The sequence below is a fragment of the Harpia harpyja genome, chromosome 4 (assembly GCF_026419915.1).
Source record: "Harpia harpyja isolate bHarHar1 chromosome 4, bHarHar1 primary haplotype, whole genome shotgun sequence".
Taxonomy (NCBI): Eukaryota; Metazoa; Chordata; class Aves; order Accipitriformes; family Accipitridae; genus Harpia; species Harpia harpyja.
Window position 1 is genome coordinate 45162800 of NC_068943.1, and position 60948 is coordinate 45223747.

Below are 60948 nucleotides of genomic sequence, written 5' to 3' on the forward strand. Positions count from 1 at the left end.
AAAAAACAAACAACAACAAAAGCACGCACACACAAAACCCCCCAAAACCAACAGCTCTATACTAGGAGTCCTGGTCTGTCAGCAATTGCCTAGAGCCTGAGTCACTGAGGCACAAACCAGATAGTCTTATGCCCAGCAGCAAATGATTCCCACTCAGCATAAGCAGCAGGCTCACAGAGAGGTGCACTCTGCACATCCTACTCTAAACCTTAGAAAAACATGCCCACAGCCAGCACACCTGCACACAGACCTCACCACAGTAAGGCTTATTGCTACAAGGCATATCAACTCAGGATTCCCTATTTCTAGCCACAAGGTAAATGACCCTTTTCCAGCAGAAACAGCAAATCACTGAGGGTCTCCGTGAGCACCCCCCAGCTGCAAGATGATGCTGTGGTATCCAGACCCTCACCCTCTGCTCTGACAGAGCCAAGCCCAGCAACCTCCAAGACCTGCATGGCTCCAGACAAGCCTGGCTCAAGGACTGGATTAGGCCAAGTCAAACAAAACACTGGCTGTGTGCTCCTGAACGAAGCGCACACGCACATGGGACCCTGCTCCTCCCTGGACCTGTTTGATTCTGCTGCTCTGCAGGAGCAGCTGTGCCTGGCACTGAACTGTTGAGGCTCCTACCAAGCTGTACAGGACAGGAGAAGTTAACACTATATGTTTACAGCATTGTCTGTGAAAATAAAAGTGAAAAGACACTTACTGTTTCCCCAGAAAGCCTCTAACAAGAGTGAGAGTAAGCAAAACCCAGCCAAGGTGTCATGAAGCCAGAAGGCTATTTTTCCCCTTAATACCTCAGGTTGCCACATAGCACTCTAATGCCAAGCTCCAGTTAAATAAGCAAGACTCTGACCTCCTCCTAGAACCTTTAGCCTTTCTAATTTAATCCAGGCCCTTAACCTCTAGCTCCAAAGACACTCTTGTGGCCCCAAGCACTTCACCTCGTTTTATTAAAGTTTCTTTAAAGTACTCACATATTTGAAGAGATGCCAGAGCTCTGCTTCAGTACTGCCAGTCTAAAAAGATTAGATGTTTCTCAGTTCTCCAGAACAATTTAGCCTAAATATTGGTGAATGACAATTAACTGGTGCATTTAATACTCCATAGAGCAAAACAGACTTGGAAAGCAAACACTCCGAGTGCCATTCACTTCATTTCAGCAGAAGCAGTTACAATGACAATCAGAATTTTGGGGAAAGCTTTCCAAAATCACTGTCAGGAAGGCTCACAGAACCTACTTCAAAGAGCCTACAAAGACAGTCTGCTCCCTGAACAAGCATTTCTTAACTCCAAGAAGCCCCGATAACTCCCTTCTGACCTGCTCAGATGACATGATTTGATCAAGATAAACACAAACACAGCAACACCAAAAAAACAAGGGTTCATAAGCAGCTCATACATGTATTACCCTTGACTCAGAACTGGAGACTGAGTAAAAAGTACAAAGTACAAGAAATACCCATGCATTTTTGCTTTATTTTGAACATGTTGCCTAGAGCCCTGGCATGACATATCCAGATTTTTGTCTTTCCCTGGGGTATTTGTCCCAGAATACCAGTCTTTAAAAGGGCTGATTTTTATATCAACAGTTCTTAGAAGCCACAATGGCATTTTTTTTTTTTTTTCCTCCAAAAGAATTAATTGTAAACTGCCTAAAAATAAGCCTGGAAAAACTCAGAGGGGAAAGCAACATCAGCTTCTGCCAGCTTTATTACAGCACTCTTTGTACTGTGTGGCCTCCATTGTTCCTAGCTGGGTCACTAGGGGATGGGGGAAACCTACTTTACAGGCCAAGAGACCTCCTGTAGTCATTGAGCAGCTCAGAGACATTCAGTTATAAAGCAACAAAGGGAAACAGCCACACCACTTCACCTGGTAACCAGAAGGACCTATACTTAGTAGCTACTTCTCCACAGCAATCCTCAACTCTCAAATCAAGTCATCTACATAAACAAGGGCATTCTATTTTCCCTGAACAGAGAGCAGTGGGCTATTGGTATCTGACTGTAGGCTTCCAGGAACCACCTCCTAGGCAAGGCTAGGAGCCACTCAGGGCTCAGTCTATACAGTGCCCACCAAAGACATGTTACAAACAGGATACAGAAACACAGCATCACAGGTTGTGGTTACAGGAAGTCACTGGTGCTGTGGAGCCACTACTGTTTCTGCCAAGCACAGCCACATCTCACACAGCACATGCCCTACACAGACTCAGAATAAACAAGGCTCCCTGCAGCCAGAGGTGCAGCTCACTGTCCTGCCAACACACCAGCCCTCAATCCTGTCTGGCAGTGACCTGCTTCGATCAGCAGAGCACCTTAATGTACCTTTGGAGCCCTCAGCCACAGTTCAGCTGCCCTCCCCAGCCAGCCAGAGAGCTTCCTCCCAACACACCTCCACCCCACAGTCAAACCCCCCTCATTCCTCCCATCTTACCTCCATGCCTCTAGCTATCAACAAACCCACACAGCACAATCACCACATCCTCCACCTGCATCCAACTCAACCACAGAGAAACTTCTTGAGTGCTCAGTGCCACCCAGGTGGTGGCAATCAGGGCTTGTTAGCAGCAGCCAGGCAGGCACAGGTGCTCCAGAAGCACAGAATGAAGGCTGAGGGCTGTGCTGCCCACCAGCCCAGAGGGGCAGGGTGCCACGCTTTGGAGGCTCTGCATGGTCTGGCTGCTGCACACCTGCAACAGTTCACATGTCCTAGTGGTGTTCTCGGTGCAAAAGCCACTGGGGTGAGGCTGACATGATCCAATCAGTTTTTGCAAGCACAAAGGAGAGCTCCAGGAAGAGACAACGTAAGGCACGTAAAAAGCTCTTTCTTATTACCAAGTGCCTTAGTCTGTGGAGAGCATCCCTCAGAGTGTGATGCTGGTATCTAGAGTTTGGTTCATAAAAAGAAAAAAGTCAGGACGTTGCCCTCACAGGCACTGTTTCTATGCAAAGGCCTTCCCATAACCAGCAAGGACCCCAGGATCTGGGTTATGCTGGGTTTCACACAATAGCTCAGAACACACTCCCCTAGCTCTCTAGAAACGTAGCGGTTTTTGTGGAGTGAAGACAGCATGTGAGGGGTTATTGGGCTAGTACACCAATTCAGGCTGTATCTAAACAGAAAGAAAAATGGCCAAAACATTTCTTAAGAGGAGAGGCAGCTGATGGCCAGTAGCATCTGATCTCCTGCTGCCAACAGGCAGTTCAAGCACCCAGGGTGTTTGGAGCCAGGATCAGCCGCTGCATTTTGTTTTCAGTAGTGCCCTTCTCCCTGTTTTTGAAGTAGGTCTCAGTCACAAGGCAGGTGAGGCTAAAGGGTTTGCTGGGAGGGATTTGTTCTGTCAGAGGGGATTTTGGAGACAGTACTACCAAGTTTGCAGTCTCAAAGGACAGAAATTCTCTGTAAAGTAAAAAAAAATATTTTTTTTGAAACAGAAAGTAACACTCCATATTTTATAATAAAAGAAAATATCCAAAACCTCAACTGAGTGGTTTTAAAAATATAACTGGGAACAATCTGACTTTTCTAACCAGATTGTGAGGATAAGGCCTTAGTGACAAGCTTAGCTCCAGGCACCAAGGGTATTTCCAAGGTCACACAAAAATACCCAACAAGTGAGATGGTGTGTAAATTTAGCAGAGTCACATATTCCCCACTGTGCATGGCACTTTAATCTGGCTTAGCTACACATTTCTGAGGGTTTCCCTGGAGAAGGTCCACCAATCCCCCCATTTATTCACTAAGCAAGGTGAATGTTAGACGAAGGCAGGGAGAACCACGTGCTTTGCCATACTGGCTCTGAAACAATGATAGAGTTCTGTGGGCCTACAGTTGAGGACTTGAAGGATGAACTTGTCAGTTCCCAACAGAGAGAAACTGCTGCTAGCTGAAGGGCAAATCGCTTTCTCGGGATTTCTGGAAAGCTACGGTACCCAATGCTGAATGGCTCACTTGGGAATTATCCTGTAACTCCACCTTTTCATGGGTGTACAGGTGATACCTTTAGCTTGCTGTACAACTGTTCCCTCTCTGCAGTGGTCTGAAACATTGACCTGCCTACAGGGGAGTTGCTGGAGTTAATATAGTCATGCCTGAAAGACTGTTCCTTAGAGAATACAGACAGGAACAAAGCACCAGCTGGAACAGGGAAGAGCAACCCAAAAGGATAAGCCCCATAAAACACATTTTCCAGCTCTGGAAAGCAAGTTCCCTGCCTGCTCTGCCCGTAGGCAGAGAGAAGCTTAAAATTTCTCAGCCTTGGGTAATTTCATTTTAAAAAGCTGTTTGTAAGAAATGTCCACTCCCATCACACCGTCTGCTTTAACACCAGATCCTTCACCAAGCACTTGCGCTGTGAATGACATCCCTGCCCAATAGCAGAGTCAACTACATGTAGACAAGGTAGCCTCTAAAATAAACAAGTCTGGTTTCCCTTTTCATGTTGAAGGTCTTGTATTTGTTGTACCTTCCAGGAAACAAATCAGTTAGTGGCTATTAAGATTATTCATCTAACTCAAGTGATCACAGCAGCTTAAATACACTCCTTTAGAGGCAGAACAAAAGCTCAGGTCCTCAGCAGTAGAGCTCTGGTTCCACTGAGGTCAGGCAAAGTTCTAATTTCACTTCAGTGTTCAAGGATTTCACCCTTTGTCTTTAGGGAAGTGCACACTTTGGAAGGGGGGCTGTTTTGAGAGCACTTGCCATTTTGTCCCATCCCCGGAAAGAAAGGAGCATAAAAACATTTTGTCTTTACTGTTGCTCAGTAAACCAAAGGCAAGAACAAGAGAACTGAAGCAAACTAGCACAGGGGTGTTTGCAGCTTTCACTAAGTAAGGTAGCTGTCTCAGAGACAGGTGAAGAGTCCCATAGCAGGGATTCAGGTAAACATTTCCCTTACACACAGTAGGTTGTGGGATGCAAGGGCAGTTTTCTGAGGAGCCTTTCATATAAAACCAAAGAGCTTCCATGAAAAATCTGGAATTCCACCAAAATCAAAGCACTTGAACTAAGCAGATATCTGGCCTAGCACAGCTGAAGCACAGTGCTGTCATGACCATGGTTATGAACAGAAGGCAGCTTTCCAAGCCCTGCCACCACTACTCCTTTGGAGAGACCTCAGACATGGCTCCTCCCTGCCCTCACAATTAATCTCCTTCCTGCTCTTTTGCTGCCTTTTCTGTTTAGGCAATGCTGCTTGCATGGGGGGCTGTCTTTCACTGATGTTACTCTCTCGTTCAAAGAAGTGTCTTTCAAAGCAGGTAGAAATCGTAGTGGAGATAGAGCTGCTGTCCCTTCTACATGTGTAAGCAGATCAAGATAAACACATGGGTGAGACATTTACATCAGCCTGCTGGTGTGTGCAAAACTTGCAGAGACTTTTTCCGGGCTAGGACTTTCCCAAATAGTTTTCCCTGAAAGAATGCAAGACTTGAGCATCTGCCCAACAAGACTTCCTCATGTTTCCATAATAATAATAAAATAATCAACTTTTACATTTCTCTCACCAATATGAAATTAAGCATCTCCTGGTACCCCCTTAGAGACACATCTAAGGGAGGATGCACTGGAGCAAACAGAAAACCTTCAGGGAGCTCTGGGTCAGGCCCATTGTTATCAGGGCACCATGGAAATCACATTTTGGCTGGTTCAGTCTGGTCCTTCATGCCATTAGATTCCCCAGGAATTAGCTCATGGTTTCTTATAAACTCACACATCAATGTTTAAATCAAACTTTGGCAGCTGCTTTGCAAGGGAAGGGGGAAACCACACAAGTCATACACTCTCCCTTGCTTGCTTGCTTGCCTAACCCTTCAGAATGTAATTTTTTACTATAAAAAGCTGAACTTTTACAAGCCAGGAGAACATCAGAGGGGGCCCAGCAACACATTTTCTGTGCTACTTTGTGGATTGTGAGTACTGAACATACCAGCATTTACTTAAAACAGGGAGTCCGTTTGCTCAGCCTTTCTCCTTGGTTACTTTCCTGACCAAAAGGCTGCTGTTTGGTAATAGTTATTGCTACGGTAAAACAACAACAAAACTCCAACAACAATAACACAACCAGAATCTCTGCTGAACTCAGGAGCTGGTCCCAAGCCAAATGCATTATTATAAAGGGCTCTAAAGACGCTTTTCAGGTGGTCTTTGGGAGCCCAGCAGTTCAAGAAAAACCTTTCCTGTAGAGAGAAGCTGTTCTGACCCTGGAGACCCTGTGCTGAAACCCAGGGCATGTTTGCAATTACAGGGAGGTAAAAGCCAGTTTCCTCCAACCTGTTTAGTAGTACAGGCTTTCCTGTTTCCCCAGCATAGGAGTGCTGGAGTTGAAGCCTTCACCTGATGAACTTAGCATCTGGGGATCTCTCAGTCTTAGGACCTGATGACTGACAATACAGGATTGTACCAGCAAATTACAGCTGGCAAGGGAACATAGCTGCAGCAGCCTGGGGCCCAGCAGCTCTGCTGCAATGTTACAGCTGCATGTTTACGCCATAGGAGCACTCAGCTGCCCCACCAAAGCCTCTGCTCCCCCAGGTGCTGTGCAAAAAAAGCATTACAAGGGTGTCCTTACTAAAAGGGCACAGGAGCTCAGTTTTCCAGCAACTCCTGTCCTCCAGAAGGTGTGGTGCTCAGTCATTCACGAATCATTGATGCTGGCACACAGGCAAATACATGTGTCTTCCTTATATATTTTTGCATCTAGGAAATAGATTGCAGCATCTAGGATTGTCTCCTTCTAAAAAGACTTTAGAGATGCCAACTTTTAGAGACAATCAGCAATATGAAAACATGGAGAAAACTGGAGCCTTGTATGGGGACCCAGCAGCCCAAAGAAAGTAGGGAGCAGCATTCCAGAGCAGCAGGGAATTTTTCCTGTAGTCCTGCTTCCTTGACTGCTGCAACCACCTGAAGTCCATCTTCCCCCAGTGGTACTTAACCATCTGCAGTCAGTAAGTCATTTCCCATGCAAGAAGTGTTCAATCTCCTTGCTGCCACTGTTTTGTAAGGCAGGATGTTGCATTCAACAGGACGTGGCGCAGCCTCATCCAAGAAAGCTCCAGGCTGGGACTCATAAGACATGCATTTAATTTCTCAACTTTGCCACTACGCTTGCTGGAGACTGTGGCATTTTGTGGCTCAGCTTCCCTCCCAAAGACAGTAAAAACCTCTCTTCGCATCGCTTTCCTGACCTCTCCTCCCCTCTGGATTAGGCAATTACCTACTTGTTTTATCAGTAACAAGTTTTTAAGTATCTGGCGGAGCCTGACTGCTAAAGTAAGCACCTAGCTGAAAGCTGCTAATCTGCAGTCTCCTGTGCTGTATCTCATACAAAGTGCACTTCTGGCCAAGATCCCAGAGGTAGGAGGTGCCAGGAGCTCTCAATAGGTACATGCCAGCATTCAGAGAGGCACATACCATACACACAAGGCCCCATTCCATTTACTGTAGTTTGGCCCCATCTGAGCTGTATTTTCCTGGTGACGTTGAACTACCAGATGCCTCCCCTCCAGCCAGCATGCCGGAAACCACCTTTGAAAAGGAGCTAGTGCTAGAAACTGAAATTCTCTACTTTCTAGCCAACAGTGCAAAGAACTTTGCAAACACGAACAAATTCTATTTCAACCTTCCTTGCAAAGAAAGCATTTGCTCCATTTGGCAACCTGAATTCACACAGCCTGAATAAAGCACCCATTGCATTAAAGATTTTCCGCATTTACAAACCAGATTCTTACTTATCTCCTCTACCCATCACTCCACCTTTACCATCTTGTTTCACTTTTGAAGACGTTTCATTTAGCACCAGGTCTGACATGTTACTCAGAGTGCATAGCACCTTCTTCCATGAGTATGTCCTAGACACTATGAGCAAAGAGGCTCTAAGACAACCTTTTGTGTCCACAGTGCCCTGTTATGGGGTCATCCTGCCTTTCTGTTTGCAAAGACACCTAGTGTACTTACAGAAAGACACCATCATGAAAGCCAGGCACTTCCCAGCAAGCTAACTAGGCTCCAGCCACCGAGTTCACACATTAAGACCAACAGTGGTCTAGGCAGGGTTTTACTCCCTAGACACTGCTGTAATTAAACAGAGGAGCTGGTCCCTCCCCAAGAATATCAGTCAAGTCCTACAGAATTATATGGCAACCTTTGTAATCTATAATTAAATATTAATAAATATTATTAGTTTTTAATTATAGCATCTACACATACTTAAATCCACTATTATTTATATCTACTCATAATTGCTCATTAATCACACACCAAGTCAACCCAGCATCACCTGAAAAATTCCACTTAAGCTTTGTAAATTATCATCAAAGGAATGTAACCATCCAAAAGTCTCCCTTCAAGAAAAACGTTCCACAGCATTTCTTAAGTTATTACCTAACACCATACACCTGTAAGAGGTGGAGAATCCCTTTCCCTCCAACCAAACTAATCTGCCCATGTTGCCAGGGGAGCAGGCACTGGAAGCTGATTTTCTAGCTTGTGAAATTGCTCCCAGTGCTGTGGTATACAAGTTCTCTGGAATAAAGCAGTCAAAGCAACAGAAGTTGTGCAAGAGGAGAACCGTGTACTCCACAGCTGCACGAACAATGCCTATTTCACTTTGCCCCACAGCTGCTGCAAATGGTCCTCATTGCGTTCATAAAATTCAGTCTAATTGGGGCTTTAATACTCTGATAGGTTTAGGGAAACACATTCCCAGTTGCTTTAATACTCTGATAGGTTTAGGGAAACACATTCCCAGTTGCACTACTGAAAGACAAAATCACGACAACCTGTCTTTGGGGCTCGATGAGTTTTAATCCCCTCCCTCCCCTGCAAGGGTATAAATAGTACCTGAAAAGGTTCCATGATTTTCCACACAGTTTCTAGGACTCTCTTCAAGGCTTCCCAGGATTTTTTCTCCCCACTCTCCAACCTGCGTGGCTTGTACTTTTGACTCCATCAGCAAGGGGTAAGAATTTATGAACCTGTGATTTTGAATAAACTTCTCAAAATAGTTAAAAGTGCAAAGGACAGAAGGGAAGAACAGAAGCCAACCAAACTAGAATTGGTATGATTTGAGCAAATAATTACCAACAACAGAGATGAATCCAGCTGGTACCAAAAGGTACCAGCAAGTGAACACCTTTTTTACGAATAATTTCTACTTTCACAGTTCTGAGGCAGAGCCATCCCAGAACTGTTAGCCCCACACAGACACAGGACTAAGGCACAGTTGTCCTGAGCTCACTCTCTGAGGCCAGAGACTGCAGTTGGCAACAGACAATGAGACTGGCCAAAGGACAAGGAGCCCTGCTGGTTAGCACAACACCACTGGACAGGTTTTTTGACCTTACGGCATACTGGAGTTTGGAGGACAGAATGGGAGGTAACTGATGCACTGAAGTGACTTTGTAGAGGACTTTCTGGGGAGTCCAGTGGAGCTGCAATGATCAGGGAGGCTGAAATGTCTCAGGCTTTCATACTCAATCAGAAGGAAGAATACCATTGCTACTGTACATCCAGACAGATGGGAGGTGATGGTGTGGACTTACACTTACAACCTATCACAGGAGGAAAGTTGTATGTTAAACTCTAGACCTGAGTGAGTTCAGTGCCTTTAGTCACAAGCCAGGGGTTTGTATCTAGCCACCAACACAAACATAATACACACCAGTGAGATATGGTTTTGGGAACTGTCCAGGGCATCCTCTTCCTCTCTCACTAAAACTCTTTCCAGTCTTGTCTACCTGGACTTTTAAACAAAGATAAACTAGTGCAAATCACCCTTCAAACCAATGTGGAGTTCTCCTGCACGCAAGAGCTTTAAATCTCCTCCATCAAGCTAACTACCCCATGGTTACAAATCTCAGGAGAGACAAGCACTTGGAAACAGGCTCACTCAGTGAGGAGTTGCAAAGCATGAGGGACCAGTGGGGGGTATTTTTTTTGGCTTCAGCTCCAGGGGCATAAAGATAGATTTCACTTGGCTAAGTTGTAGAATGCAATTAAGGACCATGCTGCTCTCCCCTACTAGTGGAGGAGAAAAGTTTCTTACTGGAGCCAAATAACTTTGACAAACTAAACAATTTGCACAGTGAAGATCTTCAAGCTTCTTGTTAGTGAACCAGAAAGGCAACAGCAAGTGCACTGAAAGGTAGGGCAGCAAATGTAATTCCTCTCTTAAAAAAATGCTTGGGCATTATAGGAAATTGCAGTAATAAGGAAATTAAGTGTCACAATAATTGAACGTAAAGATAGAGGACTGCTAGACCAAGGACTGGCAGTGACAAAGCTCCAGCTAGTGTTACACACAAGTTATATCCAAGTGGTGCATACACAAAAAATCCATTAAGACAGGGTTTGGCCAAGGTTTTCTATCAGGACTTCCAAAAAAGCTATTGCTAGAGAGCATCCTTGTTACTTTTACACTGCAAGTAAGTAATGCAAGTGTGGACTGTCATCACCAGAGCCCAACTTAGCATGGTTACAGTACACATGCAAAGGACTTGATGGCATAGAAAAATGCAGCCAGAACTGACCCCTCCGGTGCATGTGCTGAGCTGCCTATTCCAGAACTGTCCTAACCACTCTGCCTCAGCAAACTACAGGTGCAACACTTTGCTAACTTGATACATGTTTTCTGTATGGGAGCTGGCTTAAGTGCCAACTGCCAGAAACATGGTATCAGAGTGGAAAACTCTCTGCATTGATCTGTTCAGACATGTTCAAAGGAGTTTTTCTTAATTTAGGGCATCTCTGCTCCCTTTCTATACCGGGAAGACTCACGGTTATCTGAAAGTCCAAAGACTTGTCACTTTCTGTGGGAAAGCATTAACACACAAACAGTTTTAATAAATGTCATTTAAAAACATTTGTGCCCTGGGGTTTTGAAGAGGAATGCCCCAGTATCCTGCTGAGAACATGTCTGCATGGGAGAATTATGGATCTGTGGCACAAAGCTTTAGGTTGAGATTTATCACCATATACAAGTTGTACATCCTTTCAATGCCATGTATCCTTCCATCTAGCAAATACAAAATCATTCTAAGACTACAGATCAAAACCATGCTATAATTCTTAGGGCGAGGGGGAGATGGAAGAGGAGTGCCAGCTTAATTTCTATCAGTCTAAGGTGGAACTATCTTCATAACTCTTGCCTTGGCTGAACTGAACTCAGCAAAAGGCCTGAGGGACAAGCCACCTGCACACCAGCATCACTGTACTGAAGGACAGAGGAGACAGGGCTTTCCTGATGCCCCTGACACAGGCTGACCCCTCATACTCAGCAGGGTGATAGTGTCTCACTTTTTATTATGTGTTCAGTCATCATTTCAGGGTGCTGCCTTGGACATGCAGGGGAACACTAGGGCTGCAGCCCCAGCATGCAGTGATACAGCACAAAAAGGAAGACAGGAAATTGGGGAGATGGGAATTGCCAAAACCAGATCTGGGATGCCTCTCTCCTGATAACAGAGGATGCAAATAAACACCACTGAAGTCAACAGGAGTTTTCTCATGGATTTTAGTGGAGGCAAGATTTCACCTTGGGATTTAAATGATCCTGTGGCTTTCTCTTCCCAAACTCCAGCCTTTCTTGAAGCAGATGGGCTGAAACACACTCCTCACTCAGAACAGAAAACGAAAACATGACCTGGCAATCATTGGAAGGCTCCCACAACCTTGTCTTTTATGAACGCCCACATGTCATTGCTACACAAACAAGAGCTGCCAGTGTGGGAGACTTTGGGGCGATATTCCAGCAAGACAGGAGAAACAAATACCAAAACAAGAGAGCAACAGCATTTTAACAGCTTGCCTGGAAGAGTAAATATTGACTGGTTAACTGGAAAAAGCCAGCTCATCCTCCTTTTTGGTGAGGGCAGTTCTGGCACAGAGGAGAAGCCCTCACAAGTTAGCAAGCACACTGGGCTTACAAAACACTACAAGGAAGTTTCTTAGCAAATATTTCTGGGAGGTGGCACTGGACAGCTGATCTGCACAATGGCTCTGTTCATGAACAAAGGAATCCCAGAGCCTGTCTGCAGCCTCTAGAGAGTAAGCTAAAAACATAAAAGGAATTCACATGACACCAAGGGTAAGCAGGATTGGGTTGTCTGCACACCTCCCTGTCCCAGCCGAGGAGGATGGCCATGGAGTTAGGACAGATTGCCAGAAACATCAAGTGCTCCAGCAGAGCAGGAAACTAAACCCAGCTCCTCCTGGACAGATGTTGGACACTGGTCTGCCCTCTTTTGTCAAGGAGTCCTTTCAAGAGGTTGAATGACTCAGCTTTTGCCTGCACCAGCTTTCCTTAGCAGTATTTGCTGTCCAAGCACCATCAGCATTTCAGTCAGCTGATGGAGAACTGGCCAAACCTATTTAGGGCATGAAGACCAAGCACAAAAGCACATCAACAATTTTCATCACCCCACTGTTAGGTACAAAGTCCACAGAAATGCATCTGTGAACTCACCAGTAAAAAACACTAAAATTCACAGTCCTTCTCATGCACAGTCCTTTACTAGTGTAATTGGAGTGCCCTACGTGGTGACTACCAGACAGCCAAAGTAAAAGAAGGCTTTTGGGAGTTGTAACACAGCTCTAGAGTCATCTGACTCTCACAGACATCACAGCCGCTCTCACGATGAAAGCTCAGACACATACACACTGCTATTCCTGTAAATCTTTAATGCAGCAGGCATGTTAGACCATAACTGACATTTAAGAGGAAGTCCCATTAACCCCGAGGCTGTTGGTAAGCTCCCTGTAATCTTTTCTTTCCCTGTGTTTAGGAGAAAACACCTTCCTGCCTGAACACCATGGAATATATGCTGTAGCCAAAATTCCAGGGAGTTTTTATGATGTCAAAAAAAAAAAAAAAGGTCCTACACTTAGAAGTTCTGCCTTGTTCTCCACATTCTCACACAATGTAGAAATCAGACCACCCATTTCTTCTCTGCCTAAGTTACTACTATTCCCTCTCACCTGTCTGTGGCCAAAAAAGTAAATGAGGATTGCATCTATTCCTTCACAATGACTCCCATCTCCAGGCCTGTTAGTGCTGGTGAAGACAAGTACAGCCTTGCATTCTGCACCAGCTCCCACATGAGGCCAACTATTTATTTTGGACTGCCAGAAAGATAATATATTTGTTAGCAAATTCTGCAAGATAGAGAACAGGGAGCCTAATTGAAAGGAAGCAATTCATCATTAGTTTTCCTTACAGACATGGATTATCTATCGATAAGTGTCAACTCTCTAGAGAAAATGAGATCCAGAAATAATCCCAGTTAGGCAGGAAAGTTTTCTGGGTTGCTTTAAGAATGGGAGGGGACTTGCTTTGCCCAAAGGCCCTGGTTTAGCTTTTAATTTCTTGTGCACAGTAGCAAAGGGACCATCAGCAATCCCTGAGGAAGGGAGAAGGGAAAGTCTCAGCATGGTGGGGTGGCATCAAGTTTCCTCACTCCCTGCTTGTTCAGCACCTCCATCTCCCACCCTGCCTGGTTGTACTATCAATAGTGTGTGGCTTTAAATGTCTGTAGAAATCTGGAAAGCGCACCACACACTCCACAGGCAGTGGAGGAGGCTCTCGCCCAGCCAGGCAGCAGTCCAACTTGCACAGGAATTCAACATGTGCACACACATATGCTCAAAACTCTTCCACTGACTGCAAGATTTCAGGCAAGGCACTCTGCTCTCACTCAGTCCAGCACCCAGGATTTGAAGGTGAGAAGTCTGCAGCTCCCTAGCCTCATGCATGCCAGGTGCAGGCTGGGTTCAGACTGCCCCATGCAACAGGCAGCACAGTGCTTACTTACCTTGACCAACTAAGGCCAGAGATGCATACCTGTGATGGAACAGGAGACCTGAGTGATGTTTGGTGGGATGCTCAGACACACACACAAGCTAGCTGTATTACAATCTCACAGACAGGACCATCACAACGATAGGACTTTACAGAAGCTACTGAAACAACAAGGAGGAACAGTGTGTTCTGGAAAGCTGATCATAGTGCAGGAGACTACCCTAGGGATGTAAAGAGAGGGATGTTCCCCCTCTCCAGCTATGAGCACTTCTGCACCCCCTGAGGAAGGGCTGGTGCATCCTCTTCATTCAGGGTCTGGCTGCCATAAAGCCACCTGAACCAACTAAACTGAAACTTCACTGCTATCATAGCAACAAGGGATACATAATTGTGGTTGCAGAGAGGGAGAACAACAGTCAGCATCACCTCCTCCTTCACAACCCTACTGAAGGGGTTGTGCAACCCTACAGAGAGGAGGGTGCAATGACCTGCCTGCCCAGCATGCTGGGCATAGCCTGCTGCCCACCTGTGTAGGAAGAGCCCTCCAGGCCCTGTCTCCACACAGCACCAGAGCCCAGCTGCCGGCTTGAGCCCCTCCAGGAGCATCTTGCATCCTCCTGTGATGTGTCCTCAGGCCAGAGCACAAAAGTGCTGGAGGCCAGGAGCAGGCTATCAGAGCATAGCGGCAGGGAGCTCTATTATAATTTGTCCCTCTGGAGAGAAAACACCCAGGCGTCAGCTGCTGACCTCCTCCCCCTCTCCCAGTGGGATCCCAGCAAGGTCAGCCTTGCCACACAACTGCAAGGTTGCAGTCCTGAAACCCAAGGTCTTACCTGTAGCAAAAACCCCAATTCCCCACCCCATCCCCAAGAATTTCAGCCCAGCAGGCAGCCCTGAAGACCCCGTCTCTCCCCACTTCTGGTGGAGCACGGTGCCCTCTCCTGGGGGCCTGAGGAAGAGGCTGGAGATGCGTTTCCCAGCCGGAGTGGGGTGGTGAAACTCAGCAAGGTTCCCACCAGGGACCCAGTGCCTTGGGGCTGGAAGGGAGGAAGCTTAAAACAGAGATTCCCAGCTGTTAGTTGTGATCCCAATTCCTTATATGAGCTTCTGTCGGCCATGGCCTCCAAAGGCAGACCATCCTAACAGAACTGAAGAAGAATAAAGATCTTTTGCAAACTGCTGTCCCCATCTCCTAGAGCTGCCACCACTGACCACCAGCCTGCAGAGGATGCTGTATGGAAAGCAAGAAAAGTTGAAGGATCATAAAAATGCTTGGAAGCTGAGTGGAAATGAACATGTTTTCTGCGGGGCTGGTCCTCCAACTCTTTCCCTCAGATGCCTCAGCCAACATAATTCCTTCACACAAGCACACCTCTGCTTCCACATGGTTCCACCTCCTGTCCTGTCTCCCCTGCAGTCTCTATGCCTTACACCACCCTCACTGTATATATCTGGCTGAAAAACTACAAATGCCTCTTCCTAATGCTACACCTTACACACATCCTCCCTTTGCTCTTTCACCTCTGCCACCCCCTCTGCTCTGCCACTCCCTGGAATTCACCAGCAAGCCTGAGGCAGAGATTTATAGCCCTGCATCACTCTCCTTCTTCATGGAAGCCATTAGTTTCTGCCTGGTACCCAGTATAACTGGCTTAGGCCAGACAGCTGTACACATTTCTCTCTAAATCTCCCTGGTGTCACTTGGTGAGTGATCCGAGCACCCCGTCTCCTTAAAGACACTACCCATTGCCTTCTACACCCATCCCTGTGTCAAAGAGGAGAGAAGCCTTCGAGTTCTCTGAACACTCCCCTGACGAAGACATATCTGCAGGCAAAGAAGATATGTAGAAAGAGGACCCCAGCAAACAGATGCACAGGTAGCTAACTGGAGACATGCAATACTGTCTCCTCCCTCTCACCTCCTCACTGCACTAGGGATGCAGCACCAGGCACTGGCTCCAGCTGTTTGCAAAGCAGGCCTCAGGGTGTGCGGAGCATGGCAACATGACAAGTGTTGTGTTTGCACTGCAGAGTGTACTGCCCAACCTGGTAGACAGACCTGTTTTGCCAGGCTCAGCTAGAAGAAACAGAGGTAATGCAGGGCTGCAAGGCAGTCACCTAGAGAAAGAATGAGAAATGTTTTTGAGATTTTAGCTCCCACACCAGCCCTCCCCACACCCTTAACAGCAACAGCCACTGGAGGGGAGCTGGCCATTTCTTTAATCGTTTTAAAAATACCTCCTTTATCCCTTCTCCAAGCCTACGGCATGTTCTGGCTATTCTGTGCTTGCCCCAGTTTATAGAGAGAATGACACAGGGTGCAGTCTGAGCAGCTTTGGGGCTTTTATGTATAGCAGAGCATTACCTAACAAGTGTAGGTAAGAAGAGGAGCCCTGGGTTCTGACAGAAAGCTGAACCCAATTCCCTGGAGCAAATAGTGCATGCACAAGATACAAAATCAGCTTTGCAAGGGAAGATAAAGCACCTTACAGCTAAAAGTACTCATGCCAAACCACTGAAAGAGGCAGAGAGAGCAGCAGCACCGGCAGGCAGGAGAGTTGGGGGAATCTGTGCTGGGTAGATTTGGCATGGGGAGAAGACTGCTATTTCATTTGGATGGGAAACCTAACAGCCTTGAATGAGACAGCAGTCCTGTTAGGCCAGATGTATTCACGTTACGAGACAGCCTGTGCAGTCCAGAGGCCTGCTGCAAAGCTTGTTGAAGTCGGCATTTCCACTGACTTTTGGAAAGCCTTAAATCTGTCCCTCCTCAAACAAGGCAGAGAAAGGAAGTGCTGTCATCCCTGTTTCATGAGGCATTGGGGCTTTCTCACAGTCATGCAGGGTGTTGTTGGAGCTGAGCAGGGAACTGGACCCAGTACTTCTGCTTTAGCCACCAAAGCAGCAGGTTTGCATACCTATACACTGCAGTGACCGTGGCAAGTGCTCTGCCCAGTTGCTTATCACTTGTGTTTTCCTGTCACCCTCCAAAACAGCTGGCATTTGCCACCCTGCTGACATTGGAGCAGATGTCTTATTAGCACAGCTAGAACTTGGGAGGCTGGAAAAGCAAGGAGGATGAGCTCAGGTGGGAAGAAGCAATAATAACAGCAGGGGCAGGCAGATTCCGGAGAAGCAGAGATCCCTTTTTGTGCCAGCTTCCCTAGTGAAGATCCAGAGAGAAAATAATGGATATTTATAAGCAAACCTGTCTCTAAGGCAGCAGTTTCCAAAGTCTAATAATAGGGTTTGGACTTGTTTATTGCGTGATTCAGACAGCATTGCATAAAGCTGCTGGAAAGCTCCTGCCTGTCCCCAGAGCATATTCTCAAGAAGCTGTGAGTTAGAGGAGGGCCTGAGTCCAGCTGCAGTGGGTTCAAGCCAGTAGGGTACCAACAGGTTCTGTCTCTTCAGAGGTGCAGTCAGAGCCAGCAGAGATGCTGGAGCAAACTGGGCTGTGCAGAAGTATAAAAGCCTCCTCCCAGGGAAAGCCAACCACCCACTCCCTCTCTTGAAACAGAAAGGTAAGAAGCCAGGGAGCCTGATAATGACACCTCTTGCTTTGACCCTTTGGTTTCTCACACCTGCAGCAGCACTGAGCAGAGTCCAGGAACCATGGTGCAATGCGCTGTGAAATGTGGGCAAGGACTGCACCTGCCTCAAATATTTTGCAGCAGTGGAAAAGAACGTCAGGGATGTGGAAAGCTACCTGTCCCAAAATCAAGGTGAAAACCCAAGTCAAAGACAAGACTGCTGCTACTATGCCTTGACCACTGGGCTGGTCTCAAACCAGACCTGGTAGCATGGGCAACTGCTTATGAATTTACCACAAAAACCACATCCAGCAGCCCCGTTGTTGTTTCTTGCTGACTCAGACACAATGTGTTGAAAGTGCAGCTTCCCCAGCCAAGTAGGAGGGGAGGATTTAAAAAGGAAAGGTCACACCAGCTGCCTCTGTATGAAGGAGAAAACAGGGCTGGGCTCTGCAGCATAGGGCAGCACCTGGACAGCATGTTCTGAGGCAAAATAATTGCAGTGATCAGCTCTCCACCCTGCTCTCCGCTAGACAGTCTTTCCAACCAGCCCATTTCAACAAAGGACAGAGGAAACTTCCCAGAGAACACCTCTTTGCGCACTCCAGGCAGGACAAGTGCTACAATGTCACGCAGACTATTAGAAACCAGAGAAGGCCAGAGCAGCCTTCTCTGTGCTGGGTGGAAGACAGAGAAGCTTGTCCCTTTCTAGAAAAAGTTGTCTGAAGCCTGTTTTGTCAATCATGTTTAAACATTTACCTAGTAATTCACCTCCCAAGCAGGATTCATGGAGTTACAGGACAAGTGAGTGACAGTATTGCATGAGAACCCAGGCTGCTGGCTCTCTTGTCTAGTCTCTAGTCAGGCATCCAGTCATATGCACTTGTTTGGAGGAGACCAGGGAGTCTCCGCCTCTGCATCCAGCCTCAGACCCTGCCTCTTCACTGATCCCACAACAAAATGCACCTCTGTCCAGTCCTGGCTGCAGTTCTCCAGTCTTGCACAGCAGTTACCCTCTGGATGAAGAACTGGGCAGGAAGGCATTGATCAAGAGTCCTGCTAGGCCATGATGCTCTCTCACTGCACGTCCACCCTGACCTTTTTTCGCTGCTTAGCAGACATAGCTGGAATTTGCAAAGCAGACAGATGGGGCCTCATTAGTACCTCTCCAGGCGAGCGGATAGAGACATGTGCAGTTATTCACGGGGTCATGCGCTGAATCTCAGCAGGGCTGCGATAATGCTCAGGTTCTGACAGATGCTGGAGGAGAAAGAAGTTCACAGCTCTTTCCTCCAGCAGTGCCGGGAGAGCTAGGAATGCAAAACTGCAGAATGTCATTACCAGGGCCTCTCTCCACTGCTAGTTTGAGCCCTTCTTACAGCAACAAAATAAAAACACAACCTACTAACTCGATACCTTTTGTTGGATGTGAGGTGGACTCAAATACTAAGATAATCTCTACTTCTTAGATTAGTACAATTAGCAAGGAAAGAGCTGTTACCAGTAAGGCCACAACTAAGAACTAAGCATTAGGCTAACTAGAGACAAGGCAGAGGAATAGGGGAGAGGAAACAGCTGTTGTTGACACTGCCCATCACTGTCCCAGGTACCAAACTTCAGTCCGGTCCCTTCAGTATCACTCAGAGGATGCAGAGTCTGCTTTGGAAATAACTCCGCCCACCAATGCAACATGGCAAGTGAAAGTGCTTCCCCATCCCTATGGAGAGAAGAGTTGTCAAACAGCAGCTGCACTCTAGATACGACAGACCAGCTGCTAGCATGCCATAAATCTGTCCTAGAACAACCAGCTCCCATGCAGACCTGCCAGTCACACCTGAAAGCTAGCCCGTGGCATTCCCAGCTAAGCCAGCCTGAAGCCCTCTCAGCCTACATGCAGCCCTCAACATTTTATTCACTGTTACTCATGTCCAAGGTATCTGCTCCACACACCTCAACTCCTTTGCCCCTACTTCTTCACACACAGTCTCAGCTCCTGGCTTCTGAGAGAGTACATTATTTCAAATAATTTTCCTACAGAAAGAAGAAAAAAAACTTTGAACAGGAAGAAGAACCTGAGTCAAGGAAACCTTAAGTATCACATCTGTGGAGATGCAGTGTCCTTTTCGTTTTCCTTTCAAAAAAGAGCAATTTGCATTGAACATGCTTGGAAACATGTTTGAGTCCAGGAGTGCCCTCCTCTGACGTGCCCCTGAGCCCAGGCAGAGCCCTAGGTGGAGACGACCAGCTTACACATACGCCTGCCTTTGGAGCAGGTTGCAGCTGAACCTCAGGAACAGGCAGAAAAAGCAGGAGCAAAACTGAAATGGACCTTAAATCCTGCTGCAGCAGACAAGCAGGAAAAAATAGTTCTGTGGAAATCGTGACTTCCCTCAGCCTATTTCTGAGACTGTCAATCTGTCTCATTGCTGGCACTTCCTCAGGGACTCTCCACCTCAGTGCTCCTTGTTGCAAAGACTGGATGAGCTCAGACAAGATGAAATTTACTGGGTCCCAGTATTTCACAGCAGCACTTGTCCAACCTGCAGTGCTCTCAGCCTCAATTTAAAGGTGGAGAAATACTGCCAGCAAAGAGGAGGTTAGGAATACTGTAACCCCTGTACATTCTCCAACCAACTGCGAGTGTCTTGCGCCATCTCTCAGCTTCATGCAAGACACCTGATCTAGCCACAGTCATGACCGCAAGGTTGTGCCCATCCATGGTTCTGTCAAGAAACCAGCTTCTGTCACTGTGTCAGGTCAGACACTAGCAGCACTGCAGAAAGCCATCTAGATACCTTCTTTTCAGAACCAGCCAGAATAATAGGAAGAGCCCTTCCTCCAAAGACAGAAAGGAGACAAAGGTGGATTGCCTACACAATCCTGATGTGCTACTCAACAGGTTTGGTCACAACACCCCTCTCTGCCCAAGGCAAACTCTAGGAAGGGAATCCAGCTGAGGCAGATCAGCAATTTGTGGTTTGACCCTTTACCCACAAGTTCACAAACCACAAGACTTTATTTATTTTTTAATACAGACCATAAATTAGCTGCCCCAAGCATCCCTCCTACAATGAGATCATACATTTGCGTTAATTAGGGTCAAAGCAAAAAGAAAAGAAAAAAAAAAAATTGGAAGTCCCTCCCTCAGGCTTGCTAACAAAACCAGAAAAGTAAACAACAAAATGCCTTCAAAAATGTTTTGTTTTGGATGCAGCTCCAACTTTTGGTGCACATCTGCATTCAAAAAGAAGATCCTTCATCCAGTTAAACCTGAGCCAGGCTGGCAATTCTTGCAGTCTCTTGCTCAGGACCAGATGCACATACTCCTTGGACTTGTACTGCTCACTCCATCTGTTTATTTACTAGCAATCTTCTTGTTATTGATGGCTTATTCCTTCATCTCAGCACTGCACAGAGTGCAACAGTCCTGACTTGTGAATTATGAAAAGATGAGGGGAGCCTTAGCATTTCCTATCAGAAATCTCACCTATGGCTCAGTCTTTATGATGAAAACACCATTAGCAGCAACTTCACCTTCTTATTCCCAGTGGTCTCAGCTGGGATTGATAGATTGCCTCTATGCTACAATCTGGCTGCCCCATAGCACTACCCATGACAACAATTGTGCATTAGCAGGGACTAAAGGAAGAGAGGCCCTGGCTCCTTTACCTGCTGCCAGGAAGGCTGGTTCTGTGCCAAAGACACTAGATGAGAAACAACTTGTAGGCAGACTCCATGTGTGACATTAAATGAGTTGTTGGGTCAAGATCTTTGCAGCACTGAGACTCCCAACTTCCTCCTGAAATCAGCATTAAAATGTGATCTACTCTTGCCAACAATAACAACCCTCCCTTTTTCTGCCTCATCTCTTTAGCCTGCAAATTCTCCAGGTGGCAGGACTAACTCCACCTGTTTGCATGGTAAGCAGCAAAATGGAGTCCCTGCCTTGATTTGAAACTCTGGAACTCAAAGCTGTCCAGCTGTCCACTACGCGTAGCTGCACCTGCATTTACGACCTGGAACCAAACATTTGCCGCATTCCTCTGGAAAACAGGAATAACTCCTAATTATTTTCAAGTTATCAGTCTCCCACCACCACCACAAAACAGGAATCAAACTGGAGAGGAAGGTGGAGCAGCCACAGTCATTCAAAACAGTTATTTACTGCACTGTCTTTTCACGTTAAACATGAGGTTATGGGCTATGACAGCATGGAAGTGTCACACAAACAGCACCAGAGAGAGGTGCAATTGGTTCTTTAACTGCATTTGTTTATTTGATTTAAGGTCAGGGATTAGCAAGGGGAGAGGCAACAAGCAGGGCAAGAGTTTTGGTTTTGATTTACTGGCACTGTAGAGCCCTGTTCAACACATGTAAACTTTTATGAGGGGTAGAGCCGGCTGGAGGGAGGTGGGGGAATACTATGAGCACAGACACTACAACACTGATCTGCAGTGTGACTCTGACCTTCCAGACCAACTCACCCAGGACACCAGTTGCTTGGCTGAAAACCTTGAAGCTCCACATTTGACTCTTATGAAGGGTGATACTCGCACAGGGTGAAATCCATCTCTCTGAAGAGAGTCAAGACTTAGACACCGCAGATGGTTCCCTAAGCCTTCAAAGTCTGAATTCAGGGTCTCAGCTTCAAACTGCTGCTCCATACAGTGGGGGTGCAATGGAAGGGAACTGCATTCTCCATGCTGTAATCATCCAGACAATGAAGCAGCGCACTGTTTGCTCTTATCATGTTTTGCACTTTATAAGCTGTGTTTCCAATAGAGCACAATGCTGTTAAAAAAACTCCTCCTTGAAATGCAGGGGATTCAGAACACCTCTCCCTATGTTTCTGAAGTTTCTCTTATGATTCAGCCCATGCCTTGTTGCTCATCCAGCTCCTCCTGCTTTGTCTCAGTAGTATGATGTTAGCTAACAGCCCCGTTGGTACAGCTTGCCCTTCCCATCCTGCTCAGCTGTTAACCTGCAGACTGGCCTAGAGATCTGCCAAGCACTGCATTCTACACCTGGACCAACACATGTATCCTCATGTGTATCTGCATGTGCTTTTCTGTTTGGATCCCAACAGCTTCCAAACATACAAATCTGCTTCCTGATCCACCTGCTCTGGCACTCTGTCACTGCACACACAGACCAATCTAATCACAGTCACAGTGGGGCATAGAGCATGTGCAGCCTTTCTGCAAAGGGAACTTCCTCTCTGCTCCATCTCATGCCAACCCCACAAGTTCCAAGGATGTGAGTGAAAACAACTCCCTTCATCTAGCTTGTGATACTGCATGTTCTAAAAATGGAGATATAATACATACAGCATTGCTCTGAAGCATATTGGACCAATGTAACACATACTGTCTATTCTGGGAAACAGAACTGAAAAAAAAAATTAATCCTTCTCCTCTCTGGATGATTCCAGAAATTTTAAGATGCTGTAGTCTAGAATTCAAAGGATATTACAGGTATCTTTAAAAAATTATTATAAATAGCAAACAAACCCTTGGTTTCACAGATAACAAAAATGCTCTGATCCCATATAAAACAGATAATTGGCTCAACCCCTAAGTTTGGGGTTTTCTTCTCCCAAAAGCACAGGTTTATCCTTGAAAGTGTCTCCTGGACAAGGCAACTTTAGGCTATTTCTCTGTGGTGCACACTACTTCATTCCTTGAGATTCACTGCATTTCAGTTAATTGTCTCTCAGGTGTTTTCCTCTTTTCCCCTTCCTTTTTCTTAAAAAAAAAAAAAAAAAAATTTCCTAAACATTGTTATCTGAAAAAGTTCCCTAGGAAAAGGTGGGCACTACTTAAGCAGATGAGAACAGTGGAAGAGGGGGGTGGGAGAGAGACAGAGGCTGAGCTGGATTTTCCCAGTGCCAGACTGCAACCTGGAGCAGAACCTCATACTGTCATTCCTTTTTATTTTCCATTTTTCTCTTCTGTGGTGTAATAGATAATAACACAGGACGCAGCAGGGATAATACATTCGTAGGTGGCTGCTGGATTTTCAAATGGTTTCTTACCAATATGTTCTGTGTAGGCAGAGCAGAGACCTGACACTGAGAACTGAAAGCAGATGATGCACCCTTTTTACAGCTGGAAGCTTGCAGAACAAAATCACTTCATGGGAAATCTTTATTAGTGAATCTTACAAGTGCAATCTTTCAAAAAGAGAACTGAAGATGGCTTAGGCAGCTGTCCAAGAGTGTCAGTGGATGCTTTTGGTTTTGTTGCCCAGGTGTGTTGCTAGCCTCCCGTTTTTTTCCTGGTTTGCTTCGACCTCCGGGATTTCAGAATAGTATAGTTTGCATACCACGTGTACTGTTCTGAGAGGAGAGGGACGTAGAATGCACGCAGCAGCTTTGAGGACCTGAAACCAGAAAGGAAAAACAAATCATCCTTAAAGCGCTCATTTGCCAGTATGTTCAAAATGATACAAATGAGGCTTTGCAAAAGATTTGGGCTGGTGAGTCAGTGACATGAGGAATGCTAATGGTTCAGGCATATGAAGCCCAGTCCCATTTTCTCTTTGTCGGTGGGACCAAAGCTGGTTTATGCCAGCATCACCAGTTTAAGTGCAGCAGCTTGCCCAGTTCTTCAGCTTGCCCACGATCCATTCCAGTAGGATTAAGGGGGAGAGAGGGCAGGAAGGTGTTGTAATTATCGAAAGAAACTTAGATCCCAGATACCACTATCCAAAAAGCAGACAGTACAGCCCTGTGGGCCTTTGGTATCATAGACAGGCAGGCCTCCTGTTCCTCAGGGCACGCTATGAAAGTGAAAGATAGCAAGGCTGCATTTAGCTCCTGGCATCTCCTCTTTTCTATCCAATCTTTCTGGCTGCCTATTCCTCCACGCATGTCTGAAGGGCAGACAGAAGCTTTGATGGGTACTGGCATTTTGAAGTTTTGCTCTTGTGCTGATCTTCTGTTGAGGGTATTGAATTAAAGAGGGATGGACTGCTCTAAAGCCTACAAGGCAGTTTGCTGCAGGCTGCCAGCATTGACTCCATGCCCTGCTAGTGCTGGGAGCTGGCATTTCACAGCACTTTGCAACAATTGGACCAATGGAGTACTCAAGCATGGAGGGTTTAATGGCTGCATCAAATTAGTACCTTTTGTTTGGTTGCTAATTGCTGGAACTGTGCTAGCTAAGTACATTTTAAATGCATGTATTCTCTCACTGAGCAAACTAATAGAAAATCCAGGTTTAAATGTGAAGCGGACGAATATAATGTCCTTCAGCAGCAGCACTGAACCTTGCTAGAAGCTTCAAAAATTTGAGCAACTTACTGAAATCCAGGCTGGGGCAGTCTTGCTTCCTCAGCATTGATGCTTATCTCTTTTTAAGATCAACTTATTGGTAAACTATCAACCCTTGACAGACATAAGTCTAATTCCATCCCCATAAATCTTGGAAAAGCAGCACCAGCACTCAAATTTGATTTGCAGCATGCTAAGTGGTCAGGGACGGTACACACATCCAGCATGTACTTGCTGGTCACTGCAATTCACACAGCTTTGCCAAGGTTCTGGACATCCAACTCAAGTCACTTTTTCAGAAGAAAGATGAATTGTGTTTTGTTTGCTTATTATAAGGCAGCAGTGGATATCTTTCAAAAATGCAGTCTAAAAAACAATGGCAGGAACTGCCACTGTGAACTACATCTCCCCGGAGGCTCCCAGGGTTCTTAGATAGCCTTACTGTAATTCATCTGAAAACAAGCAGCTCCTGATCTCCTGCAACTTGGAGTAAAAGACCGTCCAGGAAAAGACTGGTGGTATCTACTTGCATTGGCATAGCACCACTCAGCAGCAGGGTCCTGTTACATAAGATGCCATACAAGCACAAAGCAAGGCATTTTTCAATTGAAATGTTCCCTCTTTAGAAAGACAAAGTGACAGACAAAGCAGTATTCTTGCCACACTGGAGAGGGGAAACTGAGGCAGAAAGTATTGTCTAACCTCAGAGAGACTAAGCAAGTCTGAATTACTAAAATTGACAAGTCCCACTTCTAACTGTGAGACTCTGCCTCCTTTCAACATCCAGCATCTTGTAAGCCTGCTTTTTGCCAAGCGCTCAGCTTGTGCTTTAGGATATAAAAATGCTGATTGCTTCACTTTGAAGAACAAAAAGCTCAGTGATAATGCTTAGGCCCTTTATAAATTGCAAAGCACCCAGCAAAGTCCCTAAATAAAAGAATCACTGGAAATGGTTGCTCTTTGTGAATTCCTGAGGTGCTGGAATCAGGAACATGTTCAAAGCATGTTAGTAGCAAATAACTAGGCAGAAGATGGTAATTTTGGTGTATTCTGAACAAGGAACATTTTTTGCAGCTGTCATTTCCTTGTGCCTGTAAATTGGAGGTCAGCCCTCCCTCCAGTCACTAGAAGCAAAGGCATCCATTTGAAAACAAGTGCTTGAGTTTCCTCCTCCATCCCTTGTGGCTAAAGAACATCATGTCATGGCTGAACTTACCCTGGCATCTCCTCCTCTGAGTCTAACAACCCACCATTGCTATCATGGCTGCTCTCTGTGAATGGTGTGGTTTCATTTCAATTCCCTTTAGCAAAGAAAAAGAAAAGAAAGAAAAACAAGAAAAAGCAACTGTGTTCAAGCTGCTTGGGATGCTGTTTAAAACAAGGAAAATGAAAACTAAGGTAGAGTACCAGCTTGCTGCTACATTATAAGAAAGGGACAGAAACTAGCACAATTCCCCAGAGCTCTGGGTGTGTGCTTGGGTTAAGATGAAATAATTTGTTGAATTAGCCTTGTGTGGTTTAGCTCAGGGACAGAGAGGAAGGCAGCACCATCAGCTGAGGCTGAGGTCCTGAGTATACAGTCTGTAGCACTGAAAATGCTTTCAGTCGCTCAGTCCAGTCATAGAGCTGCCTGCAGTCAGACAACAGCACCAAGTTCACATCCTCCCCTTGACCTGGATGCATCTACATATCTGCCCAGGCCAGCACTGTACGACACAGTGGGCACCCAGTAATGGTGAGTCTGATTGCTGGTGCAACGCAACTAAGTGCGTGTGTTTATCCTCAGTGCTGGTGCCTCTCACAGCTCTGCAGAAACACTGCTATCCAGTCTGTACTTCCTCTTCTTTATACCTTTTGAGAGAAACACTCCCTATACCTCTTACTTGTTGGTATTCTGAAATATAGGCCCAATGCAGCTCACATGGTTGTGCTCACATGGTCTTTATGGCATAGGTCCAGAATGTGCAGGATTCAGCTTTGCTTTCTAGAACAAAAGGATATTCCAGGTGCTGGCAGTAGCAAAAAATCTCCTTCCAAATAAGTCAGCTCAGTGTAACCATCCTGAGTTTGCATACAGCCTGAAATAACAACTCTGAGCAATGAAAGCTCTCCGCATGCTCTTAACTTTGCCGGCAACTCAGCCCTTATTAGCAGCAATTTCAATGTCAGTGTTCACCGTTTCACAGTTTATCTTAGCAGTGAAATGGGCGGGGAAAATACTATTGGTAAAAATAAGATCAAAAAAGGAGAGGCAGGAATGACTGATGGAAAAAAATACCAAGGGTGGAAAATGACGAGAAATGCAGAGCAGAAAGATAGCTGCTCTTCCCACCAGTGGATGTCATACATAATGCCAAGGCACTCATGACAAATAACAATACAGTGAATTGGTGTATAAAGGTCACAGCTGATCTACATTCCTGCACTCCTCCCCTAAAACAAGAAGTACATGCTCCAAGAATGGAGAGCTGTAAATCTCATTCAGCCAGAGACCCCAAAAGTGAAGTTCACCCTGCTCTTCAAGGTGAAATGATGTATTACTCAAACTGTCAATTCCACAAGGAGTTCTTGGTTTCTACCAGGTGTTAGCTAGTCAGGCTGCTGGTGCCATAGCAAAATGACTCTTCACTAACAAGACTTACAAAGGTGAAAAGGGAACAGTTTACATTGGTTCCAATTACCCAGCCTAAGGACACAGGTTAAAAAAAGGCAACAGAAAATAAAAGAGGCATCTTAAAAATAGTAATGCTTATGTGCTCAGGTAATCACATCTCAGATATAAAAACACGAAACCCTGAATACGGCATGGTAAATGGTAGCACCAACATATCCGCTCCACAGCTATAAGGTCAGCCTTTGTATTTGTTCAGCAGCAACTTTGTCACTGAAAAGACACTCAGACTGGACACAAGCACAAGGCTGCTCTCTCTGCTGCTGGTAACTACGCAGTAACAAAGCCCTGGATGCCTGCTCTCATCAGCAGCCATAAGAGAACCATGGTTGCTGAGGCACCTACAGCTCAGGAGGTCATGACAGAGCTTTAAAATCAGACAGAGAACCTTTACCTCCTGTCACCTCACTTCGTCAGGCTCAGCAACCTCAGACAACAGATGGCACATGGAAAGGGTTGGGATGACAGATGACAGTGAATATATATAATGTTCTATTTGCATTTGATTCTAAATTTGTCCCCCAGAGACTGTGCATGTGTGTAGCCTTAATCAGCATAGAGCTCCCAAGCAGCATGTTGGTAGCAAGATCAAGGCCACAATCACTCCAAGCTGTGTAGCCAAAGGTCTAGTGCAATGCTACTGGAACATTGATGCTGCAAGTCTCTTTCAGTGGTGGGCTCCAGGCTGGAGCCAGGCAACAGGCAAATTCTTCCCAGCTCTTGCTGTGCTCCAGACATGGGAGGTATTCCACATTCCAGGGGGAGTCTGAATTCTTTGCCAGTTTTTTGGTCTCTAGGGGAGCAACTGCTGCAGCACCCAGAGCAGCTCCCAGTTAGGACAGAGGCGCACATTTACCAGTAGGCCCAGCAGAGCTGGAACCACAGTGCTATTTGATGCTAAGCGTATTTCTGTCAATTACCTATTGGACTTCAGGAGAAAGCAACTCAACAGTCCTATTCTACTAATGCCAGTGGAGGCTCTTCTGGAACAGAAGTGAGGACTACTAAGTGAAGATGTTCAAGTCCACCCTCCCAAGCTCATAGACTGACAGGGAATGGAAGCAGTTAGATACATGTAGTGGTGGGAGATTCTTCCTAACTGCATCTTGTAATGTGAACTTCTTACCACAGTGACAGCAGAATTCAGAAAGAAGCATGAGAAGGAAGAAGAGAAGGGAATGGCAGAAAGAAGAGGCAGGAAGAAGTTGAATCTCTGCCGCATGGGCAGGACCTAGTACCTTCTAGCTAAGGGCATACATAGGAAGCTCATGATCAAAGCTCTCTGAAAACCCATTAACATTTGTACTTCCTCTAGGTGTTAAATTTTGTACCAACCATGCACCTAAGAAGTAATTCAGCTACTTGTAAAACAAAAGTAGGGAAAACATTTCATGTAACATGGAGGAAAGCACCATTAAAGGGAATGAGACAGAGTCTCTTATCAAACCAGGGTAATGATATGCTAGAACAAGGTGACCGAATCATTAATTTTGCACTAAGAATAATTTTTTTGATGGAAAACCCAAGCGTTTGGAGCAAGCAGACAGCTCAGCCTGAAGAGCTGGAAAATATGTGCTCCTCAGTGGGGAGCTGTAATATATTTCCCCTTTTCTGTGCCAGATTTGGAGTGCTCAGCCAATATAGAATTAAATGGACCTTGGCAAAGCAGCTTCCTGAGGAGCATAATTAGCTGGTGGCTTGGAGTGCTCTCTAATTCAATTAGCAGCACCATTTATCAGAGCCAGCTGAGATTTACTTTTGCACTTGCTGACGTCAATGTGAGACTTGCAGTGAGTCCCAGAAGCCTCCAGTTCAGCAGGAGTGAATTGAACTGCTGGGGTCATTTATTTTCAAAGAACAAGAGCTGGAGTTTCGTTTTGGGTGGGGAGGTGTTTGATGGCTTTTTTTTTCCCCAAATGCTCCTTGCTCCGCAACCACTGAGCTGCAGACCTGAAATCTACACTGGCAGCTTCCCTTGCAGCTCAGTTCAAAGTGACACTTCTTCTGTTCCTCCTTCCCTTTTATAAAAAAAGCTGCATTTTCATAGTGTTTTTACACTTACTTCATAGGTAGCAGGGGACATTTCCAAATCATTGTGTGGAAGCAGGTGCTGGATTTGAGACATGCGTCATTCTGCTGAGCTGGGGAGGGGGGGAAGGTACATGCTCAGAAATGTGAGCAGCCTCGATCATTATAGGCGTTCTTGATGCATCTTCACTGACTCTACCCACAGACCTGTGTGTCTGACCCTGGGAAGAACTCTCCCCACAGATCTATTAGCTCGGGATCCTTTCAGCTTACCCATTTCTAGCAGCTAACATTCTGTTACAACTGTGTTACTGCTGCTCTCCTGCAGCTAAACTCCCCAGAATGATCAATTTCTCAACTCTAAGAGAGACAGCGCTGCCTAGATTTGTTGTCTCAAATTAAAACGGAACAAAAACACAGAAGTGTTTTTGCTGGGATTTCCATACCTTCTCTGCTATCAGGCCTGCCAACAACTTTCGGGACTACAGAAGTACTTGTTGCATCCCTGAAACAGTCTCAGGGCATCACTGATGCCCTCAGAGAACCTTCCAGCTGGACGGAAGGCAACTCTCAGTGTCCTCCCTCTGAGGCTCTGCAGTGCTTAGTACTCTACAGACTGGGATAAGGACAGAAGCAAGCAAACCAACGGCTGACTAGCAGCAAGGGAGACTGCTGCAGCCATAGACAGAAAGACACAGCAGTAGTACTTCCTTTGTAAATGAGGTTTTCCAATCTCAACAAAAGGACAATAGCTAATGCCTGGGTCTGCAGGGTGAGACAGACCCTCGCATCTCATTCAATTGCTAGGAAGATCTGTGATTGCCAGTAGCTAACTCATCTGTCAGCTCCCAATCTACTGCAAAACTTGTGTCATTTCCCCTTTTGAGAATTGCTTGAGCCCCATTATTTTATGCAAGTCACAACTCAATCACACTCAGGGAAAAAAACCAAAGCAAACAACGCTGTCTTATTTTAGAAATGCTATGATGCATTCAGAGCAAGGAGCTCAACAGATTGATGAACATTTGCCATGGGAAACCTTTATATGGATGTTGCAGCAAAATTGTAATACTTGGATGCAAAACAATGCAATGGTATTTACCTGCCACCGCTATTATGAAGTTGAAGCTCCTCACTCTTTCATTCATTGCCAACAAACTCTTGGAGACAAGTGGGGAGCTAACCAACTTTTGTTCCAAATGGGAAACTGCAATACAGGGAGGGTTTAAGAGACCTGGACAGAGTCATGGGAGCACCAAGTTCCAGCTGAGCCCCTTAATCACTCATCCACCTTACCTCTTCTCCAAGGGCCAAATTACAGAAAGAAATTAAAAATATATGACAAAAATTATGAAGCAGGCAATCCAAAAAGAGCCTTTCGGAAATTTCTCTTGCTCATGCTGTTGTGGATGGGCAGGCAAAAGGGGCCTTGACCTTGTCTGTAGCATCCAATTTTAAATGTGATACCTTTAAATGACACACTGGCTAAAAGCAGGGCAGATCAGACCTTTTATTGTTTGTTCTTTCTGCTCTTCACTGTACCATGAGTTGTCTTGGGAAGCTGTGCCCACTGCTATGCATTTGACCTGCTAGGCAGGCCATGGTTCCTGGCTTACTGTTCTTCTTCAGGGGGAACAGAGAATCTGTCAGACAAGCAGAGTGACAAGATGGGGAAACACTGCTGGTTCTCTCATCCCTCACATCAGTGGTATCCCCCAGGTAAGCACATGCCCTCCTATTCCTTCAGGAGTATTGTGCACTCAAGCTGCCCCATCTACCAACTGCTGAAGGGACAGAGCCCAGCACTCCAAACTGCGGGAGCTCTGGATGTACTGACAGCAGGGATGGAAATCAGATCTGCTGCTATGGCAACCTGGCCTCCTCCACTGGTGAAGGCACCACACCTCCCCTCTGCTCCAGCTGTGAGGCATTGATAAGGAACAGCATGGAGAATTTCCATGCAGCACAAAAACAGGAGCAGAGGAGGCTGACAGGCGACACCAGCAGGGCTAAGGATCTGACTGCCTGATCTCCTCTTGGGACATGCTCTGCAAACCCTCTTCTATTCCAGTCTCCCACTAATGCAACAGCATCTGTTGTTAAGGTGGGCACAGCAGCCAGAAAGATTCCCTTCCCTTCCCTTCCCACCACCTTTAGATGATCTGTTCTAAGGTCTTGGTGACTGCTTACCCAGGGAGTATGCTCCCCTTTCCCCACCCCCAGTATTCTGCCTTTACATCTCATTATTACCAGGATCAGTATGCTCTGAAGTTTCAGGATCTCTCTGTGACTCCCAGCTTCTCACAACAAGCTGCTGCTCTGTGGTGAGATCCTACCTTTGCTACAACAAGCCAAGCCACTACTTCCAGTGGTAACAGCCACATGTACTCTCCCTTCACAAGCCAGACATGAAGGACCACACGCAGAAATTGACATCCGTGTACTAAGTGGGTTACCAGAGTTTGGCTGCAGGCTTGCAGAGATGCTTAGCCAACAAGAAACATACAGCTTGGGAATCTAGCTGGAGTTTAGATGATCTAAATGCAACACATAGTATCATATATCAAATCGATTGCACAGGTTTTCACTGCCAAGCTTGGGACTAAGTTACCCGCCTCAGCAAGAAGTACTTTGACAGCATCTCCCCGAGAAGCACAGAGCTGCAACACCACAACTACCTATGTATTCAGCCAAATTCCTGAGAAGCCAGCCAGATATTTATGCTTGGCAGTGTGCAGGGGTTTAGCTGTAAATAGGGAAATTCCCTAATCCTATCAATTTTCCCTAATAAGGAGGGGAAAAAAGAAGAAAGAAAAATGTCATAGAGTGACTCATACGGAAACAGCATTAAAGCAGTGAAGAGAGTGACAAGGACTCAGCTAAGCACTAAGCTATGCGTTTGGCTCTAGCTTAACTCCTTGCACTGATTCCACTCAGCATCGCAGGCTGCAGTAGGGTCAGGATTGAGATAGTATCAGATGTACACACATCTTACAAGAAAAATCCCCAGCCAAGTTAGGAATGAACAAAAAAGCCTGGGTGAAAGTGGAGGACTCGAAACACTTGTGTCTGTCCTTTGGTAAAGCCTGCAGTTGCAGACTCAACTCTTTCCCCACAAAAGGAGCAGATACACTGTGCTGTTGCTTCCAGACAGATGCTGGTTTGTATTCAGCAAGGCACAGCCTCTAAGGGGATACAAAATGGGTTCAGAAGAGAGCGCAGTGGTATGTCTCTCATGAGCTTTAATCAAAAGCTCAGAGGCTATGGGTGGGGCTGAAAGTGCAATAATCCAAAAAGCCCCATGAGGCATACCAAACCCTTCTCTACCAAACGTCAGCTAAGTACAGGAAAAATGAACAAAAGTGGAAAGAAGCCATGGAGAATCCAGGACATTCTGGAGAAGTCTGGGAGATGTACAGCCATACCAGAATAATTCCCTTTGCTTTCATTAGGCAGGCTAGCATCTCTGTGGCAGGCAGCTGCTACCTCTGAAAGCACCCCTAGCAAATTATATTCTCATGGTTAACCCAAGGTGTCTTAAGGCTCATTTGGACCTGACTCAGTGCCTCTGACTGACTTCAAAGGACTTTAGATCAGGTCCAAACAATCAAAGCTTGGCTGTTCAGCAGAGGTTAGCAAGATAAACCAGCTTTAAAAACACATCAATATGTCTTCAAAGCAGAAATGTACATTCGGGGTATATGCTCTGTACAAGGAGTCCTTTGCAAAACTCTTATGCAGATGCTTCTATTGCCTCATTAATAAGACTTATTGGCCATCTCATTCTTTCTTCCTAAAGTCCTGCCCAAATATAACAGCAGGTCTCTCGGAAAACATAGTTCATGAAAGACCTTGCCAAGAAAACTTGTGTCAGCAAGCTGGGAACATTACAGCACTCTTGGGAGATGCTCTAACATTATCACTCTTTCTCACTGTTCAACTGCTTTTACCAGCCCCGTCCTTGGAGGGTCCTGTTACTAGGAAGTAATAAGGTCTCACATAGAAAATAGGAGGGCACTGAACCCTGTGTTAGTTTTTTACAGAGATTTTTTCCAGTCAGCCTCTCTGTCCTGTTATGACAGCTCCACGACCAGAGCTTTAAATGACTAAATAACTATCCCCTTACAGCTGCGGGTTTCTGTATTTGCAGGAATGTATTGACAGTTTGACAACCCTGATTCCACCCCGTTAGCCTGGAGGAGAGCAATTTCAATCTCTGCTTCTCCCAGAAATTCCTATTCAGACACACAAGCAAGTTGTTCAGTGAGCAGCTGAACTAATGAAGAATGGATTCTAACAGAGGTCTCTTCCATGGATTCTCTGATGCCTAATAAAGGTGTGACTTCGCTGACTTTTCACTCGAGATTGCCTCCTCTCTCTGTCTGTCAGCTTTCATAAAATTTGTAAGAGCTTATGCTCTTTGAGACTGACTTACACCTGTCTGGAATTTGGCTGAAACAAGACAGCAGATCCAAAAGTCTGTTGGGAGATGATGACATACACCTCATTTCTTTAGAAAGCAAAACAAAAAACATTACTTCAGCAAGAAGTGCACAGGGAGGATTCTTTTTAAAAATAATCCTTCTTACTACCCTTCTGATCTAGCTTCACCCTCTAAAGCAACCTAGGTCATAAATATTGCCAGTACAAGTCTGACAAAGGCTCCACTGTAGCGAGCAAGCTGCCTTTACTGGAAACTGGATTTCAAGCTGGCATTTGCCAATATATCTTTCCTCCCTGTATATAGCTACTTCTGCAAGCGGATAATTGAACAGAATCATTCACAGACCTGCTAGCCTTTCTCGCTCCCTCTCAAATGTGTAAAGCATACCTGGAAGCATCTAAGAATGGCTTGTAGGCAATGGTTACCCACTCTTCTTTGTTGGAGGAATACCTTGGCTCCCTTGGGGTTTCAGCTGCTGTATCCAAGTCCACCAGATAGTGGCATTTGGAAATGTCAGTCTGCAGAAAGAAAGACATTCTTGTCATTTATTTCCTGTAGGCTTCTGGTTGTATGTGTTCATTTATACAGGCTGTTACTTATCAATGAGAAGGTGGTTAAATTTCTAGCAACAGGCAAATGCTTCATGCAAGATACATGGTAAAATACTTTGAATGTGTTCAAGTAAAACCTTTATGGGGGAATGCAAGCTACCACTACTGCTCTGATCATAGGAGGAGAGTCCTAGGGTCCCCCTCTGAGGAAGCACCACTGCCAGCTCTCTTACTGAGGAACTGGCAAGTCACAGAGGGGAATTTGAGGTGGCAGAACCAATTCTGTTGATGTTTTTCCTGGTGGTTCTCTAACTAGCTATTAAAGACTTCTTACAATGCTGACTCCACAAGCTCCCCAGGCAAGACTTCACTATCTTTATTGTTAGAAAGATTTCCTGATGTCTACACTGGATTTTTTCTGTCTCAGTTCATGCCTGTTCCTACTTGTTTTACATCCTGAACAAGGAAAACATCATTTTCTTTGTGATAGTTTTTACATACTAGGGTTCTGTTATCCGAAGATGGCTCTTGTCTTCTCTACAACCCTAATTTACTCTATAGTCATGTCTTCTACCCCTGTGATCATTCTTGTGGGTCTTCAGTTAGTCACATCTCTCCTGAATACAGTGCCCAAAGCAAAATGTAGCACTTTAATGAAGGACTTTCTAATGCAGAGCAGCAAAGCAACAGTTGTACAACATGCTCCTGTGGATATAACCCTCTATGTGGCTCATCTCTTTATACAGCAGCATGGCATCACTAAGTTGTATTCATCCAGTGACTCACTGCACCCCTGGATCCTTTCCTGAAGGACTTGTGCCTAACTGTCTGGTCTTTAACCTACATTTATTCACCTAATTATTTCTGTCTAGTGCACTGTCCATTCTAAATTTCACCCTTTTTTTTTTTTTTAGATCCTTTCTCTAATTTGTCAAAATCACTTTGAATTCTAATTATGTACTTTCTCTCACATCATTTGTTATTTAATAAGTCTATTGCCTATTTCTCCTTCCCCCCTGCAAATCATTGATAAAAACTCTGAAAAGGACAGACCTTTGCAGTTTCCAGTACATCGTCTCATTCTGAGTGATCTATGGATAACTACTCCTATCACTACTGTTAACAGCAGTTCATGAATTCTGCCCCAGAGTGCATGCACAACAGTGAGAAGGGCACCTTATGTCAAGGCACATCCAGAGGAATATTTCTGTAGACCAGAGGAACACTAGACATGGATGCTGGGAAGTGTACCAACTCAGCACTCATTTGTCATGATCATGAACTGTTTGTAATGTATAAACATCCAAAGACACTGCCAATTAACACCTTGTATAGGTGCTGTCCTGGCCCTAAAGAATGTACAGTCAAGTTCACACAAAAGGCTTGACCTACTGCCCAAGAAAGACAACAAAGTACACACAAGATCAGGCTGAGGAGAGCCAGTGCCTCACGCTCAGGTTTATCCTCCTGTAAGAAACAGTGTATCTGCCAACTTTCTGCAAAAGAAATCCCCTCACTCACCTAATTTTTCATGCCTTCTTTGGAAGTGCTTTTAGAATCAGTTGCACGCAATTCCAGCACATTTGGCTCAGAACACATACAGATCAATATGGGTTACCCACAAGGATCACACAAGCTTCACAACCTGTTAACTCTGCAAGCCTCATGGTACCGGTCTTCTCATCTCATGGCAGGGCTTAAGCAGAATCATAGAAAACAGTAAGTAGTTCTGGCAGAGTAAGCTTGTTGTCTGGCACAAATTATGGTGGGGTTTGTGCATGAATAACCTGTCCTGTAGCACTGATGACCCTCACTGCCTCATTTGCAGCAGATGGACATCACATTGCACCTCTCAGACCATGTGGACTTGGTATCAGCACAGTCATGCCTTTATCAGCTGCCTATGACGCAAGTTAACTGCTCTGTCCTGACCAAAATGTTTGGCAACACCCTGCCAAATTATGAAAATGCATTCGAGGAAGCATTGGGAACATCACAGAAATGAATTATGTGTGTGACCTCCCAGATAAATGAGCTGTGGGCAATGTCCTCAGGAGACTCACGTTATGCAACCTTCTCCTTCCTGCAGGGGAGAGCGCTCTTGGATATGAACAGGCTGTACTGTTCATTTATATGAATATCCTCTGTCCTTTCTGCCTAACAGCCCCCACCTCCTGCCCTCTTCTCCCCCCTCCTCACAGGTACCCCTACAGATGTGCACTCGAGCTGCTGAGGAATAAAAACTCTGCCAAGACAAATGTGAACTGTCAGGTACAAAGAAGACTTGAGTTCCTACCAGGACAAATTTCCTTTTAATAATAATCATCAGATGTGAGATAAATTTCATACGAGGTAGCCCAACAAGAGGCTACATTGTGTAGAAACCTCTGCATTGAGTGTAAGAGATCTAGAGGAGAGGATAGGTTACAAATAAGGGCTGATGTTCTCCTGTTGAAGATCTAAGTGTCTTTAAGTGATCTAAGTCACATTTTCAAAAGTGAAATAATCCCAAGCCTAAATCCATGTTTAAATTTTACCAGGGTAGCTATATTGTTACAATACACCAGAAAAATGAGCCCCTCACAGATGCAGTGTACAGCAGCAGCAAGGTTGAGCTTTTGCTGGCATAATGATTTTCAGCCACCGGAGCAAAGCAATTTCCACCAGGTATTGCCTCTGTACCTGGGTATTTTGCTGACATTAGGTTTTGTCAGCCAAGGGTCACACTTTCACACATCAGGCACTGTCTGGCAAGAGCTTGCAGTAGTGACCTGAGAGGCACTAGAAGTCAACAGGACTGATACTTGCAACTATCTTATGCTCTTGTGCCACTTCCAATCAGATTAATCTGAAAGTTCTATCTCCAGTACTTCTTCCTGTGAACTGAGAACAGACAGAATTCCTGGATGCTTTTTCTGGCTCTGTTGGTCTGCAAGCCATCCTTGTGGCGCTCCAATATTCCCAACTGATGAAGGGGACTAATGATTCCCACTTCCGCTTCTGATACGTTATTAAGCATTGTACATTAAAACGTAGTACAGTATTTTGAATTTCTGAGAAAAAACACCAGTGAAGTACAGCACATCCTAGTAATTATTGGTGGTTTCCTTCAATAATCTAGGTATTTTTATTTGGGAGACATCAGGGAAGTAGAATACATGCATTTAGATTTTTAAAAATTACATCACCAGAGTCCTTGCTCAGGTTAAGTGGAACAGAAGACAGGGCATAACTTCCAATCAATAAATATTTGCAAATTGTAACATGAGTCTCATTAGTTGTACGGATGTTTCACCCAGGTGGAATACAAGGGAGAAAGGAAGGGGACTTAACATGGGAATTTAGGAAAAATACCGAGTTTTCAACTGTGGTATCTCAGTTTACAGCTGCCACCAATCCCTGCATCCAGCAGGACAGGGTTATCAGAATGCCAAGCCACTTTGTGCCATCTAATCCCAGCCCTATTAGCTCCAGGGAAACTGCCAAGCAAATAAAAGGTCCAGCCAGCTCCTCCCAAACACCCTGCTGCTGCCAAGCTCGTGTCTGAACTCCCAACTGCATGAACCGGAGGACAGGTGCATGCTTCTAACATGCCTCCTTCCCACTCCCAGGTATAAACAAGGACATCTTCCACTAGCAATCTACTGCACTCCCAGGAAAGAAATTCATGAGGAGGCTAAGTGACCCGAAAGGAAATTTTTGTGCTAGGCTAAGAACTTCCATCATGTGTCTCGGTATAAACTGGCTACAAGATTTTTCTGAAGACAGCAACAAAAACAAATCATTCTGCTGAATTAGTGTCTGGAAACAGGCTCCGTGGCCCCAGCATCACACAGCATCATAATCAGATCCTGTCAACAGTGCACACGCAAAAAAATTGTCTCTCAGCTGGTGACACAAACTCTTGGTCCTTATTCATTCCTCAGGGGCTCTGAACAGAATGCAGATGGCAATCTCACCTTTTTCATGCACAAGATTTTCAATGCGCAGGCTACAGGGGAGTTCTTGCAAGGTCAGATCATCACTGACCTTTGTAAAATGACAGACGTCTCCAGATTTATTTATTTTTTTTTGCAAACAGTCAGGGCAGGAGGGGCTGGAAGGGAAAGACTAAGGTCCCTATCAGGAGGAGGACTCACATTAATAAGTTATGTGCCTGGTGGAAGAAACATGATCCAAGTTTGGGGAGCAACAAATTCTGCTCCATTTGGTTTCACTGACTTTTACACAGAGGGCCCATGGCCTTTTTAAAAGATCCATATGCACTCCTTAGGAGGCCAGCTCTCCCAAGTGGCAGTTTTCCCTTTAGTTAACAATGGCAGAACACAACATACAGTTGTGCCTTGCTGATTGCACAACAGTGTGTACATCTCATCAAGTCAGAAAAAAAAGGTTATGTGTGATGACCAGGTGTTTCAACAAGGAAACAAATTCCCTTAGAGTCACTCACTGCATACATTTGCCACATTGAAAAGATGAAGAAAAAGGCAGGGCAGCTATAGCTGGATTAGTCAAATGAAAATCTAAGGCCCCTTAAACCAGGTTTGCAAAGGCCTCTACCCATCAGTTATCTTAAATGCAGGCAGCTGAGATTCTCCAAGATGACTATGTCTTATTCTGTCTTACTCCGCCAAACTCCTCCTTGCGGGATCCCACATTTCAGTTTGCGTTCCCACAAAATTTTATGCAAACTTCCTTGGACGTGCTTGAATTCACTTTTCTGAAGCACCTTTGGGGTTTATTGTAACAATTTAGGCTGAAAACAATTTAATTAGGTGGATACCAGATGGCTCTGTGGCATCACAACTGAGTGGCAAATGAAATTACACAATGGGAAACTCAGCTGAGGAGAATGTTGAATCCACTTCTTGCACTGTATGAGAAGAACATTCCAGGCCCTAAGAGAGGTTCTGGCTCATTAGCAAAAAGACTCCCAAACCACTAACGAAGTTTTTCTGTAAGCAATCTAGAATCATTCAGAGAAAGACAAGTTACTGCCTCAAGCACTAAGACTGATCTCACTTCTTCCATTCTAAATGCTCCCCTAAAAGGGCTGGCACTTTCAATGCATATGAATTATCTGCCAGCTGAAAGACGGATTTCCCTTCTACCATTCCAAGTAGAGCACAGTGCATTCTTACAAGTTACACTGAAGCTAAGGATAATATTCATCCTGGTCAGAGGGCCAACACAGCACCTATGCATTTATTTGGGGATTTACGCAAGGTTTTGGTCATGCACAGACCTTGAAATGTTTCTTTGTATAAAGAAGTCAGTCTTAGTGAATGGAGCTGCAAGGAATTTCTAAATTACATCCTATCTTCTTCTGTTCTCCTTTCCTTTTCCTCCTCCCACTCTTTTTTTATTTGATGCAACCGCTATGCTAAGTGGTGGAGAACTACACTTGATCACATCCTGAACAACAGGAGTGAGCACAGTATAGTACAGAGATGGAGCTAAGCGCACAGCCTGCTGCTGTACTGCTGCAGCCACACATCTCTGGCGTCTGGATGGATGTTAGCCTGGCCACATAGAGCACAACAGGAGCTTGTCTGGTTTACCACAGATAAAGTTCAACTGTTTTGAGCAAAACCAGAGATGTTTTACTGATCACTCAAGTGCATATTTCCAAAATGAAACCAAGCTTCAGGTGGTTCCTATGGTTCAAAACAGAGCTAAAGGGAATTGGAAAAGAAGTGAAAATAAAGTAGTTAAACAAACTTCCTCTGAAGTCAGGAGTTTTTAACAGTTTCAGGTTTAGGCCTAACCTACTGTTCCTGCTTGGATACATCTTTCTAAGAAATAATACTCTTTATTTCTTTCTTAGCAGTTTTAGAGACAAATGAATCTCCTCAGTAGGACAAGTACAAGTTAAGTGCTGTTCAACATGATTGAGGAAGGAAGAATTGCAAAACAAGAAGATCAAATCATTCTTTTCCCCAGTGTCTCATAGCAACAGAAGCACTGAGATTTACTCTTCAATTTTCAAGCACAGCAGTAATAGATACTTATACTTGAAACAGAGAGATCAGTCCCATTTCTGCAGCCATTAATTGGTTTTAAGCTGTCCATGGCTCAGATAATCCTTTTGAACCATTTGTTTTCTGCCATTTAAATTGACCAACAGACTCACGCTATTTAGATTTATTCGCCATGATGGTCCTTTCCAGTGCTTGCTAACTGTTTTTTTTTTTTAAATCTGGGTATGCTTGCACTTGTAAGCTAACTAAACTTGTGAAAAGACCTTGTTCTCTTGGTGTTATTAGCAGGTCAGAAGTAAAAGTTTTAAAACCCCATTTAAAATTCACATTTAGTAACTAATTTCTAACGTCCTAAGTGGTTTTGCTTCCATGAGAAATAACAAAATTGTAGGGTGACGTTAAGAAACAGCCATGAAACAAAAGTGTGTTTTTCTCCATTAGTCACAGGCTGTGCACCAGCCAGCTGTCTGTGCTAAAAATACGCCACAGGTAAAGATTTTGTAAATTAAATGCACTGCAGCAGACAGCTTCTCTCAGGTGGGAACATGCCTCCTTCCCATTTCCAGTAACTACATAATGAGGCTCAAAATAAGAGAGCTTTAACCCAGAAGATTGATCCCTGCTTTTACCCACAGTTTGCTCCTGTGTTAGAGTACTGCCTTTCACCCACTTCTGTGAGCAAATCACAAGTGCTTGTACAATTTCTAACTGGCCAAAGTCATGAGTCACATAAACAAGCATATGTCTACTGTCTTCAGCCAGGACAGACCCACTCATGTAAACCAGAGACCTGGTGTACTACATGTGAGTGCTTCCTATATACTGATGGACATACCAAAGCTATCCTCCAAGGAGCTAAGACAGAATGAAGAAAGGACTGCATTTCTTGGCAGTTCCTCTCATTCAACCCTTAGGACAAAAAAGAAAGGATGACTAAGTATCTAGTACACTGCAAAGAATATTTAGTGCACTGCTAAGATTTAACCTACTAAATAATTTTAAAGAAGTTAGCTGACAATAATTTTAAAATATTCATATGTGTGCACTCTTCTTGTTTAGGTAACACAATACAACCAGGAAAAGTAACATATTAATATACCAGTATACATTATCTTAACAGATTCCCATTTAAATCACTGATGCAATTGTTTCAGTGAAGTTCCAAATTAAGTTTCTCCTTCTCAGTTGCAAATATGATGAATAGACTTATATTTAAAAAGAAAGGAAAGTACAAAGGCAAATTTCAATCCCTGCTCAGTGACAAACATTTTCTATGGGGGATTTCAAACTATTCATTCAGTTCACTTTCCTGTGATCACAGTAACACATTATACTTAACCCCAAATTGCAATAACTAGGAATTATTACTTCTTCTGCTTCTTTTTTTTTTTATTATTATGATGTCTTGAAATGAAAATAGGCAGATGAAATGTAAACAGAAACCACTCACATAAATGGGGAAATTTCCAAGTGCTGCAGAGAGCCCATTTTTGTTCTGTAACTTGTATGGCCCCGGGAAACAAAATAGGAAGACCCAGTCATAGGCATTATAATAATACAAATTATACAGTAAGGTAAGGAAAAGAAAAGAGGAATATAATCCTTACATATCGAGATGGCTCTTCCTTGTTTTGGTCGTTCATGTCAGTGGGAATGATCCATGTGGCCATTGGTCCCTTGGCAAATGGTTTTGGTAACTGGCCCCTGAATTCTGACAGGATGAACTGGAGCTGCCAACTGCAGAGAACAGTGTCAGAAAGCTCAGCAGGAAAATGCAGGAGCTAGTAACATTTTGTGTGGAGAAAACGAAAAGCATAACCAAGGACATTTCATTCCTGAGGGTAGACAGCCCTGCTAGAGGAGCAGTCACACCACAAATTTCCAGTAGCTTGTGGCCAACACAATCTGCTGACACCAAACTTCATAATCCTTGGTTTGGATATGCTGGTGTCAACAGAGATACACAGTCTTGAAGGTTACTCCCATAAATACTTCTCAATACTTCTTCAGAGAAGTGCCCCTCCTTACGAATCTCACCAAATTGTACCTTTTACATTAAACAACTTACTTATCTGGCAGGAGAAAGCTGCTTGGAAATCTGTGCCACTCCTTTCCCACACAGACATTAATGGGTCTCCCCTCCGGCACAGTGTGAATACTTGGGTCAGTAGCAATCCTGTGAAATTCTGGGTACAGGTCCAGGGGCCCATGGTAGCCTACAGAAGGCAGAAAGTTGCAAATAAGGCTAAAGAAATAGGTGATATTTACATGACTACTTTTGAAAGACTACAAAAAATTGTTCATACATAACTTTCTAACTGATAACTTTTTGAATAAATGAATTGGTCTATGCTAAAAAGTGGCTCGATTCCAAAGCTCCCCCTCCTTTTAGAAGTGCTTGTACCCCACCACCTTTATTCACATTCTCCTATCCTGACTGTCAAAGGCTATCATCAAGCAAAAAAATATTGATGAGGTGGGAAGGTTCACTGCATGGCTCTGATTCAAGAAAGTACTTAAGGACTATATCTAATTCATCTCCATTAAGGACACATGCACCTAATTACAAGTTTTATATGGAAAAATGCCATTTCAAGTGGGATCATATGTTTGAAAGTTAAAGTATCTGCTTTAACTAGCCTGGGTACAGGTTTTATACCAGTATATTTGTACTGGCTGAAGATGAAGGGCAGCAGATTTTTAACTGATACAGTTCTGTTGATACATTCATACATACATGAATACATACATATGTTCATACATACATGTATGAATGTGCATATACATACACACACACGCGTGTATAATCATTCATTAATGGTGACCATTAGAACTTACTCTTTTCCCTGCAACAATGACATCCAAACTTTCAAGGTTCCTTATTTCTACTCTGCTGCTATAGTCAAAGCAGCAGAACTTTGGCAGGCCTTAAGACTTGCCAAGACCAATACCCATAAAAGCACAGGACAAGTCTAAAATACCAACCTCTGAATAAGGCAACAGAGCGTGACAATGACAAAAGGCCAAAGAGAAAGACAGTCCCCAGAGCCAGCCAGTTTGACGAGACTGTGTAGTGTTCCAGGCGGTAGCGCTGGAATATGAAGTGGTAACATTTCTGAGGAAAGAATAATAAAAAAGACAATATAAAATTCCTCAAACTCTGGTATGTTCAGCAAAATGTTATTTTTCATAAGGACCTTACAGCAGTGCCTGCATCTCACACCAGATCTTTGGTCTTCATTTTTTCATTCAGACCCATAAAAAATGCACAGAAACTCACATGTTTCAGTCACATTTCTTAACTGATAATCTAAGGTATTTAAAGACATTTTCAGCTCTTTCCCTAGGAAAGCCTCTAGTCAAGCTGTAAAGTACTCTCTACCAGGGCTCCAGCTTGGTTGTTCCCAGGTGAACAAGCAGCACATGTCCCTTTCAGACACTTCTGTAGAACTTCCCTACACAAACAGACTTCATTTTCAATGCTGGAGTGACTTCCTCTCTAACAGAAGTTCCATTACCCAGATTTACTGAGTGACCTATGGTTGTTTACCCTGTCTGCACAAACTACAGCTTTGAAGTGGATAAAAGAACACACAGGACATTCTACAACCACCTTTAAACACACACCACCCTGAAACTGTTGAAAGAAAAGCCCCTTAGGGTTTTCTAATTTAAAAAGCATTTCTGGGAATATCCAGGAGGAACTACATCCAATACTTGGCTTGGTCCCTCCCTCCTGGTTTGCCTTTCTGTGGAAGTGATTATTCACTTCCTATCCTAATCTGGTTTCTGTTTCTCTTGTCGTGTTTGCATTTTTCTCATAACAGCCAGGTCCACATGGTTTGGAGGAGTAGACTCTGACAAGCTTGTACTACTAGTGGGCAATGAATTCTAAATTCTCAGCTGGATACTAAATACTGGACAAAATGTCATCAAGCAGTGTTAAAATATGCAGGACAGAAATATACACTAGATTTTCCTAAAGCTATATTTGGCAAAGGTCCTAAACCATTGCCCTCTGATGAATGTTCTGACAGCACATAGCAATTCTCGGTCAGTGCCATAAAACTGCTGACATTACAGAGCTTGATCCTGTACAAATGCAAGGACTGAAACCCATCTGGGCTGCTCCAGCTTAGCACTGCAAGGCATCAGCATTGATGGGAGATCAATAGTCAGAATAGTAACTGACCAGTGGAAGAGTGAGAGTGATTTGAGGGGTGCAGGCAATGCTGGTGGGGAGCCCAGGACAGGAACAGCCAGCAGTGGTGCATAGCAGGACAGAAGAGTAATAGCAGAATGAGGCCAAACAGATGGAACAGGCTCTAACAGGGACTAGTGACTGCATTCCTGCTCCTCTTTAACAGATGAAAGATGAATAATTTTGAGCTTTGGGAAGGTTTATATTAATCTATATTAGTGCTTTACTCTATGAAGTGTCTCAAGTGATATTAACAAAACATCCAATTTTTGGCTTTGCCAAATGTCCAATGCAATTTCCCGATGCCTAAACAAGATCGCTTTTCCTTTTTCAAATCAGTGATTCCTAATAGGATACAACAAAATGCATTTCCTACACACACACATTCCTGCCCCTTAAAGCTTAACAACAGACAAAGGAGGCACAATGCTATAAGCAAGTTACTGATCCTCATGACTTCTCTTGGATGCTGTGTTGTATTGGCTCTACAACATCACAACTGCTCCTCACCAGAAATTCCTGCTTGGGATGGGAGAACAACTCAAAGTCATCATGAAATAACTAGTGGCAAGGAAATATTCTCAACCATTTATCACTTCATACAATCCCAGACAAGCTCCTAATGTGATCACCTTATAAAGCCATGAAATTTGATCTTTTTTTGCTGGGCTGTTAAGCAGTCTGCACTGAAGTCCAAGATTATTACATGAGCTCATTCTGTACAACGCTCAGGAGGGAAATCCCAAATATTTTTGCTTTTACATCACATCTTACAGAGGGCTAACAGTTTTCCACATACTCTCAGTCAACCTGTACAGGAAGATTATGGTTTAATTTGTAAAATCAGCAACACACACACACACACTTCAGTATTAGAACAGCTATGGATTTTGCTTCCAGCGTCTCAATACCTATCCATGAAAAATGGTTCAAAAATGAAAACTGTACCAGCTAACAGATTAAAGACGATGATCAAAAGTTATGCATAGGACAGTCCTGAACTGTGTAATCACTGTAGGTCGTGTCACAGATGCACATATTCTGCAGATGTTCCCAAACTTTGGTAAGCAACATTAAAGAAGTCAGCTAGCAGTTACGCTTCCTAAAGGTATAAGCTCATTAAAAAAACATGTTCCACTAAAACTTACCTGAAGAGCAGACAGAGCCACAGCACCGCAGAGACAGATGAGGGGATAGATGGGAAAGAGAAACCTCTCTTCTTTGTGGGGCTGACTGAAGAAAATCATGATCCAAATGTACATAGGAGCTAGTGTCAGCCAGTAGGGACGGCCCAGATTCTGAACTGAAAGAAACAAACACTCAGCAAAGAAGTAATGTAAGAATGAGGGGTTTATCCTATTCCCCCTCTTGCACAATCATATCTCACATTCAAAAGCCTATTCTTCAGACCCAAACCATTGCTTTCAGACACAAACACACCATGTTCTGAGCAGCCATGTTGCTAAAACCCAGGCAGCATGTCCAAACAGTCAATATAGAATTTTGATGAGATAATTTTTGTAGATTCCTACCATATAACAATTTCAACAGACTTTAGAAGACCAAAAGCAGAAAATAAGGGACTGCATTACTGAATTCAAGAAAGAGACAAAACCCATCCAGAACTGACATGTCTAAACGGGCAGTCAGAAGTACTAGATTTCCTGCTGTATATAATGCTATACATACAAAGATCAGAAAGGATCTCTCTAGACCTACCCTTCCACTTACAAATGGTTGTTTAGCGACTGAAGTTTCCACAACCTTCATTGCTTCATTACAAAAATAACAGCACGAGAGGTCTCTCAGGCACCTTCTGCTTAATGGAGGAAATAACTGCTTCAAAAATAACAACAATTACCCTGAATTTTAGTCACACTGAGGAGGGTTCTACAGTGCCTGACAATTTTCAGTCCCTTTTCTGCCCTCTTGCTACTCCCAACAGCAGAGTTAAGCATTTAAGCTAACGGCATTTCACAGACAATAAGAACAAAGCACTTGGCAGAATTGCTCCTGCTGTTAAGTACAAGAACTCCAAGTGAACAGCAGGAAATCTTGCATTTACAGGATCTCCTACTGAGCTTTTACTGGTTTCTGACAGTATGTCAGTCATATCCAAGGAACAGATATAAGCAAATATGTGTTAACATACATTTTCAGCAAGGATTATAATGTTATTGTTTCTTGTATTCAGTAAAAAAAAATCAGAGAGCAAAGCACTAACTGGACTGATGAATTTGGAGACTGCTGCTGACGCTTAATGAATCTTCCTTAGGAAAACGGCAGAGAAGAATTCACACTTCCTCAACACCTTTTCCCTCTCTAGAGTTACTTGCCAAATGTCATGTGTTTAAACTGATGTCATCTTATTTAAGAGAAACCCCAACGTGAAGTAGGGAATATTCTGGTTCCTCCTTTCTCTACTCTCAGTATATCCACACCTACGGGAACACTTCCCAAAGCATAGGGTAGCAAGACTGTCCTGTCAGGGCTCAGTCCTGCGAGCTGAAGAGTGCCTTTCACAGTGCACAGAAGAGTCCAGGTTCAATCCCAATACAGGCAGCAGCAGCAGAGACCAGAGGATGCCTATTTGTAGGCTTGGCCCCAACAATCAAAAAGGAAATAACTCCGTTCTCTCAAGCTGCTGCAGAAAACATTCTGGCAGTGGTATAAAAAAGTAACAATGGAAGAGCCAGCAAAAGGTTCCCCAAATAACTCTAAAGGCTACCAGTTCCAGCTGCAGATAAGATGGAAACAACAATGGGTAAATAGTTTCTTTCCCCCTTAAGATTTCTGACGGGGCTATTTCTAATGCATTTGCATGTCTGGCTGAAGGTTATGTACCATACAACTTGTTAAACTTACTCTGGGTATGGATAGTTCAGCCCTGATAACATACTGTTCTTCTTGAGGTAGAGGCAAGGAATACAGGAATCATCCTTAAAGAGAAAAACATGTTTCTGCCCTTTTGCAGACAACATGTAAGTAGATTCATCTCACTGCCTGTTCTTTCTACACAGCAACTCCATTGTGGGGTCAATACTGAACTGAGTAATGAGCTCTAGGAACTTTCCTATTACTCCAAAGACTTTCCTTGAACCTAGTTTCACTTCCAATAAAGAAAAGCTGCTTTGGCAGGTAAGCTCTCCCTTTAGTAACAAGGTTGAGATCCGGGCTCTCTGTGCTTGGTGCTCACAGCTGTCTTACACTCACCATGAAATTTCTGAAGCAGACACTCCATGAGACAAGTCAGTGGCAGCACAAGCAGTGCCAAAATAAATGCCACGTTGAAATTCAGAAAGCCGTTGATAAAATAGAAGGACCAGGGTTCTGTACCTAAAGGACGATAAAAGGAAACAAGTGTTTTTAAATACAAGCATGTATGAGATCTAGGTGTAGCAGCAGCTTCGTTCCTTCTCTGCCTGACACAGACTGAGATAATCAGCAGCAGACATCAATTCTCCCCATTGCAAGCATATTGGAACCAAAGAATGGGAAGGGTGTGGACAGAAGATCTTGCAGCTGGACAAAGGATGCAGCCCCATGGAATGAGCCTGAGCCATCTCGATCGAAGCAGTCTCATGGTTCTGCCCCTTACCCATAAAACTGCCGTAACAGTGGTATGAGAGTTAGTCAAAAGCCATACAAAGGTACTAGAGTATCTCACAATCATGTCTGCCCAAGAAACTTCATTGTCTTCCTTTTCAGAAATTATTTTTCTCCTTCCTTTTTCACTGGGTCATAGTCAATATCACATCTGCTGCTCATGAATCACAAGCCACTCTAACAGTCAGCCTTGTCCAGCAGAGTTCTGTGAATTCACACTTGCATTAAGAAAGCCTACACAGCAAGAAAGTAGAGGCAGAAACTTATAAAACTAGGAAATTTGACTCCAAATTCGTTCTTTCTAATTGCAAAGAAGTTCCAGAGGAATGACACAAAAACACACAATGTTAGTAAGAGATGATTATAATTCTGGAGTGATGATGTATAATCCATGTTGGCAGAAATAGAAAATCTACTAAAAAGGAACAAGAAAAAGAGTTCACATTCACACTTCACCCCAACAAAAGACTCTGCCACTAAAGTTCACCCAGATGCTAGTTTTGGTACCTCCTTAGAATCAACACTGTTTAAAGTGTCCCTACTTCAATTTGTTCTTACAGTGTAGCTTCAAACAGGAGCAAGCCAACTCTGATTCCTAACATGACATACTTGGATATTGGTTGCAAGCTTTGAAGGATGTAAATTGAAAGAAATTCCAGTCCAACTGTCATTTATTTGGACTCTTAATTCAGGATGCTTAAAATCCTGAACAATAAGGAATGCCAGTTCCTCTCCACACACTTGCCAGTCTCTCAGTGTGATTAGCTCAATCAGTCAGTAAATGACACGCGGGGGCTTTAATCACTGCACTGTTGTGACATGTGTCACATGCCGCAGCAATTTCCTGCAATCAGAGCCACTTAAATAGGGTCCATGTTGAAATTAATCAGACAACTGAAAAGCAGCAAGGAAAACCCAAAACCTCTGCAGCTCCTACAGCTACATATGATTAGAAGCTGCACCAGTGATGTCAGAAACATGTCGCTGGAGTTACTAAGGCCAAGTCCAAGCAACTGAGGTTCATTTAGGAAACCTTTAGCTATTAGCACTGAAAGCAAATAGTAATTACAGATTTGGATTTGGGGGAGTAGGGGGCCTTAAGGGAGTGAATTATTAGAAATTCACCTTCTCTCTCCCTCCACCTGCATCATAATTCTTGCAAATCCCACATGAGCACAATCCTCAGCCTGTGAAAGGCTAAACATGGGATATGGTAGATTGAAAGATCATGTCAAGTGATGGACATGACAGAGTTATCTGTACGGCAACACTGCAATAGTGCCAATGTCCCTTTCTCCTTCTCTAGACTCTGTTGATGACTCTCCCTATTTAAGGACTGCAATTCTAAAAAATCACTGTAACAGATCTTGAACACATGCAGAAACCAGATCATTTTAGGACTGAAGGGTACTACCCTTCCTAGAAATCAGGGCTGCTGACTGGGATATGTCTGTGAGGGAAAACCTGAGGCAGTCTGGGGTATCACACTGTAAATCTTCCAGTGGACATGTGTGTAAAGGGGGCTTTGGTTTCTTCCCAGCCCTGCTGCCTCCAGATTCTCTTCTAAGGCAATAGTACAGGTTTCTAAAGACTTACAGCAGGGTTAACACTGGTTAGGCTACTCTAGTAACTACTTCTGTGGAGCACTAAGGCTTCTCCTTATATAAAAAGGACTGGAACTGGGTTCCGTAGCCTGCTTCCCCACTCCCACTGCTATAAACAACAGCCACTTTATCATAGAAGATGCTGGGATGAGATAGAAAGCTTTTTAAACTGATATAATCTGTTACCCTCCAGTGTTTTCTGGCTACAGTTAAGCTGCACAGAACAGCCAAATCCCAAATCTTTAAAGATAAGTACCAGGGACCATATTGTCAATCTTCTACCTGCCCCGGCTGCTATGGAAAGTAAAGGATATTAACTATGGCTGTCTCTAGTCTGTCTCTGATTGGTAGCCTGGGAGTCAGGAATGAAGCACACTTCATGAAGCACACCTCCTCCAGAATCCAGATACAGCCTTAAAGGCCCAGAGGTGTCCTGAGGGACTCTGCTAATAAGGAGGTCTGAAGCACAGCTTTAACAAAAAGGCTGCTTTCTCAGATTTTTTTGCAGTGTGACTTAATTGCCCTTAAGAACTAAGCACTGGAACCTCCCCTCCTTCTCCAATGAGGGATTTTCTTCTCTGGGTGAGGAAAAAAAACAAAAGAGGAAAAAAAATATGAAAGAAGAACAGTGCACTACACAGGCAAGTTAAATAATTCACAGACACCAGGCAAAAAGCAATAGGCTTGGTCACTGTGATGACTCACCCATTCAGAGGCATTCAGTCTCAATGCCTCCCAGGGCAAAATGCTTTTATTCTTGTTATCCACAACGACTCAAGGAAATCCGAGAAAGAACTGCAATGTAAAAAAAAAAAAACCAACCCCATTGCATACAAGTCCTGGCCTGGAACAATGTCTTTCAAGCTTGACACTGAAGAACTCTCCATGCACAGTACTGATGGGAACGTGCTTCCACAGCATCGCCTTCAGACCATGACAGAAGATTTAATTTCCTGCAAGCATCCCACATGCTAGAGCTGAGCAGGTGTGGGCTGTAGGAGAGAGACTGATGAAAGCAGTGAGAAGAACACTGTGGCCCAGTCAGTTCAGGGGACTATAATTCCATGGGGAGAAGCAACTGGAAGCACTGTCAGACACTGAGCCAGAAACTGGTTTGAACTTTGTGCTCTGCGACAGGCTCTGGCAGCAATTCTAGAAATCAAACTCACACACAAGTTAACAGAACTTAACAAGCTACCATGCTGCAGCTTGACCACAGCAATGGTGAGGGCAGCTCAGGACAAAGCAGGGGAGTTGTAAAATAGGCTTAAGCTAAGATGCCCCACTCTATGTTTGTCACAGGCTAAAAGCCTGCATGCAGACAGGAACTGTAGCTCAGCTGTTAAGCAGTCACTAAGCCACAATAATTTGATCATGAGTCACAGCCCTCATTCTAAGAAATTCTGATTCAATGCTAATATAATAAACAGTCTGCTTTCTGCATTTCATTTATTTTCACTCTATTTAAGAACCAGGACTCAACAGAGCAAGGTGTCATATAAACAGCTCCAGCACATTCCGCCCAAGCTGAAGAAAGCTTCCCAAAGTGCCATCACACTGCAAGTCACAGCAAGGCTCTGATCACAGGAAGTGGGACAAAAATTGTCACAAATTGTGCGTTCTTAGAACATATGTAGACAAAAACATCCCAAAGCCTCAGGATCAGGCTTAGGGCTATACACTTAGAAACTACTTTCCCTTGGCTGTAGAAACGTAATCACCCCAGGGAAACATTCATTGCACAGACTGTATTTACCCAGAAGGAGATCGAACCTTGTCTCCAGAACTCCAGTCTGCAGGCAAAAGGAAAAACACTGTCATGCTTACATTGAAGATGGTATCGGTTGATGACTCTGCAACCTCCAGTAGTTCCTGCTCCCATCATGTGAAAGTTGGGAAATCCCAGCTCCAAAGCCAAAAGGGACTGGCCAGCCTTTCATCTTCCCTGGTAGTGTTATTTTTCCCAAGTGTTTTGAAGCACTCTAAACACACAGCATTGTCCTGGCCACATTGCATTAAAGAGCAATTTCAAGCAGGCTCTTTTACTAGCTTGAGGATGTTATATGAATAAAACACTTCAGAACAGATTGGTCCCTGGAGGTTCCGGAAACAACTCATGCACCAGTGTGGAAAAGGTCAGCCACAAGCCCATGCCAAAACCTATCAGAGACAGACCCTGGAGTTTACTTACAGAAATTTCACAGCAACAGACTTCAGAGCCTTCCTGCAGAGATGAAGAACCATGGCAATGCAGCTGTTTCCCTGCTGTGCCACTGCACAAGTAACAAATCACCACCCAAAACAGCCCTTCAAATGAACCAACAAATACGGCCTGCAGGGCACTGCCAGAGAAAGCCTTGCTGGTAACAACTGCTGAATCCCTCCTAGAATATCTCGGCACGACTTAAGCAGATGACAGAGATGATGCAGGGATCCTGCACCCTAAGCTCCCCTGAAGTCTCCGCCAGCCCCTCTGAAGCCCGGCTAGAAATATAATACTTTTCTACTCTTCAGCTCTAGAAGTACATGACTTGAATAACTAATGCAGTGGCAGCTCCCAAACAAACAACACAGCACTGCCATCAAGGTTCACACCAGTATCCTAAATGGCCAGTACGAGGGAACCCCTCGTAGGCAGATGATTTGCCTGCAGATTAAATGTCTTTATGGTAACCTCAGATTCTGCTTGCCAGAAAAATCCAGGCCATATACTGCCAGTAAGCAAGGAGACTCCCAAGGCACAGCATGTACTCAGGAAGTCTGCAGAGACCCGATGTGAACTGAAAGAACTATGGATTCTGCACTGTTACCCACTTTCCCAGGGTTCTGCACCCTGATTGTGAGGAACAGCAAAGAACTCCATTAAAGCTGACAAACACACACATGTATCACTTGTGCCCACTGCACTCGCATAGCATCCAGGCACGTCTGCTACTAACAGTTCTCTGCTGTGTCGCGGAGACATCTCACGATGGTTTACAGAACTTGAAAGTGAACAAAAGCAGCCTAACTCACAGCGCTGAGAAATCCGACAATGGCCTGCGGATTCCCAGCTCGACAGAGACATCCTGTGGCAAAGAGCTGGAACTGCAGCCCTTTGGAGCTTGCAGGCTGCTTTTGCTTTAGAGTACGTCAGAAAAAGGATTGGCAATAGAGACCTGGTGGGTCACGGTAGCAAGACGGTAGCAAGACAGTAGCAAGAAATGCCGACTCCCTTCCTGTCGTGTTATCTTAAACTCACCATAGAGATCAGGTCCATGAGAGGTGAAGACATTGTATAAAACAATGTTGAGAGGTGCAACTACCAGCTTCCCATAGTAATAGCTGTCGACAACTACCACGGGCACCTGGAAGAAAGCATCTATTATTTAAAGTGCCAGAAGCTTTTGGCTGGACTGCCCAAAAGCTCCCTGTGATTTTCTTAATGGAACCCACCCCTTCTACTGCAAGCCCAATCCATTCCCTCTTTGCATTGTTACAGGCACTTACCAAAAACAGGATCAATGACACCACACACCAGTTTAGGAAACTTTTCCACCTCTGCTTCAGTATCAACAAGTCAAAGGCAATAGGAAGCCTGAAACAGAGACCAGGTATCAACTGGAGACTTTTTCTTTCCCCACTGCAGGTTTTCCTGCCCCTTCAAAGCAAGCGGGGCAGTAGCTGGAAGAGAACCATCACTTCACTGGGCTCTGCTTCCAGTCCATATTCCAGTCATCCAACTCAGGTTTTACTCTCAGTGTATTAGGGTCAGGAATCTTCCCAACCTAGGTTCTTCAAAAGCCAAGAAATCAGGACATGGAAGCCTGTAACAATGATCCTGGACTAGGCTGGCAGCTCAGTCCCTGCTAGTTTCTTCCTCCAGCTCTCCAGCCCCTACATTCTCCCCAGCCAGGCAAGAAACATTTGTCAAAGTGTAAAACTCCTGAGCCCTCCTCTTCTTACCCAAGAGCTGCACTGAAGGGCCAGCCTAGAAGGGCTCCAGCGGCCACCCCCAGCACTGCTACAGAGGTCTTGTCCATATACCAGCCAGTCATGGCAATCACTGTGGTGTACATGCAGAAACTGCTTGGGAGGAAAGCTGCAACACAAGGAAAGAAAGGGTCAGCACAATTTTCCCACAGGAGGAGAACTGCACGAGGCCAAGATAAGGCGAATCATCTCTCATTCATTCCATTGGAGCTGGGATGCTATACTGGAGACTCTCATCTCAGTGAAAGCAAAAAAAAAAAAAAAAAAAAAAAGGATTATTTTTCTTGTTCTGCCAAGACCAGAAATACTTCCTTTAAGTTGAAGGCCTCTTTCCTCAGTGGCACTCAGCAGTGGTAACCAGTTGACAGCATCCAGGCTTACCACTTGTAACGCTGCACCCCCTATATTCTGCTAGGTTGAAAAAAATTAACCTGCTCAAGTGACAGCAGAAAATGTGAGCTGACTGGGTACAGTCTCTGAAACAACTGGGCAGAGACTGGTGGGAAGTAAGTGAAAAATGAGAAGACCTAAGACACTGCAAAAAAATGAAGGGAAAGTCCTTTCTCCAGTCACCATAAACATAAAAAGGGTAAAATAGGAAATCTCAGCATTCCTAAGTTGTGGTACTCCCCTTTAAGTTTCTGTATGCACACAATACAGAACACCCTTGCTCAAAGTCTCTCTTTGCACTTTACTCAATACCTACAGCAGATGTTTTATAAGTCTTACAGTGGTTGGCTAGGCAAATGGGTACAACCAGCCAGAGGGGACAGGACACAAATGCAAATGACAATGCCAAAATATGACTCTCCTTCCTTGGATTAAAATACGTTCAAGGAAGGTAGGCCAAGACCCTGTTTAAAAGGCATGGCCCATTGCAGAGCGACTGGAGGCAACAATAGAAACAAACACACCCTGGAAATTGAAAGATACAAGAGAGTGATGATGCAGGGAACATAATCTGAATCAACACTTATTCTGTCATCACACCTGCCATGAGAAACACCTGCAGCAGAATACAACAAACAATTGCTAGAGAGGTATTTTAGTGCTGTGGATTTTCTTCTTTCTGGACCTGTCTTTGGTTTCTATGGAAAAAGTAATTGTTAGTATCATTGCTAAGCACACTTACCTGCAGATGAGCAAAACATCCCAGTGCTGAGTACTAAGAAGGCCAACATCAGCCGGCTCACATGTAGCCCAAACTTCTTGCACACAGCCCTAAGGAAGCAAGAGAGAATTAGATACCACAAAAATATCCTCAGTATATCAAAGAACAGTACCCAACGCACGCAGAACCACAAATAATCCATGGAGCATCCTGAGAGCTTTAAGGTGGGTTATTCTCATTACTCAGCCACTGAAGGCAACCTGAAGAGCAGTTTGACTGCCTCTGGCCTGGGATTTCTGATGCTCGTAAGTTACACTAGTGCAAAACTCTAGAAGAGACTTGGCTTCTACCAGTGTCAGTTGCACTTGTGCAAATCTCAGGGAGTCTGCACTGCTATAGCAACATCAATCTATCTAAGATTTTCACCCCTCACAAAATACCCTCATGCAAAAAGCCACAGCTCACATTCTTAAAACCAGACTATTGACAAGAGAAAAGTCATGCAAGGTAATAGTTTGAAAGCCACAAATGCAGAGGCAGCAGGTAAGAATAAAAATCTAGCTTAGAGAAGATAACTGTATGTTCAGGCTACTGCTTTTGGTGGATGTAAACACCATTGGCAGATACATTACAGACAGCAACAATCAATGTATTCCACCAAAATTCACTATGATAAGCAACCACAGCACCAGTCTCTCCTCCAGCAGAGCTCAGTTTACAACACTCCCACCCCGCTTGCTGTCATCATTGAGAAAATGAGTGTAGTCAACAAAATGCTGGAGTGGAGATGTGGGTGGCAGATCTGAGAATACAATTTTGTCCTAACAGTGGAATTCTGACCAATATTTCATTAAGTTATCATGAGAACACATATTGTCAAGGTTCACTGTGAAGTAGCCCAATTTACCAGGCACATCTACACATGAGCTTCAGAGTGTATTTCCTGTGGCAGTAACTGAACATGCTACTCACACTGCTCCAAAACATTCACTGTAGACAGCTTCTAAATACTCACTTGTAGAAGTAGAGTTCACAAATGCAGCTCAGGAAGGCCAGGAAGCATCGGAGGAAATAGAAGATGAGAACCTAGGAGACATACTCAGAGCCTGAACAAGGTTTGCAATGAAGCTTATGCATCTATTACTAACAAGTCGGTCCCAAGAACAAAGTTCTGAACAGGATGGAGCAAGTTTGGCAGTGGTGAATGAGCCTATTCTTCTAGACCCAGATCCCACACCAAGCGATGCTGAAGATCCTGGCAGCTCAAAGCTTAGCCCTCTAACACTGAAGTCCTTTACAACACAAAAAGTGAACACAGTCCACTGAACTTACCAAAACTACCGCTTGTGTTGTGCAGAAACATGCCAAGTATGGCAGTGGATACCCAAGCAGAATGCACATTCAGTGCTTTTTCTTTTACATCTGTGAGTTCAGTTTGCAATATCCCTTGCAAAATACTAATTTATTTTTTATAGTTTATTGAAAAAAAAATCAAAATGGTCATTAATAGCTGGCATAGAAAACAATACGGGCTTCTAAAGCATCAGGGTGAAACTCACAGGGGCGAACGAGAGCCTGTGGCTGCCAGGTAACTGTCCCCAGGTCTGCACACACTCAAAGGGCCAAGGAGCTACCAGCCCCTCTGGGACAAGTTCTCAATCAACCCAGAGCCTGACAGCATTTCCCTGCAATTTCCCAGTCACTTTTCCTTGGATCCCGTTGAGTCAGCTCACAAACCCTTGCAATTCCTTACAGGGAAGTTAGTGTTTGTAAACAACTTAGTGTTTTGTAAACACTAATTCTCTTACCTCTGACAACAAACAAAGCAGCTGTTCAACACAGACTAAAAGCAAGTTTATTCATCACAAAAGAAGCTTTCACACATCTGATTTACCTTGTTAGTTTGTAGAACTTTAGCATGGAACAAGGCTGGTAAGGCATGAAGCCACAGGTAAGCATAGGAGCGGATAGCATAGGCTGGAGAGTATTCCCATGTCTGAAACCCCTTTCCATAAACGAGGTAGTGTGTCTACAACAGAGATTAAATAAATAATATGCATCACACAGAGTAGACAGTTTTGCATTTCCCATCTCTGAATTCTTGAGTAAGAAAATTTCTCTTTGAAACACAGAGATTAGCACAAGGTTCTAGATAAATCTGCATTTGCACAGGCCAACTACAAATTCCCAAGTATCTCCAAGGAAAGAAAGCCCCTTACCGGTTCCCAGTAGTTAAATGTCTCATCACAATCAGAGATGTTGCTTAAGAGAGCTGCACAGAACCTGGCTGAGATGAGACACTTGAAAGCTGTTGATCCTTCAGGGGCCCAAACTTGTCCTGCTTTGCTCCCAGATGATCTAGTGCAAAGAAAAAATACAAATACGCACCAAGAAGACTCAGTAACAAGATCTATACTAGCAATGTGACAGTAGGCAAAGAACTGACAAGCATATTTGCATCTCTCATTTAAGCAACGTGTAAGTACAGATGAGTCTTTCATTCACTGCTTTCTTTGGGGGATGCCAGTCCCCTCCCAAGGAAGCACCATCACCCCCCCTCACCACACCGCAACAACGGCCCTGAGTGCTTAACCCGCCGCTGCAAGACAGCCCCCCAGGACCTCGCCCTCCTACCCCCAGCAACAGAGAGCGAGGCCACGCACTCGCTACCGCAGGCCCGGGAGCAGCTCCACCGACGGCAGACCCACTTCCACAACACACGCTAACCCGGCTGGGCACCCACCGCGGCCACCCGATGCGGGGCTCACTCGGGGCTGTGGGTACGTAAAACCCCAGCCGCAAGGAAATACCTGGGCGGGTGCTCGCAGCTGACACCTCCCCGCCGGCGTTGGGGCTGCCGGGCCCCGAAGGACAACCGCGAGCGCGCCCGAGTGACGGCTGCAGAACCCGCCCCCGCGTAGACCAGGGCTGCGCGCCGCCCGCGGAAGGGGGGACGCGCCCGGCGCCCGCTGCAGCCCGGCCCCGGCTCCCCGCGGCCCCCCCGCCCGCTCCGACACCTACTCCAGGCGCGCCTCCTCCGCGGCCTCAGGCCGCGGCCGGGCCGACTCCCCACAACCTCCAGCCCGCAGCCGCTGCCGGGCCCCCTTGGCGGCCATGTCGGGTACGGGAAGCCGAGCGCCCGCTCCCTGCCGCCAGCGGACGAAACGACAGTGGTGCCGAAGCTGCCGGCCGCCATGCCGGGTGTGGGCACGGGCGCGCGCCTCCACGCCGCCTGCGCGGGCAGCCGTGAGCGCGCTCTTCCCGGGGGCAGCGCGCCTGCCGCGCCGCCGACGGCCCCGGGCCGGCGCTGTGCGGGGACACCTGGCCCAGAGCAAGGTTCCCTCGCCCACCCGCCACGGCAGCACTTCTCACGACGCGGCCGCTCTCCCCGTAACGCACGTGGGCTACCGTTGCAGCCCCGCAGTGGCGGTTGCTCACCCCCGCTCGCGCCCCCTTCCCTGCCCCTGCCCCGGCAGAGTTAGGAAAGTAGCTCAATGGGGAACAGGCAGTTGGAGAAAGCATTTTATTGGGTACGCCCAGCATACAGCTGGGCAAAGGGCAGGGACAGAAGCTGTTTTGGGACAGAGAGGAGGAATGTGTTCCTCCAGAGGCTGAGGTCCAGCAGCTTCCTCCCCCGTGCAGGTGCTGAAGGAGAAGCATTCAGAACAGGGGAAACCACCTCAAAATCCCTGCTCTTGAGTACTTGTCCCTTGGCATGCACACAGCCTCAACGGACACCTTGGGTGGCTGCAGAGCCCTTCCACTCCCCACAGCTGGTGCAGCAACATCAAGGTACAAAAAGTAGTTCTGAGACATCTTTGGGAAGTCGTGTCATCTTAATGCAGAAGTGGAGCAGCTTTTAAAAATCTTGAGAACTGCAATGAGCCAAGTACCTGCTCCGGAAGCACAGACAACCTCCCCAAAGGGCCAGGGATGCTTTAGGCTTCGCAGCCCCAAAGACAGGGAGATTGCCTTCCCAGGAGTGCCTTTCTCTTGCCCCTTCTTCAGCCCAATGCCACTCCTCCTCTCTTGCTCACTCTTGCCTCACAGTTCCTGCCACATGATGGATGCCTCTTCTTTCTTCTCCACCAGCGGCTGCTGCAAAGGCAGGATGACAGGGTCAGGACCAAGAAGTACCCACTCCTCCACCTGGAGGACTGAGAGGAGATGCCGGGCCTCCCCTGGAGGGAGCTCTGCACAGCATCACCCCACCCCAGGCCGTCCTCCCACATCTAGCCCTACATCCTAACACCCCTCCCACCCCACCCCGGAAAAAACCTTGCAGATCGGCTTTTCTCACCAAATTGATGCTCTGGTGCTCCCCCGGCCACAACCACTGTCGCCTGCGGAGTTCCGCCGGTGCTGGAGCTGGGCTCGGAGGCGGGCACCCTGGGCAAATCAAGCTGGGCATGCAAAGCAGCGGCCAAAGAGGCTGCACCCCTGCTTACAGGGGGCTCAAGCCGCTCCCTGGACTGCAAAGCGCCCGGGACTCCAGGGCACTGGCTGGGCCCTCACTTACAGGGCAGCCCTGGTCCCAAAGGCCCACGGAGGCTCCTTCTCTCCGACTCAGGGGCACCCTGACCCACACCCCGCTAACACGGCGGTCACCCCACACAGACTGCCAGCTGAGCACTATCAAGAGTGCTGGGCACTTTCTGCCCTGAAGGCAAGTGAATCAGCAGTGGTGGCTTGTGACTGTTGCAAGGGCTTTTCCTGGGAGGTTTTGGGGGCTTGGGCAGAAGAACTTCCAGAGGTGGGTTCCTCATCACTTGGGAGAAGCTGCCACTTCAATGTGGAGCAGCTGGTTGTAGGGTGACTGGTGTTTGGGGCCTGCAAGTGGTGCTTGCTACCCTAAATCTGCTGCCGGTTGTAGGGTGACTGGTGTTTGGGGCCTGCAAGTGGTGCTTGCTACCCTAAATCTGCTGTCCTGCCTTGCCTTGCCCTGCCCTGCCATGCCCTGGTCCCCTTTCTCTCTGCTCTCAGCCCCAGGAGCAGCTTGGGAGAAAGAGAACCACAGGGGAAGGCAGGAGGCTGGGGGGAAGGGGCCTGTTCTGGGCATCGGGGACGTGCCTGCAAGCAGGGCCCAGGTCCTGCCCAGGCAGCTGTGGCACTGGGAAGCCCTTTTATTGCCCTGAGCTGGGCCGCTGCCCCGGAAGCAGGGCTGGGGCCTCTGCTCTTTAAACATCCAGGCTGCTGGGCACCACACAGTGAGAAAAGTGGGTCTAAGGCAGCTGAGCCTGGGGGGGTAGGGGGTAGAAGGGGGCAAGGATGGCCAGGGACCTGGGAGCGCTGTGGGGAGGTCCCTCTGAGGGCCGGCGTCCCTCTCTCCTCCAGGCAGAGGAGCTGGTGCTTGACTGTGCCCTCCTTCCTTGGCAGCAGCTCCGGGAGAAGAAAGAAAGAAGAGGCATCCATCGTGCGTGGAACCATGAGGCAAGAGCAAGCGAGAGGAGGAGGGGCAGGCTGAAGAAAGAGAGAAAGGCGCTCTGGGCAAAGGGACCTCCCTGTCACCAGGGCTGTGGTCACACAAGAGCATTTTGGTGCTTTTGGGATGGTTTTTATGGGTCTGGGGGAGGTACTTGGCTCAGTGCTATTCCCTAGATTTTTAGAAGCCATTCCAATTCTGTGGTAAGAAGACACAACTTCAAAATCTTTGCCTCTGAAAGGCCGGGGCCAGGGACACCCACCTGATTACAGGGGGTCCCTCCAAGCACCTCCCACCGAGTGCAGGGGGCACACACAACCCTACTTACAGGGCAGTCCCCCTCGGCTCGGCACGCACTCCCAACAAGCCCCACGGAGCCCGAGGCTCCGACCTGCGCCCCAGTTACGGGCTGGCCGTCCTGGCTGCAGCACAACACCACGTTTTCAGGAGCCCAGGGAGCAACCTCGACCCCAACTGCGGAGAGGTCGCCCCAGCCAAAAGCAGCGCCAAAGGCGGGACTGCGCCCTCCGGCACAGCGCTTCCTCAACCTGCACCCTCTAAAGGGGGAGGGAGGGCTCGCTCCTGGTGCCTGGCTAGGGCAGCCTCCCCAGCCCTGCTTACAGGGAGGGCGGGCTGCTCCTGGGGACAGAGGGCTCCACGGCTCGTGACACACACCCCAAGTACAGGGCTGTCACGCTGGCAGGTCGCCAGCAGGACAGGCAGCCAGGCAGGCAGACACCCAGG

General features: G+C 45.5%; 1 protein-coding gene across 3 annotated transcripts; it reads right to left on the reverse strand.

Moving 5' to 3' along the window:
* Positions 1 to 3200: 3200 nt before the first annotated feature.
* ALG9 (ALG9 alpha-1,2-mannosyltransferase) lies at positions 3201 to 58010 on the reverse strand. 3 transcript variants are annotated; one of them, XM_052786568.1, is made up of 15 exons: positions 57804 to 58010; positions 57002 to 57140; positions 56677 to 56811; positions 55798 to 55868; positions 54804 to 54892; positions 53645 to 53780; positions 53189 to 53276; positions 52941 to 53046; positions 47703 to 47825; positions 45638 to 45792; positions 43274 to 43403; positions 42357 to 42504; positions 41896 to 42025; positions 34144 to 34274; positions 3201 to 3411 (listed from the first exon to the last, which is right to left on the reverse strand). In XM_052786568.1, exons 1-15 carry the CDS (start codon positions 57896 to 57898, stop codon positions 3216 to 3218), a joined length of 1872 nt encoding a protein of 623 aa, XP_052642528.1. In that variant the 5' UTR covers positions 57899 to 58010; the 3' UTR covers positions 3201 to 3215. The 3 variants fall into 3 exon arrangements, with proteins under 3 accessions (XP_052642528.1, XP_052642527.1, XP_052642526.1); XM_052786567.1 differs by lacking the exons at positions 3201 to 3411; positions 47703 to 47825 and adding an exon at positions 23469 to 23721 and having other exon boundaries at positions 57804 to 58003; XM_052786566.1 differs by lacking the exons at positions 3201 to 3411; positions 34144 to 34274 and adding an exon at positions 23469 to 23721 and having other exon boundaries at positions 57804 to 58003.
* Between the last annotated feature and the right edge of the window lie 2938 nt (positions 58011 to 60948).

What these genes read in the sequence shown, in the direction of transcription:
- ALG9 (XM_052786568.1), bottom strand. Translation starts at nt 57,898, where the DNA reads ATGGCCGCCAAGGGGGCCCGGCAGCGGCTGCGGGCTGGAGGTTGTGGG. An exon ending in CATTTAACTACTGGGAACCG is followed by an intron (nt 56,812 to 57,001) that starts GTAAGGGGCTTT and finishes TCTCTGTTGTAG; the next exon opens with ACACACTACCTCGTTTATGG. An exon ending in CCCTTCAGTGCAGCTCTTGG is followed by an intron (nt 53,277 to 53,644) that starts GTAAGAAGAGGA and finishes TCTCTGTTTCAG; the next exon opens with GCTTCCTATTGCCTTTGACT.